The sequence below is a fragment of the Simochromis diagramma genome, unplaced genomic scaffold (genome assembly GCF_900408965.1).
Source record: "Simochromis diagramma unplaced genomic scaffold, fSimDia1.1 OVJJ01000131.1, whole genome shotgun sequence".
Taxonomy (NCBI): Eukaryota; Metazoa; Chordata; class Actinopteri; order Cichliformes; family Cichlidae; genus Simochromis; species Simochromis diagramma.
Genome location: NW_024387200.1, coordinates 5532840 through 5586811, shown reverse-complemented (window position 1 = coordinate 5586811; position 53972 = coordinate 5532840). Strand labels below are relative to the sequence as shown.

At 38.4% G+C, this 53972-nt stretch overlaps 3 protein-coding genes across 5 annotated transcripts; all 3 read right to left on the bottom strand.

Moving 5' to 3' along the window:
• Positions 1 to 10149: 10149 nt before the first annotated feature.
• On the bottom strand, positions 10150 to 36388 carry cspg4ba (chondroitin sulfate proteoglycan 4ba). Its single transcript, XM_040050733.1, has 10 exons — positions 36092 to 36388; positions 32461 to 32624; positions 25913 to 29482; positions 25162 to 25635; positions 24481 to 24657; positions 18746 to 18944; positions 17407 to 17538; positions 14761 to 14933; positions 14161 to 14344; positions 10150 to 13698 (listed from the first exon to the last, which is right to left on the bottom strand). The coding sequence occupies exons 1-10, from the start codon at positions 36180 to 36182 to the stop codon at positions 11657 to 11659; spliced, it is 7206 nt and encodes a 2401-aa protein (XP_039906667.1). The 5' UTR covers positions 36183 to 36388; the 3' UTR covers positions 10150 to 11656.
• Positions 36389 to 37581: 1193 nt separating this feature from the next.
• On the bottom strand, positions 37582 to 43439 carry LOC120745678 (probable isoprenylcysteine alpha-carbonyl methylesterase ICME). The gene is made up of 10 exons (XM_040050739.1): positions 43225 to 43439; positions 42784 to 42835; positions 40801 to 40826; positions 40563 to 40712; positions 40313 to 40433; positions 39977 to 40180; positions 39660 to 39743; positions 38856 to 38997; positions 38201 to 38363; positions 37582 to 38074 (listed from the first exon to the last, which is right to left on the bottom strand). Coding segments are annotated over exons 3-10 (1101 nt in total). The 5' UTR covers positions 40803 to 40826; positions 42784 to 42835; positions 43225 to 43439; the 3' UTR covers positions 37582 to 37839.
• Positions 43440 to 46025: 2586 nt separating this feature from the next.
• Positions 46026 to 53290, bottom strand: LOC120745677 (probable isoprenylcysteine alpha-carbonyl methylesterase ICME). 3 transcript variants are annotated; one of them, XM_040050736.1, is made up of 9 exons: positions 52752 to 53289; positions 50705 to 50734; positions 50467 to 50616; positions 50235 to 50355; positions 49934 to 50146; positions 49700 to 49783; positions 48215 to 48356; positions 47862 to 48024; positions 46026 to 47732 (listed from the first exon to the last, which is right to left on the bottom strand). In XM_040050736.1, coding segments are annotated over exons 2-9 (1149 nt in total). In that variant the 5' UTR covers positions 50707 to 50734; positions 52752 to 53289; the 3' UTR covers positions 46026 to 47458. The 3 variants fall into 3 exon arrangements, with proteins under 3 accessions (XP_039906670.1, XP_039906672.1, XP_039906669.1); XM_040050738.1 differs by having other exon boundaries at positions 52757 to 53289; XM_040050735.1 differs by lacking the exon at positions 50705 to 50734 and having other exon boundaries at positions 52752 to 53290.
• Positions 53291 to 53972: the final 682 nt, after the last annotated feature.

The following is a 53972-nucleotide window of genomic DNA, read 5'->3' as shown; positions in this document are numbered from 1 at the left end:
CACACACACACACACACACACACACACACCAGACAACACACAACATGCATTTTTGTAGTTGTGGGCCACAGTGGATTCTCCCCTCCCCCACCTCCATCAGAGAGTTTCATTTATAGCTCTAATTACAATAAACAAGCAAGAAGAACTGGGGAAGAGGCAGCTTAAACAACGATTTTCTCAGTGATAGCAGTTAATCAAATACTAGCTCACAAGTTTTAATATGCATTTTTAATATTTCTTGTCTGCTCTGAATTAGATGGGGTTTTTTCGGTTATGTTTCCTGTAGCAAACATAGGTTTTCAAGTTGCATTTGCCAGTTTTTACACAAGCTGGATTATAAAAACTAAAAACAAGTTATATTTCCCTGCATACGTTTTGATAATGTCACAGGATTCAGGGCGGGCCGTGTCTGTCTTCACTGAGTTTGCACATTTAAAAAACTTCAAATGTAACTTTGAAGTAAAAACTGGAAAATCGTAGGTTATTTTTTTCCTTTCCACCCTCTTACTCTCACACAACAACCCCATCAGCTTGACCATCTTTGTCCACTGCTACCCACAGACCTCAGTTGACAGGAAGCTGGCCTACCGAGTGACTACTGGTGGTCTGACTTAGCTTAAATTCAGCACGTACACTCCTCCCATTGTACGTGTTCACTGCTCAGAAATTAACTGATTGACAGTTGACCAAGATCAGCGCCTAAGCATACATGTTAATGGGAGGAAAAAGTGAATGTGTGTGACCAGTGAATCAGTTTCAAGATGACTACAGATTTATCACATCCTCTCCATACTGTTCAATAATGATTTAATGTCGAGAACATGCTCCTCAGGGGTATTACAGAGAGAGAGAGAGCATTTGAGGCCAAACATCTGTTGCATGACATGTGATAATATCCCACTGTGGATGAATCTACTGACAAGATTTGACAGGGAGTCGTCCTGTCAGTCGGACTCGTGGGAATTGTCCGCATGAGCGTGTGTTTGCATAGAGATACTGTTGTTGTTGTTGGAATCCCAAAAAGTTTTAAAAGCTGATGATCCAAATCAGGTCAGACTCGCAGGACCAAATCACTAAAATGTAGCCTTAAATTTGACACAGAAAAAAAATGTTATTTAGATCATATTAAAAACAAAATGTCCTGCAGCTTAATCATCAACAATTCAAGCAGCTTTTGGTTAAATCGAATAAGTTAAAATCGGTGCTGGCTTATTTGGCAAAGAATGCAGCCATTCAATGACAAGTAAAAAGGAACGAAAATACACACATGCCCCAAAGTGCTCTCATATGCTATTTATTAAGCATAAGTGTTGACAAATTTATAGAAGAGCAACGCATGTATGTCCAAGAAAAATCACTACACATGCAGAGCCATCCTTACAGACACTCAGAGAAAAAAGAACACCTCTGCAGGTGTTTGTTTATAGACAGCTCTCTGAAGTTCCTGCCACCGCATTTCAATCAGATGAGGCACTCTGACAGGGTCATTGCAACACTTTGATTCTTTCTTTTTCAGCCATTCTGTTATGTTTGCTGTTCGGCTTGCTGGTGAGCTTGTTGCATGACCCAGTTTTAGCCAGGCTTTATCTGTTGGACCGATAGCCTCACATTTGACTTCAGAATACTTTGGTATGCAGAAGAGTTCATCGATGACTCAGTGACTGCATGGTGCCCAAGTCACAGCCCAAATCATCATCCCCCCACCACCATGCTTAACGGTTGGCTTGAGGTGTTTGTGCTGATATGATGTTTGGTTTTCATGAAAGGTGGCCAAACATATCCATTTTTGTCTCATGCGTCCAAAGGCCATTGTGCTGCCATGTTCTTTTAAGAGAGAAGTGGTTTTCTCCTGGCAGCTGTTTTCTAAACTTTAAAATTTAACATGCTAACTGAGGCCTGAATATGTTGGGGCATTTACTCCTGGGAATATTGGCAAGTGTCTTGAATATTTTCCACAGTTAAAGACTTCAAATTGTTCATTTCTATGCCAGCAATACGGGTCTGCTAAGTGGTTCACACACACTTTATTTTTGACATCAATGTAAATTACACGATTACACAGTACAGTTTTCCTGGCCAGGGATTTCTTTCAAAGTGTGCATCTATTTGCTTTCAGTGCCACTTCAGATCACATCAGCCATGTGCAGAGAAGGGAGAAAAGCACCACTCAGTGCCAAAACATAGAGGGAAAAAAGCCTGTCATGTCTGTGGATCAAGCAGCTAATCTCTTCCCCAGCAGAGGAGAAATGTATAAGCGCCCAGATTAAAAAAAGGGCGCCTGATACTCATCCCACATGGGTAAAGAACTCTGGGAAGGAAAAAATTAGATCACTTGCAGCGAGGCCTTTTTGTTTTACCCCATCATTTGCACAGCAGTGCTTTCTCCTAAAAGAAAACCATCTTGGCTTTCGGCACCAGCACGATAGATTCTGAAAGCTTTTGCAGTATTTTACATGCCTTGATTAGCTTTTACGAATACACTAAATGACACTTTGTGGCTTTTTCAAGGCAGCGACATTGTTACTCTAGAGAGAATATTCAGTCTTTTTCAAAACTGCAACACAGTCTTTGTAAAATCCAACTGTAAAGGGAAGAGACTCAATTAACCATCTGGGTTTGTCTATGTGGAACCCTATTAAGCCAAACGAGCCAAGACACCATTGTCTCTCTTAGTCTTGTCTTACAGGGTGCTATTGTTCTTTAACCTTCAGCCCCATAATTTCCAACCCTTAAATTACAATGATTACTCTGAGATCTAATATCAGAGGGCAAGAACCCATCATCTCAGAGTCTCAATCGCTCCATTTAGTTGCCCATAAGTACAAAGGGACAATATGTTATCGGCATTAGCTCACTTTTACTTCCCAGAGCTGCAATTTTAGTACTGCACTGAACTGTACTGTTGCAACTTTGGCACAGTTAAGAGAGCCAATGTCATGTTTATTCGAGATGCATTTGTATATTTAATGTAAAACTCATATATGCAAACTGATATTCCACTTTTTATTTTTATTTTAATTTGCCATAAGGTTCAATAAACAAAAACTTTTTATAAAAACATCCATCCATTTTCCTCTGCCTACTTGGGACTGGGTTATGGGGGTAGCAACCTATGCAGAGAAGCTGAGACCTCCATCTCCCCAGCCAACTCCCCCAGCTTGTTCAGGAGAACACAAATGCGTTCCCAAGCCAGGAGGGAGATATAATCTCTCCGGTGTGTTTTGGGTTTGCCACGGGGCCTCCTCCTGGTGCTGGTGTGTTACGGAGGTCCTTGAAGTATTTCTTCCACCTCCCAACAATAGCCTCAGTCGAAGTCAGCAGTGCTCCACCAGCACTATACAGAGCACAGATTTCCTACCGTAACCTGTCAAACCGTTTGCCAGAATCTCTTCAAGGCAGTCTGAAACTCTTTTTCCATGGTCTCTCCAAACTCCCACACCATAATTTTTATTGCTTCAGCCGCTGCCTGAGCTGCGTGCTGCTTGGCCTGTCAGTACTTATTGGATGCGTCCAAAATTCCAGAGGCTAACCAAGCCTGATAGGACTCCTTCTTCAGCCTGATAGTTCTTTTCACCTCCGGTGTCGACCATCTGGTTTGGGGGTTACCACCATGACAAATACCAACCACCTTGTGGCCGCAGCTCAGTGCAGCAGCTTCAGCAATGGAGGTGCTGAATATGGTCCATTCGGACTGAGTGTCTCCAATCTCCCTCGGAATGCTATTGAAGCTCGAATGTCGTGATTCATGGGGGTTTATGAATTACTCTTTGTCTGGTCCCTCACCCAGGATCAATTTGGCATGAGACCCTACCAGGGGGTAAAAGCCCCCTGATAACATATCCTCTGGCATCCCTGGGACACACAAACTCCTCCACCATGATGAGGTGGCGATTCAGGGAGGACAAAACAAGCAACAATGTAATTTTTTGGCAATTATTTCATGGTTCAGGCTTTATAGGGTTAAACTAGCTCAAACTTCTAATAGGTACATCAGTGTTAAAGTTAGTCAAAGGGAGATTAGAACTGATGACATGTGCATGGCAAGCAGTCAATAGTGACGTGGCATGTCACGCTCATTCTTTTCTCAACCCCATGAGACTTGCTAGAGGCATGACTGGGATAGCGACGTTACTCCACCATTTTGTTCCCCGCTGAAACTTCTTAACAATTAAATAAACTGGGGCAGATTCTTTTTCTCCAACTCACAGTTCCTCAGATAATCCCTTGACCTGATCGATGCATGAATGCTGGAACATACTTTTGTAGACCTTTGTTCCAGGGGAATTTTAGGAACACTGAACTGTGATTTAGTGCCAGTATTAACACTATCATTCTTAACACAACGACACTAGCAGCAGGGATAAAGAAACACTAAAATACAACCGTACAGAGCCACTGGGAAACTGTAAAAGAAAGCTCCTTGTCCATTATTTTCTCTGACAGTTTACTGGATCCCATATATATGATATCCCTGAGATAAAAGTGGTAAATAGAAAAAACAAAAAACATTTACATGTTTTCATGAAAAATCCTAATTATTCTTTGAGATTATAAAGTGATACATTTGCAAAGAAAAACTAATTGTGAGTTTAAAGTCACGTGTTTTTTCTGTCATGGAACCACCTGGCTTTCATTTGCAAAACTGGATCAATCTCATCACACCACAGAATCCTCTCATAAACTGGGACACACACGTTTGAAAGGATATGCAACAGTAACTGATACACAAAAACCTTTCGCCCAATCAAAATCTGTATGTTGTTCTCTTCTGAATAGCCCCAATTTATTCTGATAACATGTCATCTAAAATATCAAATTACTCCTAATTACAAAGTATAATTTGATTGGATCATCCACTGTACACAATTCAAACAGGCAGCAACAACTCTGGGGCAATGAGGTTATATTTTAAATGATCTCGAGAACTACTGCCCTAAGAAGTGGCAGGTCTAAAAAGCAACAGATGAACAACATCTGAAAGTCATGCCCTTAAGAAATAGGAAAAATAGGAAAAAGTAAAGTAAGTAAAGAACTGACACAGGACCTAAAAGATGAAAAGGAAAGGGAAGCAGGGAGGAAAGGCTGATGCATGCCAAATTACACAACAACTGGACTGAAAATCACTGGCAACAGGTCTGATAAGAGTGATGAATCCAAATTTAAAATTCTTGGTTCAGCATGTATGGAAGACATCAAGAGAAAAGTAGAACAGTGAGTGTCTATGGCCATCTATGAAACACGGTGGAGGCTTGGTCATGGTTTGGGTCTACACTACAGTTAGGCATGTTGGGGATCTTTTCAAATTTTATGGATTTATGAATGCAGAAAAGTACGATCCGGTTTTGATTCACCACAGAGTACTATCTGGAATGTGTCTTATTGGCAATAGCTTGGGCAGCAAGAGCATACCTGGACAAAAAACAGAAAACTGAGGAGTATCAATCAAGGATTGGCCTCCCCAGAGCCTGTACCTCAACATTGCTGAAGCTGTGTGCAATCATTTTGAACAGAAAAAAAGCTGGAAAAAAAAAAAATCAAAGAAAAGCTTTTAAAGTCCTTCAAGACTTTAAAAGTTTTCCATGAAGCCCAGAGAACTACTACTTAAAGAAACTACAGGAAAGCTGCCTAAGAGAAGAATTAAGGTATTCAGATAAAATATCGACTTTTAAGCCGAGTAGCACTTTTTAACTTGCATAATAGATTTGGTTGCATTTTGGAAAGTTTTAATAAAATGCTGAAAATATTTTCCATTTTACTATGAAAATAAAAAGAAAATGAGGGCAGCTCAAGACTTTTGGACACTACTGTAATTTAATAATTTTAATATTTTTTACAAGTGAGATTAATGGTTAAACACTGACTTTATATCCAACCAACTTCACATGTGCCTCAGTATCCTCTCTTTTTTAACATCCTGCTCGGCTCTGCCAAACAAAAGATTGTAAATCATTTGTGTAAATCACAAAACAAACCATGCAAATTATTCCAGACAATATAGGCAGAGTGGTTTGTTAACAGCTACTTCAGTCCTTCCTATCGTCTGCATTCCTAAACCAAACAGGCAATCTAATCATATATAACACTTGCGGGTGGTCTCACTATGAATATGTGTGTTTATATGATTTATCTTTGGTTTTTGTGATGATGAAAGAATTCAAACAAAGTGGTTTTGGCACAAAAAATGTTGGCTTGACAGTTTGGGACTGAGGTTGGAGGTTTGGATTAAAATACGGGGAAGTACAGGAAAGGACAATGACATGCCTGTGTGTTTGTTTATGTTTGTGTGTGTGTCCGCTGTTTACCCCCGTCTCTACTGAAAAACCATTACGCTAGTATTTTTCAAACTTCCTCAACAACTCCTAGTACTGTGGTCCCAGTTTAATAAGTATCGTGAATGGTGCTTTTATTGTGAAAGCTGCACAGCTAGGGGATTATCCTAGTATCGAAATTCAGTTATATAGAAAACCTTTCACATATCAACTTGTTTTGAGCAGCCTACTCTCCCACGACATGATGTGACCTTTGGAAGTTTACCCAAAATTCAAGTTTTCTCTATTGAATTATCAAAACACAAAATAAATGAATAAATAGAAAATACAAGGTGCCTGTGCCCGTTTCTGTTACTTTATATTACAGACTATAACCCATGATACTGTTGCTCAGAGCTGGTCCTGGGAAAATGTGAGATTTGTTACATTGTGACACTTGAAACTGGTTAAGTCATTCTTATCAGTACGGTGGACCTACTAAAAAAGTACTGGGTGCTTCTGATGACTACTCCTAATTGTTGGCACAGTGTGTGGTGAGTTAATAATAATCCTTTAAACATCTTTTAAGCCATTCTGCTTTTTCAATCCAGAGCTGTCCACCCCAGACAGGTCACTCGTCCATTACAGGGTTAACACTGAGTGGCAACCTCACACTCTCTGATTATGTCAATTTAGATTCACCAATTACCCAAGAAGCTGGAGAAAATCCAAACACTCCCAGGGAGACCATGTAAACTCGACAGCGACAGGCCTCAGCTGACCGAGTGTTTGGACGGCTGCTTTAACCAACACGTCCCTCTGCAAGCAGAATCTAACCCTGCTTTACACCACGAGTGGGGGTGTTACAGTCCCAGCAGGTCCACTGTGGGTTGTTGTGCATCTCTGTGTAGTGTTGCTCTCTCACTTCCTCTTCTGGGTTAGGTACCACCACTCTTCCTGTGGAGCAATGATTTGCACACAGCTGACTCTACTTGGCAAAACATCCTAGGAGTGCAAAGTCTAGGAGTGAGAGGAAGTATCTAGTTCCCCTGTGTCATTATCCTGGCAGCGTTTGGGTAGTGTGTGCCGTTGTTTACTTCTCTGGGTAAAGTAGTGGGTTTGCTTTACCTTTTTAATTTCCACTTAAACCCTTCCTGCCTAGAACACAAGTTTTTCTGTTGTCCTAGTCATTTCTTTCAATTAATATTTGTAATATGTAATATGCAATGTTTGCTCTTTGTCTTCTTTTCCCCTGGAACACTCTTATTGTCACACCTTCTTGGAATTTCTGAAAAATGTTATAAAATATGCATGGAAACAAACGGTCCAAATGAGAGTCCAAGGCAAGGATTTCCAGCATTAATGTACCAATCTGGAGAGGAAAAGGGGATATTTTTGAGTTCTCCTACTATTGCCCCATCCAGATGTTTAATTAATTTAAATAACAAGAATGTGTTCAGGACAGGATTTCACTTGAGCTAATCTGGTAAAGCATTCCGAGAAGCTTATGTATACAGAATCCAACTCCTCAACAGGAGCGCCATCAACACGGTACAAACCATGTTTGACTCTTATTGTTCTTCACAACACGTGTTGGTGTCCTGAAAAAGTTTGGCCTTTGTGCTCCTGCGGTCTAAACTCTGCATGGACCGGATCACAACTGATATTCAAAGACCACATCTAAGGACGCAATTGTTGTCAGATCAATAAAAGAACTGGCTAAATGAAAACAGATTAGGGCTGGGCAGCAAGAAGAAAGGATAAATGTCAATGGAATAATAACACAATAAATGGTTAGTTGAAATAGAAGATTTTAAGAATGTAATAAAACTCAGGTACCTTGGATTAGTGAAATGCAAAACTATTTCACGGTTAAAGCTTACTCTATATGGAAACAAATGCTAGCCTGCAAATCATGCCAATCCTTCGCTCCGACATTATTTGACTAGGTCACGGTATGCTACGGCTCCTAGCTGAAAGCAGTAAGTGGTGAAGGCAGCATTTTTAAATAATACAAGAATACATCTTAGCCAAGAAAGACCATCTTACCTAATCCAAAGATAACATCCAAGGGAGCCAAAATTATTCCTGAAGATCTCCTGGTCAAAAGCGTGTGACACCTTGCTTGTGTCAAAAACAGAGTATAAAATATGGATTTGCCTCCCACTGATTTTGGACTTTTGGGTCACATTATTAGTTTTACAGCTGGCTTTAGCTATACTTGGTTACCAAGCTGCATGCATAAGCTATAAATGTGCAACATACAGACACAAACACTGGGTAGTTAGTGGTAACTGAAGGACTAATAAAACAGTAAAAGATCAGTCATCAAAACTGAAGCACAAACTTCTGGGATGGTCAGCAATACAAAGCAAGCCGTAATACAAGACAGATAGTACATTAAAGACAGACTGAAGAGCTCCAGTTTAATAACTAAGTGGGGCATGAGGCCTAGCAGACAGTGGCTCCAGCTGCCAGTCAGAACACCTGACAATCAAAGCTATCATACCCCCTTTAATTATCCAGGTATATGAGTTATTATTAAAATAATAATAACAATCATCATCATCAGCCCAAGGACAGTTGCTACGAGGATCTAAACATGCTTTTTAATGTTGTAAAGTTGGACATTTCAATACGAGTCTGTGGGGACTGCTTCCCTTCTGCAGTCCCGACAAACTGCACTTCTTGCAGCTTCCATCTTGTATTCATTTTGCAGTTGCAAAGGCAGCTCCTCTTTGTCGAAAAGCAGTCAAACACCAAGAAAAGATAAAGTGAATTCTTTGTTTTTACAGTGCCTTTGGTCCCGTTTTTTTCCTCCATCATGTCTAATGTTTTTCTGAATTGCAAAAGCTGTGGAATCCAAAGAATAAAAATACATTTAAAGTTTCATTTACCTTTTTTAAAGTATTCACTTTGCAGTATAGAACACCGTGCAGCTATGTATCTGTTGGTGAAACGATGCAAGACGTTTTCAATTTACAGCAGAACTTATTTATGTTTAGGCGTACATTCTGTATTTTTCTAGGACCCTACACACGGCCATGGCAACAATAAACTCAGGTCTTCCTGTGCTTTGTTGCACTTTCACTTTCTGAATGTCATTATTGTGGTTAGCAACAGTATCCCCGTGAAGGGCAGTTGACATCACTGTGTTAATTTTCCAGCTCACATGTGATGCAGCTGCTCACTGCTTTCTGTAAATGAGCTCCATTAGCTCATTTACAGTCAACAAGACACCCCCAGCTGCCCAGCACTGATTGTGTACAAGTCTTGAGCTGAATGTGTTTCTTGCATACTTCATGAACTCACTGTCATCTTTAATTAACACCTGCAACGTCCCCTGTGTTTGTGTGCTTCGGGTCAAGAAAACAAGTAATTGCTTTCTTCACATGATACCATCAGCCATGTGGACTGACTCACAGCAGGGAAGCTTCAGCTAGAAAAAAAAAAAACCCACTTGGTTTTGCAAATCACATTACATGGCAACCAGGTTTGCAGCCACTCAGATTCACTGGCATTTGCTCTGAACATATTAGGTATTTGAACAGACATTCTTATGGAGGGGACAAACACATCTTAGTGCAGATAACATCGCATGAACATTCATTAAAGTAATTGCAGGAAACTGTGAGAATTCATGATCACAACACATCTTTATCTAATGGTGTAATTCGTCTTTTTTGTAGCAAGCATAGTGCCACAAAGTGGAGGGTAACAAGCAGCAAGACAGTTTAAATTACAGTGATAGCGGAAACTGCCAAAAACCCATTTAGGAAGGAAAAAAACACAAGTGATAATTTGGTTGCTAAACATTTTTTATGAGGAGAAGTAAACTAATAATTGACCAGAAAGACTGCACACGCATATTACACTGCTACTGCAGAAACTAAAATAAAAGTAAGCTGTTTACAAACATTAGGTTTATTTAAAATATGGTATAAATAAATATGACACTTCTGTTACATGGCAAGTTACACAACTGAGTCGAGACTAGCATAAAATAAAAGGACAATTCTCTTCAGTATAAAATAATTTCATGCTAATGGTAATTTTATCTGACCGCAGTCTCATCCCCCAGAGCAGTACCATTCATTTACAGCAGTTACATTACAGTGTACAGCAGACGTATTCAATAATTTGACCACATAAGTTAGAACTGGTTTATCAGTGATAAATAATAATTATATATCGTACAAGGACTCATTTCGGTCACAGAAAATCTGCTCTTTTTCTAGGAAAGCCCTGTCAGCAGCTGTAGTACAGTGACGTTTTGTACACAAAAGTCACTCCTCAATAAAAAGCAAACATGCTACACCTCAGGTGAGTTGTAGATCAATGAGCCTATTAATAAATTATAGAATAATCCTTGTGTTTTATATTTAATAACTGAGGTAAAGATGAGAAGAGTAAGAGTAGAATTGTATAATTTAAAAGATTTCTACCTTGATTTTTTTGTATGCACTTCTTTAAATATAAAAATACTGGAAAGAGTAAAATAAAATTACATCATTTAATCAAATGTGTTATCAATGACTTGATCGGGTCTATGAAGAGAGTGGTACAAAGCCATGCTGGGAAACATTTCGGGCAGATTTTCCTTTAAGTTATGTCCCATAATTTTAAATGGACCTCAGTTATCAACAATACATGTAACCCTCAATAAAGGTGAATGACAAACTTCCTGAGTTTACAACATTTCTAAACTATAATATCTATACAAAATCTGCACAATCAGTTGAAATGCCAGTGTCAGTCTTAGTAATTCACAGTTATTAGAATCATCTTCCACTCTGCTGTTCATAACTCTTAATGGGAGAAACTGCAACATGCATGAGGACATTGTTGGTTACATATACATGAGGCACAAACATTGTTTATAATTCTCTACAATTACCACTTTGTAAATGCTCTAGTGAACAGATTCTGTCCCACCAACTGAATGTGCAGCAGTGGTTGTGGTGTTGGGCAATGAGTTAATATGAGCTGTCCTGCTTCTGATAAATATATCGCAAAGGACGTTTCACATCCAGCAGACACAGAATATTGTTATCACCTTGTTGGGACAGCGTTTAAGGGCATGTTTTAACTCTTGTTTAGCTCTTTACAAAAACTCTTGAAATTTTCCTTGCTAAATTATTCTCCTTCTGCCAACCCAAGATGGTTGCTGACTGGTCTCTAGGCCCGTGTGACTGGGACTGTAGCTATTGGATTCAAGGTAACAGCCAGCAACCATTCGACAACCAGCTAGGAAACAAATATTTTTCCTTTGCAGCCTGTGTGACTAGGGCCTTATTCATTTCATGATATTGCGTCATACATCCAAAATGGCGAACAAGTTATTGTCACACCCTCAGTGGTCATGTAACTCTAAAACCTGAATAGTGACAACTTTCTGCTATAAAAGATCATACCCAGTATTGATTCTTCTGCAAAGTGGGAGTAGCGGTTCTAATCATTTGGCATGATGTAACAGGGGAGCCATTACTCCATGAACTTACAACCATGTTTGAATCAATTGCGTTATAAGTTGTGCCCTGGTTTGGTGTCAATAACCGATCAAGCACTGGGCTGCCTGGGCAGTTATGGTTTAGAGGAGTGACAGTCACAGTGGGAACTGCTGGGCTCCTTTGGGTTTGGCCTTGGTAAGATGAACTGTTTGGAAGACCGGTGGATGTTTGCTCCTGTGCTGTAGCAGTGCTCTGCTTTCTTTGCCTGTGGTGTCGAAGAAAGACAACCAGCACCACAAAGATGATTACAAGCAGCAGCAGAGCAAGCAGTGGTAAGATAATCAGGAGTGGATTAGACGTTTTTTGAGGGTAGGACTCGACACGAACTGGTGTGTTTTTGAAGAGAAACTCCTCTGTTTGAGATGGTTTGCCCAGAGTTGTACCAAAAACGCTAGTTCTGTTGGAGTTTCCCCAGCGGTTGCGTCCTCTGAACTTTTGCTGGTTTATGCTTGGTTGTTGGGTGGAGAGGAAAACTGTAGACAGGACTGGAAAAGCAGTCTTGATTGATGCCTGAGGCACAGATGATGTAGCTGAAACAGGACTCTTTGTGGGTGGAATAAATGCTGGATCATATGGCACAACTGTAAAATGTAATTCCCCTTTAGCAGGTTGGACGCTATCAGCTTTCAGAACAAATACTACTGAATCGTTTAGCTCTTCAACTCCAGTCATGTTAGCATTCAGCTCTAAGGCTACCTTCCCCTGCATGATCTCTTGAAAGGTGAAGGACTCCACTGGGCTAGCTTTTATGGTCATTTTTAATTTTGGTCGAACCACTTTCCCATACCTAGGATGGGATAATACTTCAAAGACGGGGTCACTGTCACTTATATTAGCCAGTTCAGATGCATTGAGAAAGTTTACATTGAATTTGACCGTAATCCCATTGGGAATCCTTAAACCTTTACCAGTCTGGAGTAAAGGTTTCACAGTTATGTTAAGCACTTGGTCAGTCAGATTTGCCTCTGAAGTGAAAGCAGTGAACTCAAAGCTGTCTTCAACAGAAGAAAGGGAGATCATATGGTAGGACAACCTTCCTGTCTGGAGATCTTCCTGGTCAAACAGCGTAACCTCTCGGTTGTCTCTCAAAAGTTTGCCAAATCTCAGAGGCCTTGTAATCTGGTAGTAAACTGTGACATTTTTCCCATTGGTCTCAGCAGCAAGGTTGTCCTCGGTCAGAGATATTAAAGTCCTACCTTGCTGGAGTTCTAATCCAGTATTTTTGACAAGAGTGATGGTAATTTCTGACACTTCTAGGTTAAAGAGTTTGTATATTGGTTTATGATAACCATCTGTAACACTGAAGTAGAACGCTCCAGAGACAGAACTTCCATCATGGACGAAACAGACACTTCTGTTATTGATTTGAGCTTGGGTAAAGGCCACTATTGACTCATTCAAACTTCCTTTGAGAGCCAAGTAACCATTGCTTGGCTTGCTTATCACGGAGAACTTAATATCATCAGGAGGATTGTCCAAGTCTTCAATTTTGAGATTTTCTGGCCCAAGGGCTATTGTATCTCCTTGTACCACCTTCAGACTTGGAGCTTTGGTTTTTAGCAAAGGTGGCTGGTCATTCACAGGATTGACTGTAATATTAAAATGCTCCACAACAACATCACTGTCGTCTTCAGGGCGTTGCGCAGTTTTTCCCTTAGGATTAAGCCAAGCGCTGAATATAAAAGAATCCTGAGTTGTCTCCGAGTTGTCGTGTTTATAGGTGATACCATATTTTTTAATAATGAATTGTGAGAAATTAGGTTTCTCCTTGGTTAGGTTTCTCTCACCAACCACGATGACACCATGTTGAGGCAGAGATGTTACCTGAAACCACACCTCATAGGAGCTACGCTGAGGTGTAGGCAGCTTGGACATCAGGTTCGTGGCATCGAGCTTGGACTCGTCAATGATGACACTCTCCCCTTCTGTCACCTCAGCACCTGTCACCAAGCAAACTTCAATTAGTCAGTCCCAACAATGTGCTAATGTTAGTGCCATCATCTACAGTTTTAAGAGTTTGAGAGGTGGGCCCTAGGAGAAAGCACACCTGCCACTTGACTAATTGTTTTAAAAAAGGAGGGCTTGGTAGCTAATATTCTCTTGCTTCTCCCCAGCAGGCAAGCATGTGGCTTGTCTGGGTGTTTTTCTGGTTTCATTTTCTTTCTTTTAAACACTTAGGCACTGACTTTTTCTCCCCCCACTTTCATTTAATTAAACAAATGTTGGTTCTCTTAAACTCTGTTATCTGTGCCGTCTCCCAATTTCATCTGAATTTTACACCGGTTTAGAACACACATATTGTAAGGATGCTCACATTATGATGTTAATTTTTTTTTTTTTACCTCAAAGCAGCAGTGTGTCTGACCAGAGCTGCTAACACACCTGTAGAGTCATATTCATACCTGTGTTTGCAAGCAGGATTGTGTTGTGTTCGGGTCCAGTATTCTCATATGAGATGTCAAATCTGAAGGTCAGATTGTCCACTGAAGCAGGTGGTGATGCTACAGAGAAGGTCATCGAGTCCATGGCTTCCCAGCCAACTGACTCAACAGGAGTTTGAATGTAAAAAACCTCTTTCCTGTCCACCTGTGGTACACACACACTCCAAAGAGTCAGGCAAGCCAAGTTACAAAAGAAATGTACATCTATGAAGTTAATGAAATCAGCCATCCTCAAAATGAACATAATCAACTGTGTAATCTGTGCAGCGGCCTCATTCTTAAAGATGTTTCTGCAGTCTGCATAATATTTATTCATTACTTTAAATCTGCTCTGCTCAGCGGTAAATATAGCACAACCATCACAACTGTGTCTGTGTCACATAATAATCCACCAGTAATAATTGATTACATAAAAGCATTACATGTTTTATTCATACAGAGGAAATCTGGCAGTGTTCCACATCAGCGGAGAAAGCCTATTGTTTAGTCTTTCTCTGTTTCATATTACATAGCACATAAGGGTGATAAGTATGGGCATGACCTCTGGCTCCTCACACTTACCATATCTTGTGTGAAAGTGGAGATGTCTACTGTTGAATTATTAGGCTGCCTCATCACCAGACGCCCCAGTTTAGGATGCCGTGTCACACTGAATGTTATTACACGGTTTGAGGTGTTGCTCATGTCATTGGTCACTGCTTGTAAATACTCATTTGTGATTGGTCTCGAAGAGCCTGTACAGAGATGAGAAATTAAATAAGAATAGTAGCTTTACTGATAAAGTGGCCTGCTTCAGCATCCGTCAACAAAAAGATTGTTTTATTGAATTGAGTATCAAGTTAGCTGAAACCACGCAGTTAAAACCTTTTTTTCTACATTTTGTAAGTTTTCCCCTTTGAATGCGTTCCACATCTTTTTGACTCCAAATTATGCAAAACAAGGTCTGGAATAGACCGATGAGATTCCTTTGATGTGTCAAATTAAAGCAGCACTGCAGACATCAGAGACATTTTTACAGCACATCCAACTGCAGTGCGGGTGTTACATAAAATCCAAACAAGAATTTAAAAGTAGATCGGCTCCTTGCAGACGTAAATCTTCCACTCGGGGGAAAATGTAAAAAGAAGTGTCCACTGAGAGTAATAGGTGACTTCTAAGGAATTCTTTCTTCTTAAGATGGATTACATAGATTTCCACAGTCCTCCTGTCACTGTGAATATTGTTGGGATCCTAAAAGTCTGGTGATGAATGATGGAAATCAAAGACAGAGAGACAGAGGGGTGAAAGCACAGTGTAACCCATTCATCACTTTTTTTTAAGCAGTGCTCCCACCATCCATATCTATCATGGGAAATTTCCTGCCTGGAAGAAGAGAGAGCAACAAGTTTCTTATCTTTTAACGACAAAAAACAAGCTTCTAATAATATCCAGTATTCCCACCATTAAGTAACTATATCGGCCAATTAGATAATTAGCTTTGTGTACTAAAATAAAAGTGTAAATGTCTTTACTGGCACTACGACTATCCGTAAGAATGCTTTCAGGTAAATGTGGTTTCTAAATTCCGCATATGCAACTATTTAGCAAGAAGTGTTTGCACAGTTTCCCAGAAAGCACCAAGACATTTAAGGTGTCTGTGAGGAAAGAGGAAAAATAAATAAATCTATCTTCCCTCCACACTGTGAAAGTGTTTCATGTCACCCCTCACCCCATCAAAACCCTTCATTGTCAGTTAAAGCTCCCATCCCGCCCTTTCTGTATCTCACTCTCTCTCTCCGGCTTGCCTGGCACGAAGCACAAACAGGGCTGTCTCAGGCAGACAGTGGCACAGCTTTTCAAGTACCCACTCACCCTGTGGCTGGGAAGCTCAGCAGAGCGTGCCAGTTGGCTGTATTCTATCCTCACCATATCCGTTCCTTCTAATTCACACTGAAAATCTCCACCACTGACAGACTACTGAAAATCTCAGAAAACTAAACATGTTTGCAGACACAGTTAACACCCAGCTGGCCTATTTTTATCTCCAAAATATTAACAGTAAAAAATATCAAAACATTAGGACATGGCAAAAGCTGATTCACTGGTCTGGTATTTGGGGATAAAAGTGCTTGCTGCAGCTGTTGTAGATGTGCTGAATTATTTAACTAAAGGAATTCAGTGGTGTTTGGTAGCAGTCAGGCTGAGCATACAAGCAAATTTTGATGCAAAATACAGTTAAGGAGAGACTGATGGTGTCAGAAACAGCTAATGTTTCATAGAAAAAAATTCCCCACCCCCAAAAAATCCTAAAATAAAAAGAGGAAACCAATACTGTGCTCATGGTTCTTACTAGTACCACAGAAAACTTGTATGAGTTGATGACTGAGGCGAATAAAAATATGCCGTTTCAGTTCTTTTCAGGAAGCAGCTGTACACTTGATCATGACACAAATACTTTTAAAAAACCTCATATTATTAGAAGGGAAAATAAAACAATGGGAAGCATAGTTAGTAGTTTAGACTCAAGTCTTTTTGTTTCTTGCTGTCAACAAATCATGTGGAAAAAAAAAAAGCTATTTGTTTTTAACCACGGCCAGATGAAGCTCATTACTTCTGTCAAGGAGGTGATACAGCTGGTTTTGGTTTGTTTGTTAGGAGGATGACCCAGAAACTTATGGATGGATTTGATCTAAACCTAGATCCAGATCCAAGGATTTCTGGAAGAATTCCTTACTGATGCAAGGAGGGTAAAATTCAACATTTAGCGTAACATTTAATAGAATTGAATATTTTTGTAAAACACATCAAAGTTACATAAGACAACAGCTCAGTTCAAGAAAATATCAAAATAACCTCAATCCAGATTTGCTTCTGGATCAAGGGAGTTGCTTCGTGTAAAGAGTGAAGGGACTTTTCTTGCTTGGTGGAAGTATGCAGTCAGACCACATACTGGTTCACTGTTCCACTGAGCTCCATTATTCTCAAAAATAACACAGCACTGATGTACAAATCTGGGTCTGCTTTTCTTTTAGAATTGCACTGTTCGTAAGTTTAAGGACATCTTAAAGTCAGATGTTTCATACCCTTTGTCTGAGAGCTGAGCACCAAGGAAGAGGGAAGAGGACAAATATTAAAAAATAAACAAATAGGTTTTTTTTTAACAGTATTAAAAATATATAGCCAGTTTTAGACTTTAATAATCACAAGCTTCTCAAAGAACAGGTTTACCTGGAAAGACCTTTAGTGGTTGACTCTTCTCCAAACTGAGAGCTAGGGCTTTAGCAGTAATACTGAAGATTTGTCTGGGAGTGAAGTTCACACCATCATTGGCCTGGAAGTTGAATCCTCCTGACATAGCACCTGGAAACATCATTAAACAAAACACTAATATTAACAGATCAAAGGATAAGTGGCATTTCCTTTACTCAAGAAAAAACAGCCTGATTTAGTTTTGTATGTACAAGTTTTTACTTTATTCTTGGCACAGACATATAAAAGAGCTCAAGAAAATGTAACAATTCTGAACGTCTAAGTAACCTCTGAGTATAGAACATAAATATTATAATGTACGTGTGGGTAAACGCATGTAAAAAGAACACATTCTTTTAGTCTTGCACGCTGTTATGACAAGCTTTCATGGTGGCACAAAACAAAGAAAAAGGTAGATAAAAATCAAAGCAGTAAGCAGAACCCTGATCTGAGTCACCATTAAATGTTGACAAAAGTTATTCACTACGTCACAGCAGTTCCAGACTATCAAGTATTATCACCTCCAATCTGACTTTCAGCCCACTTGGCCGGTCTCATTTATGCAATCAAGCCAATGGATAAGAAAGAAGGTTGCACACCATTCCTACAGATTACTCTAATTCACAGAGAAACTGGAGAGAACATCAAACTATAGCAATTGCTAACAGCACCTTCTAGTGGGTACAAAAAGGAATGGCAAAAATAAAAGATTTAAAAATATTTGGAATTATTTCATTTAAACCATGCAAGAGAATGAAAAGAATGTAATATATCACAGTATATCTGCTGAATACCCTATAGCAACAGAAACTACTCCAGTGTCCATCACAGAACATTAGCTTTTGTTTGGAAATTTCCAGTTTAGAGTATCGACTCTGGGTTGAGTTACTTCTAGAACATGAAGGACCTGAAACTGTACTTGTTTTGACCTTGAGCTTGTATTGCCTATGAGCTAAATATTGTGTTCACTCATTCTTAGTGTATGACCTTTATATTTGTGTGTGAGTTTGTGTTTAAAAACACAATTTTAATACAAAATGTTCCTTTTACCTGATGAAATAGAACCTGATTAAAGACTATACAAATTAATTTGGGCAGCAGACTATAACAAATCACATACTGAATAATATTATGATGGTAATCTGGCTGAATAATTATTAATTACATTCCTGTTTGGTAGTTAGCATTTATCAAAATTATTTTAATATGAAATTGGCTGGACAAAGTTTGCTATTTCTAGTTAAATATTTAAATAATTCAAATTAAAATATTAAATTCAGTAGTCCTCTCTCTGTTATAGCATGGAAAATACATTTACCTTTGTGAACAAACACCAGCTGCCCCTGGTCTATGTGGGCCTGGGTGAAGTTGAGCACTGCCTTCATCGGGGCGCTCTTCAGGGCCAGGTGTCCATTGCTGGGTGGAGTCACCATGAAGTGGAGCTCCTCTGGTGGTGTGTCTTGGTCCTGCACACTCAGATCATCCAAAGTGATTTCTGTCACTGAGGACACCCACACCTGGACAGGGGGCAGACAAGGACAGAGCAGAGACCATCTGACCTCAAGGAATCTACAAGATTTTGTTTGACAGGGATCATAATGCAGAGGCTCACAGTGCATGACAGCTAAACCCAAGTTTGACATTTATTGTGGTATTTGGAATAAAAGGCTGCCACATCTCATCATGAAACTGGGGCACAAAACTTGCTAAAATAAAGCTTATTTTCATTTGTAAATGCCAATCTTTTCCCATTTAATCTAGGCAGTGTAGAAGAAGTATGCAGTACAAAGTCTGTAAGGTAGAGCAAAATTATGTGCCACTTTATGAATTAAAAGTATCTGCACCACAGCTAAGCTACACCTACTTTCTGCAAAAATATAATAGCATACAAATGAAATAAAAGCCAGGCACATAAAAGACCACAGAAATAGCTCATGTGTTCCTGTCGTTCATTAGCTAATGCAACTGACAAAGATGCTTTGAGTGTGAGTCCAGCTATAAGGCTATTTCATGGGCTTTCTTCTTCTTTCTTTTGTCTTGCTTCTGTGCAACATAACATCCACAGAAGGACTGCTACAAAAAATGTTCTAACTCAGGCAAATATAGGTGGTAATACAATAAAAACCTCAGGAAAACTGTCACTCAAACCAAGGACATTTCAGGACTAAATATAGCCATGTAAACTTTATACAGTTTGGTGTTCTGCAGAGTGTTGGTTTGGTACAGTGAAGTATTGCTTCCATGTAAATTCAAAAGCTCAAGGCTAACACGAAGAAACAGAGGATCTCATTCACACACAGAACACGAAACTACTGAACCGTGCAGACACTTGACAACAAAAGATGAGCTTCTACAGTCCAGTCCAGAGGAACGATTGCATAACAAGCAATTGTTGTTAGGACAGGTTGTCATTCCACAGTAATTAATGCAATGTTGTGATCAGAATGATGTGAATGTATGGCCTGTAAAATGCGATGAACTGCACAAACCTTTTCCTTGTAAGACATTTTGAGCTGTCAAAGAACACGTGTCACATATGATATTAACAACACCTCTGCTTTTATAACATGTCAGGTCACCAGCAGCAGCAATAACAGATCCCTGAAACTGAAGCAGCTCAAAGGAATACAGCCATCATTAATTCTATTAACATCTGTGCTTTTTATATTGGCACAAACCTGTCTTTTGTGATGTGAAGATCAATGCCAGCAATATTAAAGATGATAATTGTGTTGTGTGTACTTCCTAGGACAAAAATTAATTTTATTTTTATTTAGTCTTGTGTCAAATGCTACAAAAAAATCATAAAACAATGATTTTATGAAATTAAGTGTTATCTTGTTATTCCCTAAACATTCACGACTGTAAAAGTCCCTATAGGATACCTATAAGTAAAAGGTTTAAACATTCCGCTGATACAAACTAGGGTTGGGTGTTTTATTATTAGTTTCCCACTGGCCACCCTCAGTCTAATAACCAGGAGTGGCTGATACATCTGGGTAGGTGTGTTCAGGGTGCACAGCCTGTATCTTTTGGTAATGGTGGAAAAACTAGTCCCTTGTAAGTAAGCTTGCTTATCCAATGTAAGTTTCAGGATAGCTTGCAAGCTCAGAAATTTGTCAGAGGTTGGTGCTTTGTTCTATACCAGCAGTCCTCAACCCCCGGGCCACAGACCGGTACCGGGCTGCGAGAGTTGTAGTTGTGTGTCTTATTTTGAAAGAAATATTTACGTGTTACCATACCGACCAGAGAGCGTTAAGGGGTAGAGAGGAGGATGCTACTCTCAATGTTGTTGGCGCATTTCAGGAGTAAGTTACACAATTACACAATGAATTCGCATTTATTATATTTACAAAATACCACAGTTTTTGTCTCGGCTGTATCATTTTATTTTGTTGTATTTATCTGCGACGCCTTAAAGGCCGATCCGTAAAAACATTGTCTGACATTAAACTGGTCCGTGGCGCAAAAAAGGTTGGGGACTGCAGTTCTATAATATCTAGCATCAACCCTAAAATGCCAGATCTCCATAGCAGTGTTTGTGTCCAACCATCTACTTTAGCTCAACACACTGGGGTGCCATGGAGCTATTGGGCAATTGTGTTGAACTTGTTTGTTTACAGAGCTGAATCTTTAATGACAGAGCACAAAAATAGGCCAAACAAAATGTCAAAAATCATCTAATACAACAGTTTCAAAAAGAAAACAGATTATAGCTAAACTGTATATTAACAACAGAATCAGTAAACAGCAGTGCTGACAAACTCACTGCCCACTTTGTTTGGGACACCTCCTCAACTTCTCCCTAACATAAATATTTAATCAACTGATCATACGGCAACAACTCTGCATTTAGGTTTATACATGGTCAAGAAAACCTGATTTAAGCGACTCTAAATGTGTATTTCAAAAACTGTTGAACACTGGGATTTTCTCAGAGAATGGTCATCAAGAAAGAAAATATTCAGTGAGCAACAGTTCTCTGGGTGGAAAGACCATGTTGATGTCAGAAGATTGGAGTGATGAGTCTTGATTTCTGCAGCGACGTTTAGATAACAGGGCCAGAATTTGGTGTCATTAAAGAATGAATCCATTCTGACTTGTACCAACAAGTATGGTAGGTGATGATGCTGTAATGGTAATGGGGATATTTTCTTAGCACACTTTGGACTCGTTAGGTACAAATGAGCATCATTTAAACACCACATGTCCATCTCTTAATAGCTACAGTGTACCCATTTTCTCATGACTGCTTCCAGCAGGATAACGCACCATGACACAAAGCTCCTATCGCATCAAATGTGAAAATTACTACTAGTACTAGAAAACTGTCAGTGAGTATCTACATAACTCTATACAGACCAAGATTCATACTTTTAGCTTTTGGTATGAATGCTGAGAACCAAACAACCAAAGTTGAGCCAGAAAGTAAAAACATTAATTTTAGGGGCAGTGGATAGTAGTGGATTCATTATTTACCATGTAATTATTAATCAGTGAACAACTTATCGTGAAGACATCACTTCACCTTGCACTACTGTCTGTTCAGCTGAGATGCTAAAAATGCTACACGTGGTGCACACTCTTCCAAACTTGAGTTTCTATAAATTGTTTTTTTTTTCAAATCACACAAACTACATGATCACAGCATTTCTAAATGAGTTAAAAAAAAAAAAAAAAAGAAAGAAAAAAAGTTAGGTTTCTACTTAATCAACAGATATAACGTTCTAAAAAGAAAACAAGTAAACACTTCCTGTTAAAAAATATTTTTTGTATGTCTTACAGAATTAAGTTTCATCATGTGTAGCTTTTTTGTGTTGAAGGTGTGATCACTGTTGTTTTCACACACTTACCGAGCAGACTCTTGTTTATTGGCAGGTTTGTGCTTGGTGAAAGGTGGGCAAAGTGAACAATTATCACAGTTTGCAGAAGAGAGAATTTTGAACAAGAGTGAAACAAAAAAAGAAAGAAAAAGAAAAAGAAAAAAAATGCATTCCTTACTTTAAAAATATAGAACTAAATATGTCAAGTTGGATCTGAACTTAAATAAAACACTAAACACTGGTGAATGGACCTGAAAAGCTCAAATGATAATTAGCAATGAGCTGGCCTTATACTTTAAATTGTTACATTATTTAAATGGATAATAATGTATACCAATCAAATAGAAGCCTCTGAAATGGGACAACACACACTCCACATCAGCCCTGCAGCAGAACATCTTAAGTGAGTGTGCGTTCTTCTGGTGTGAAATGACTCCACCTCCAATAATCCCCTATTTAACAGGAAGTCACAGCAGGACTGATGAACAGCATGTGACTCATCATTTTTAAACACAACACACATGAGATATGATAGACCTCATGCTGCTGCTTATCAGGCTACAGGTTGAGATGACGATTAGACAAATTTATTTGAGTCATTATTACAAAACCTAAACTGCTTGATGCTTCTTTTTAACATGTTTTTAATAAGATGTCTTCTTTTATTTAATCATGTGTCTGTCTTAGCCTTTTTTCTCTTGGCATAAGTTCAAAAAGTGGAATGCTGCACTATGGGAAAGAGTCCTCACAACTCAGTGCAGCATCGCCATGAACAATACTGGTTTCAGTTACACAAGATATTTTCAAGAAACAATTGTTGGTCTTTATTTCTGTAAATAAAGAGATGAAATGTGGCAAAAGGAGTAGGGGCTATGACCTGTAGCAAACAGCCAGCAGCTAATGTCACATCGGGTACACATTCATCATGTGATATGTGCCCTAACCACTCAGCCACCATCTCTCTCTCTGGAAATCCAAGGGCAGGTAACGTGTACTGATAATTCCAGCTTGCAAAAAGAAATATAGCAAGTCTTTTTAAAAAACTGAAACAGAGAATGTAATATTTGCATAAAAAGTGATTTTTCTAAAAAAAAATTCAAATGCATATATACACATGATTGCAAGAAAAAAGTTCACTCTCTTAAAATCATGTGCAGGGCATTTTTAAGACCAATGATTAGAGGTAAGACAGGGCCACCTTGTGGCCACTGAGGAATCAGCTCCCTTGACTTAAAAGCCTTGACCTCCAACTTAACACATATTTTAAAAAAAGAAAAAAGAAAAAATGGCTCATTTGATTTAAATTTAACAGAGCACACATGCAGATCAGTTTGTCAGTCAACATCACCAAAATGTAAAACTTGCCAGCTACTCTTTAGCACAGTAAATGTTAGAAGTTGCTCCTCTCTGTGTCTGCAGGATCCCAGAGGAATTTGAGGCATTTGGGGCACAGATTACAAAGACCTATACTTCAAACTCTCCTTACAGCTGGACCTCCTCCAACTCCAGCCAGAGTTGTATTTGTATTACAGAGTAGCACAAGACAGCACTGCTCAGCAAATATACACAAAAGACAACTTGTTTAATTTATAAGTATAGATACGTATAACATATCTGAGTAGGGATTGCTTTTCACATACAGTATATTAAACATATATTAAATAACCAGAACATTTTCCTTTGGTAAGAAAAGGACAAAAATAAAGGTGAAGTAGAGCAAAAGTGGACCAAAATGAGGCAGTGTGGTCACAATGTTTACCAATTTTAAACACTCAACACTTGAATATTGTTGAACAGATTTTATTTATGGGAATTTATTTTCACCATTGGATCTGTCTCTGTAATGCTCGGAAATAATCCTTGACTTAATTAAAAGTTTTTATAATAAGCCTAAGAAATCATTTCCAGCCACTCCAGATCCCCCAAAAATAGCAGCTCATTGTTCAAGTCATTGTGATATATCTCAATACTGGTTAGAGTTGTTTGAAAATTTAACTTCTGAACATCATACCAGACTTTCCTGCAAGTTCTTTTTATGCTTGATTTAAGTTGCTATTCTATGCTGCAAACCCCTATGGACCCTCTTCCACATAGCAAACATAGTTTCCCCCATCCACCCTGCCAGCCAGCCATGGCAACTTGTAACACTGCCCACATGACAGTAAGCTCTAATGCCAGACCTCCTAGTAAAAAAAAAAGTGTCTGAAGTTTAAATATAGAGCAGACTCACCCTGAGGACCCTGTTGGTTATAATAACAGGAGGCTCGTCGTTGGCGGGTATAACCTGGATGTGCACCATCTGAGCTGCACTCTGCTTCCTCAAGCTCGTGTCATTGGCCACCAAAGTGAAATTGTCAGCTAAGGTTTCACTGCTGTCGTGGACGTAGTAAATGAACTCATGCTCCACCTGAATAATGATCACAGAAAGGATAGACTGGCATAGCAAAGGGTCTTCCAAAACACAGCAGTGCATAAAACTACCTTATGATGCTTAGGTCACAATCTCTTCTCTTGCATATAATTTCCACATGATAATAATGTGAAACCTCTTAGAAAATACTTAAGGGCATAATGACAAGATTAAAAAAAAACTAGGAAAATGATGATATTCCTATTGGGATAGGGTGAGAAAGATTTTTCTTTAAAGCATTTAATGAGAACCAAATCGAAGGTTACGAAGGTTACTTAAAATAATTAGTCCAGTCAATTAATGAGTAATTGATGGATGCATCCTCTAAATTCTAAACACTTGATGCAAACAAAAAAAACAAACAAACCAAACCAAACCAAACAAAAAAAATAAAATAAATGTCACTGCCACACTAAATCAAAGCAGTTTTATACCCACCCAACTGCCAGTCTAATGCTATTTTCTGTGGTAACTGTAAGAGAGTCTGTCAGAATATCTCACCTGCCTCCTAGTGAAAGTGGTTATGGCCACACCAGGATGTCGTGAGTGCTCGATGTGACCATGCTGCGGGGGCTGAGTCAAATTATAAAAGAAGTTGATTCCCGAAAAGTGTCGATTGGTGACTTTGAGCACATCCTGCGTCAGTGCTTTGGCCGCACCTTCGTTCAGTGTGATATTGGAGACTTGAAGTGGGATGAGCAGGGGGATGATGTCAACAAACATTTTAATGTTAGTGACATCAGTGACCCCGTTGGTGGCATCAAGGATGAAGGTGTCGTTGACTTTGTTTGGCTCCACCTGCACATACTGAATGTTCCCGCTGTTGATGTCATTTTGGGTAAATGTGTTGACAGGGGACTGTTTGGTTCCGATGTAGCGCTCTTCCGCTTCAACAAAACGCCTGAGAAAGCCATAAGATGGGGCTACCTTTACGGTGAACACAATCTCAGATGGCAGGTTGTCCTCGTGGGTGACCTGCAAGAATCAGAAAACATTTGGTCCTTAAATTTGAAATGTCTCTTGTGTCACTGAGGTTTAGTTGTCGTGTGATTCTCAACATAAACTGGCAAAATAGTAAAACATAAAAACAAAACCTGGTCAAAGATTTGTTTTAAGCCTTTCAGCAGCATACAAGCAGTTGATGTAATATTTCCTTCAATTCAGATTACTTATTTCACTTATTTATCAAAAAAAAAACAACTTTAATTGAATGCTTCAAAGAAATTAAAGTTCTTTAAATGAAAATACTCACCTCTAGTTTAGTTTCATCAATCTTTGCTGGTTTTCCCTCTTCCACCAATAAAGTATCATGATGCTGTACAATGGGAGGTCTCTGATGACTTTCCAGGTAAACCTTCACATTGACCCTGCTTGTGAGCTGAAGACTTTTAGCTTTCACCGTTATGTTGAAATAGTCTGTCAGATATTTGCTGTCATTGTGCCGATAGCGGATCAGCCCTGCTTTTAAGTCAGCTTGCGTGAATGTCACAACGGTTGTTTCATTGCGGTAAAGACTTCCATGCTTTGGACCATCGTCTAACTTGAAGATAACCTCCTTGTCATCTCGGATGTCCAGATTTGACATTACACTATAATTGCTGGTGGAAAAGACCACTGAATGACCTTTCTGGACCAGCAGGCCGGTGTTATTGTCGACTTTCAAGAAAGGGTCATGTGCACTGATGTGTAAAAGGCCTGACACAAAATGTTTTCCATCGGAGACAAAAAGTACAAATCTGCCAGAGCTCACACCTTTGTGAATGAACAGCACCCGCTTTTCTTCCAAATCCTTCTGTCGAAACTGGAACAGCCGATAAGTGGTGTCATTTACCAGCACGAGGTCTCCCATTGGGATACCACGTCGAGTGTAAACCAATTGACCGTCATCAAAGTCAGAGTCGGCATCTTGATATTGCAGATCTTCTGTAGTGAGTAACTTCTGTCCATCCCTTACTACGTGGAAAACTTTATCAATTACACGTACTGGTTTTTGGTCATTTAGCAGCTGAATGGATATGTTAAAAACACTTTCCTTGGAGCCAGGTTCATCTTCTGCAATAAAAGGTTTGAATCCTTGGGTGGTGGAGGCTATGAAAGCGAATTCATCTTGAGTCGTTTCACTGTCATCATGGACATATATTATACGTTCCTCTAAAATATCTTTATTACTAAAGGTTAAGATGTTGTCATAGCTAGCATTGGAATTTGACTGACTTATACGGACTAGCTTTCCATGTTTTGGGCTGTTTATAACTGTATAAAACATATCCTTCGTGCTCAGAGTCTCTGCAAAGAGCTCATCTTTGGTGATAAGCTTACTTTCTCCCTCCTGAAGTGAGAGTCCTGCATTTCTAATAAACACGCTGTTAACATCAGCCTTAATAGAAAACTGAAAATCATAGTTCTGTGACTGAGCATGTTTGGAAACCAGATGAAATTTGAATCTGTCAGTTGTATCTTGGTAAGGTCTGTCAACTAGCTCGTAATGCACTTTTAGATCTGTTACATCTCTTTGGCTAAAGGTGGAGTTCTTCTTTAAGACTATGGTGTTGAGAAGTAATTTCCCTTTCTTTGGTGTAGTGAGAACCCGAAAATATAGGTCATCCTCTGAGAGAGTCACACCTTCAGTTGTGGCAAAAAGACACTCTGAGTTTAGTGTCACTTTCCTCACTTTATCCAAATCTATCATAGTGTTTCTCACCAGGTGGTACTTTACCCACTTCACAGTGATTGGGAACAAGATTTCAGTGGTTTCCCTTGCAGCCACATTAACTTTACACTTGAAGTAATCAGTGGGATTAGATGTCTGGATGTCTTGGAAAGTACTAACATATCTCAAGCGCTCCTTTTCTAAAAGCCTTTGTGAAAATGAATCAGTATGCCTCCATTCACCACTTGAGTGAAGTCTCTGGAGTTCTCCATACTGAGGTGGTTCAATGACATCGTATCGAATGTCTACAACCTGGTTCACAGCATTTGTTTGCACAGCCAGCTGCTTTGAGCCAATAATAGCAGTTTCTCCTTGAATGATATCAAGGCCTGTGTTGTTAGCAATCTTATACTCGAGTCCTACAGCCATAATTCGTAAAACTACAGTGTTGCTGACCTTTTCCCCATCACTAACTCTCAGAACTATCCTTGAATTTCGAACCCCTGTGTGAACGTAGTACACCCTCAGTTCGTCTAAGTCTATATATGAAAATGAGGTCACTGCCTTGCCTGGGTTGCTTTCAACTTCCAAGTATCCTGCATCAGCATTCAAGTTCCCAAGTACAGAAAAGAAAAGGTCTGTGTAATTGCTGTCAATGTCTGTTGCCATCAAAACATCAGTGGTGAGGCGTTTCTTTGAGTTCTCCAGCAGAACAAAGAGATTTCCTTGAGGTAGACTCAACTCAGGTGCATCATTAGTGGATGTCACTGAAATATTGTAGCGGTACAGTTTGGTGCCCTTTAAATAATCAGGAACTTGCTTTCGACTACTAGAAAAAATTGAAAACATGAAGAAATCATCCGGTTCCTCTGAGCCTCCGTGGATGTACATTACTCGCTCATGCCAAAGGTCCAACATGCTGAAAGTATTCTCCTCTTGGTCCTGATCGACATCAAGCCTTATCTGACCTCGAAGTGGTTGCTCCTCTATCCGAAACATAATTTGAGACTGTCGAATGCCAAGTTTTCTAAAGTCCAAGAGAACCTTGATGTGTTTGGCTTCAAGAGATGCTCGACCACCCTCTTGGACTATAAGGTTTTTAAGCTGCACAAAATTGAAACCATACCTTCTGTCCAAGCCCCATGCAAGTGTGGACATATCAATCGATGGTGTTGGTGTTATCAAGTGAAAAAGAGATCCTGGAGTATTTGTTGGATTCAAAGCAGTTGGTGGATCTGATTCTTTCTCTGGCTCACAACCAACTGATATATCTTTGGTGACTACAGCATTAGAGAGACCCATCTTAACTCTGTTAACTGCAATGTTCTTTAGACATCCTTTGAAGGAACCTCCCCTGGCACGCTTTCCAGATACAGAGACAAGCTCCATCTTTTTGACTTCAGATCTTGTGCCATCATCGATGCCTCCAACAAAAAGATAACCTTTAAGCTGGAGCGCTTTTGGGTGAGGGATAATGCCAGATTTCACCGTCTCTCCATCAATAGTTAGTTCAAGGCTTTTGGAACTGAAATATAACTTGATGGAATGCCATTTTCTGTCATTGATGAGTGTGAGTGAACGAAGCTCAGTTTTGGTTTCACCTGTTCCAACAACAGCCACAAGCAAACCGTCCTGAATCTCCAGAGCCACAAACTTCTCCTCTCTGGCTGCATTGTACAGGATAATTCCCTCTTTAGCTGAAGTGTGCATAACACACTCAAATACAGCCTCCTGCTCAGTAATCCAGGTTGGAAGAGAAATGTAAGCCCTCGAGCTGAAGAAACTGATAGGGTCCTCTTCAGTGGCAAAGAACTGGGGACTGCAGCCTAAAGACACTTCATGAACATTCTTGTATCCGGTATATGGTCTCAGTGATGACAGCAAGTCACGTTCATTGAAAAGTACATCATCCATGCAGCCTCGGAAGCAAACTGGGTCTCTGGGCAGGTAAGGTCTATCCAAGCCCCCTGAGCCTCCAACATAGAGACCATCTGTGTTGAGACTGTAATGGGGACCTGGCACCTTTACACTGCTGTGAGAGTTTGAGTCAACAGTAAGAGTGATGTTGAGCTGCACATGATGGACTTCCACATGGTGCCAGGCCAGATCGTTGAGATGGGTTCCCCGGTCTGATTCTAACATCTGCTCCCCCGATCCAAGATCCAATTTCAGCTGGGAGAAAGAACAAAAACAACTGGATTACAAAATATGACATTTTACGAAATATTATGCAAATGCACAGAGCAACTTAAGGAGGAAATTAAGTAAATTTAGGCTTATTATTACATTACAATAAAAAAGTATTTGCTCCCTGATTTCTTTTTTAAATATTTGCTATACTTTAATGTTCCTGATCAAACAGTGTTTCCTATTAGATAAATAGAATACAGTTTTTAAATGAAAATTTTGATAATTTAAGGGGAAAAAAATATTCAAACTTACATGGGCCTATGTTAAAAAATAATTGCATAATATAGCAGGACAATGATTGGAAGCATATTACCTCAGAAATAGCTAAAGAAAACAAAACTAAATTAAAAAAACCCTCTTCAATGTGGCTGAATTAACACAATTCAGCAAAGAAGAGTGGGCAAAAATTCCCCCAGAATGATGTGACTCATTGCCAGTTACTGCAAATGCTTGATTGTAGTTTTTGCTGGCAAGGGTGGCACAACCAGTTATTAGGTTTAGGGGGCGATTACTTTATCACATATGGCTTGGATAGCTTTTTAAATAAAACCATTAATTAAAGACAGCATTATGCATTTACTCAGGCTATCTTTATCTAATATTAGATGACATCAAACATCTAAGTGTGACAAATATGCAAAAAAAAAGTTGGATGGGTATAAAATACTTTTTCTAACTTTTCACTTTTTCCAATACCCTTTAAAAAAATATATCCCACATTAAATATGACTCATTGCTAGGAATGCTAGTAGTAGTATGCAGGTCCAGCATGTGGCTCCAGACCGATTACCTCAGGAAATACTGAATGCACTGCCATGAAAATTTGGTTTATGGTCCCCGAAGGTTGACACTACGGACTTCAGCGACTGTGAAGACCTATCAACTTTTCTCTAAGGACTTTATTTTATGTTTGTTTAGTTTAACACAGTTTGACATCACTGTGACACAAACACTTACAGCATATAAAGTCTTAACTTTAATGACCCAACAACAGATATAGACATTGTTGGTTCTTAAAACAAGGATCTTGATATATTTAGTGATATCCAGAATACTTTGGTAAATTGAACACCATCAGGAGTTTAACATAAATTAAACAGACATTCATGGATGAACTTTGATAACTTTAGTGACTCCTTAATTTTTTATCCAGTAATGCAAAACCACTTTTGTGCTCAAGTACATGTTATTTGGTATGATCATACAGTCGTTATTGAAAATATAATTTTAATACAATGTAAAATTGTTTATACAGTGGTACACATGTAAAATAATAATTCTTGAAATATTTTCATTGTACAAGCAAGAGTAGAGAACCCCGAAGGAGAAGCAAGATTTAAATTGCTTATTTTCCATGATGTCACCTGTGATTATAACAGTGAGCTTTGTCTGTCGTTTAAAGCAGGAAGAGCACTATTATCTTTTTGCCTTCAGCTATGTCCTCAGAGAATCACATCACCTTCTCAAACTAATGCACCATTTAGATGATGTGCTTGTCAAGGCTTGCTGTTCAGTCGCCACTATTCATGGACTGGTTTCCGGGAAGCGACGCTCATGCCTGACTCACACGAAATGAGACCCCAAGCCAGAGGAAAACTTGTGTGACGGAAGAAATAAAACAAAACAAAACCCTAAAATGGTAACCAGTGCCAGTTTATGAACACGGAGTTCGCTCCTCGTGCTTACTAAGGTACAACTCTGCAACACAGTTGTCAGTGTGATTCATTCCCAGCAGCGAAAGTCTAACACAAATAGATGCTTAGTCACAGGGATTTCTCTAGTCTGCATAAAGCAGAAAAGCTCTAATGCATATCTGATGACTTCCTATGTTTCCTATGAATGTGTCTACTTACAAAAAAGTCTTCTGGCAGTATATCTGTGCATTCTGTATGCTGATTTAGCCTGGCAGGGCTGCTTACAAGATGCTTTAGAAGCTATCTTCAATGGACATTTTGATTTACCTCTAAATTCTCCATGCAAAGCTTCTGTTACAGGACTTTAATGCTTGTGGCACAAGCTTATCTTTAATTACTAAATTCCTGTGTAAACCTAATGTACACCTACATTTTGATAAATACAAAATAAATCTCAAAAGGTGGCAGTGAATGCTATATTTAACCACATACAGCTTCCTTTTAATATAAAACTGTTGCTGAAACATGATATTTCATTGTTTTCCACTCCATTAATTAAGGCTCATTCTAGTATGAAATTCAGAACCCAGAGAAACAGGAACCAATAAACTTTGTGAAATAATCATTATTACAATAACAGATCAGTGAAAAAAAAAATCTGTATGATACATGTTTGAATACAATTGACTTTCATTCACAGTTTACACAAATTTATTTATAAAAGCGTTTGATTTTGAACAGACTGAGCTTTGTAGGCTGAGTTTAAGAGGACAGGGTATATCATGAAGAGCTATAAGAAGAGGGAATAAAACTGTCTGAAATGGGGAATTTAAAGGAGTCTGAAGTCTGAACTTTTGGCTCACAGAGATTACTTGCACATATATTGGCCTCATTACTTTGGCCATGTTTAATATGAGCATCCACAATTGTAACAGACGTGTGTTTCACTGTCATCCAGCCTCTCAATCATGTGGTTTGAGTGACTAATCTGTCCATGATCTCAAAAATCTTTCATCATCTCGTTGTGTTCACTGTGACAAGAAGTGACTGGTATGGCATTAAGACTCAGCTCACACCACACAGGCTTGTCAGCTTGTGTCAACGCGTTCAGAGACTGACACTGTCAACAGAGACAGAGCCACAGCTAATGGTGACGAATGTTTGTTTGTCCAAAATGCACATACATGTAGTCAGACACAAAAAGTAAAAACTGGATGTTGTGCATATAGCATACTGTGTGTGTGTGTGTGTGCATGTGTGCGTGAACGTGTGAAATTATATGCCTGAACACATATGCTCATGTCCTGGAGCCATGGATGTACCCACCTGCAGGCGACCTGTGTGGAGCTCTAGTAAAAAGTAGTGGGTCTGTCCAGCGGCGAGAAACAGCAGGCCATTTGTGCTCGAGGTTCTGAAGCGAATGCGGAGCACGTTACGGTCGGACGACTGTCTCGCCTTGAGCTGTACAAAGCCGTCACCATAGAAGGAAGCTGTGAGAGGAAAAGGGATTGGAAAAAAAAACCTAGAGACTTAGAGGAAGAGTACATGTCCTCAATTTTGGTGTCTTTTTTCAGGCTAACTCACAATTATTTAAACTGAGCCGAGTACAAGAGAGAACTGGGACAGGAAGTAGAGTAGCAGTGACTACAACAAACAGAGCAAGTCAAGTCAAGCATTGCGGTCTCAATACAGTCGACATGTGACATTTAGATATAAAAGCCAGCATAATTATCATCAAAGCTGTTCTTTACAAGTGAGCAGACTGTGTATAAGTGGGAAGGGCACACACAGAGCTTTACACCACACGCTGCGCACAAATTATACCTCACCTGATTTCAAAGACTTGTCAGATTCACTGGATCTACTGAGTTTAGCCTTCGCGGTGGGCTAGTTACACTTAAAAGGCTCCATGCATTCAGTTACAACAAGAATACAATTATTGCAGCTTTAAAGCTTTACCTATAGAATAATAACCACCTTTAAGACGAAACTAAACTCAAGCCTGCAGAACTGCAGGTTTATCTCTCGTTAGTAGCTGTAGGAGAAAGTTCATGGTTTCTCTTAAATGTATAACAGTTACATATGTTGACTTTAATGCCATAACAGCAGTGTACCAACTGAGGCAGTGGATGTGGAGGAGGCTTGCGGGAAGTCCGTCATGTTCGGGCATGCCCTGCCCTGACAGGAACCTTCAACCTGAACATGAAAGGCTCTGACGTCCCCACATTGTCTGTGGCCCCATGTTCCAGAAACAGCGTGGCGGACGGACCCAGCTGTTTCTTCTACATCACCTCCCTGCCATTTCACATCACCCTGTAATCTGGGCTAACATGCTCTGAAGCGTTTTTGTCTGAGCCTCCATGCCCGGGCACCACCAGTTCAGTTTTTAATGAGCTCCAGAGTCCCCAGCATATTGAATGGTTAACAAACTGAAGAAATGTGCCCATTCTACATTTGATTCCCCCCCCCCCTGCTGCTAATGAGCTAAAGTGCTCAGTGGGGGAAGCTAGATAAAGTTAATGTGTGCTCATGGATTACTCCGCCTCCTAAAAGGGTTAATGCACTAATGTGCAGTTTGCTTAAACTGATCCACTCTGTGTGGACCGTGCAATATTTTCTTTTAAGCAATTCGATCAGTTAAGCATGTTAATAAGCCCTTGAGGCACATTAAGATACAATAATCAATGAGAATGAATTTAAAATATAAACATCCAGAGAAAGGAAAACAAAATAAAACTTAGTTTGTATAACTGAGATGGAGCTTTAACACATGTAGGCCATAGGTGCTGTTGCTTCATTTAGAAATTCTATACATAGATATATTTAAAATCATACACATTCTTATTTTGTTAACCTAAATTTATACAATTTTGGCTTGCTTCACATGTTAACAGCCAACTCTTATTTACTCCCCACAAACAAAAGTCCAGACTTTAAGTGTCAACTAATGCTATTTTGTCAACCATGAGCTAAATCATCTGGTTAATATAATGTCTAGTAATTAAAAAAACACTTTTTCGTTTAACCAACACAAACAACCACGATATACTTACTTATTATTTAATAGCTCAAAGGAAACTAAAATGATTGTCCCTATTGTGAAGCCAGAACTACGGTGGCCCCTAGAGACAAAGCACGTACAAGTTCCAAAACACTTACAAACTCCAAAACACGTACAAAACTCCAAAACACATGCAAACTCCAAAACACATACAAAATCCAAAGCACGAACAAATTCCAAAGCTGAAATGAAATTAACTGACCAGTAACCAACCTAAGTTTGAAACCCTGTTTAGATGGAACTGTTAAATGTAGCTGGAAGTAAACAAAAACTGATATCCACAAAGGCATCCAGCCTTACTTATCTCTATTTATTTGTCCCGTGCCATTCATCTTCATGGTTCTGTGTACATAACAAGGAATAAGCACTTCCCAAAACTGTTCAAGAGGAATGCACGAACATTTTTCTCTTAAATTCACAAGGATGGACATGCATGCTCAATTGTATTTTAGCGTCATCAAGATGACGTTTAAGTCATATGACTGAAAGTCGTGTTTGGTTAAAACAAAAGGGTCAGAACCTCCCCATCGCTGCATCTCCCAGTTTGCTTGTGAGGAAGTGGATTCTGGATCAGATGAAGAATGATGCCCCCCCCCCCCAAAGAAAAGTAAACAAGCATTCTGACATGACCAAAAGTTTGAATTTTTGAGGGAATGTTAATTAAAGAGCACTGCAGACTAACTAGAAAACAATTCCCATGTTTTGAATGTTGCTCTATAATCTAGATTTCAGCAGGGTTAGTTTCTGTGCATTAAGGACATTTTCTAAGAGATTTCACGAACTGCTTTTTCAACAACAAAGCCAGAGAACACCTAACAGTTAATTTTAGGGGCGACAGCAGTGCTTGTCACTGCCTGTGTGCTCAGTTTATACAACAAATCAGAAATGCAACTTGACTGAAGTGCCTGTTTGGGTTTTTTGTGGACTCTCTGTTGCCCTTGCTTGTTTCATAATGCAAAGACAGTAGAGATGAAAAAATAAAATAAAAATAGAAAACATCCGGAAATCCACTGAAGTAAGGCAAATATCTATACAGTAGTCATGTGCAAAGAAGGATATAGTAAGTGAGAGTCACTCTGAAATAATTCCTGAGGCCAAAGCCTGGATGAACTCTGAATTTAGATGACACATGTCTGGGATCAAATTATTCAAATGGGCTAAGGAATGCTCACATGAATGCAAATAATGTACAGCTAAACTGAAAATCACATCTCCCTCCCTTTAGGTCTCCTAAGGCAGCAACAACTGTCCATTTCTTTGAATTTAATTGAGTGTGCTACTGTCACAGTCTGATAGTTCTTCCACTGCAGTGGGCATCACAGTCCTATTTCTGCTGCTGTCTCTGATCATATCAGACTACTGTGGGCGTCCATACAGGCACAGATTATAAGAATGGGTGGGGGTTACTTAAATGAGAGGTATACTGATGTTTTCAGCTGAGTTAATATAAAAGTAATCACAGGGTTGTGCTGTTTAAAGACTAAACGAGCTGCTATTGTTGCTGGGAGGAATCGTGACACTGCAGCCAAAAGACCCTGCAGCCTACCCTCTATCACATCGTGTTTAATCCTGTTAAACTCAGGTCAACATTTTAGGACCTGTGATGCAGAGTAACGCAATATTATGTACCGAAATCAGTCAACAAACTACTGTTAAGTGATAATAAGCATTAGTGCTGTAGTTTATCACAGCCAACAAATATGGTGAACTGCACGCACAAGTACGAGGTATTTATAAACTGTTAATCACAGCCAGAGACTACAAACTAAAAACAGCGAAACAACTCTTCAAATTTAACACGTGAAAGATTAAAACACCCTCCCACTGAACGCATCATTAAATAAATGTATCGCTGTCGTTTTCATTTGATAAAGTCAGATAAGTTGCAGTTGTTACCTCCTGACGCCAAATGGACAAGAAGCGACCACCAAAGCAGACCACAGAGCCACAACTTCTTCTTCTGGGTGTTTTTCACAACAGAGTCCATCTTCCTCGTCTCGGTAGAAACGCTAATGTTTAGCCGGCAGTGGAGTCACATATTTACAGACTGGTTTTCACTTCTTCGCGCTTCGCTAACGCGACATAAAGCGACTAAAAGCTGGTCGTCCGACCAGTCAGAGAATGTGTGCACTGCCCGGACAGTCAGCAGGAGATCCCGAACTGAAGCTCCAACCGACCCTCGCCAAACTCCGCCTCGTGCGCGTGAGTGCACGGGGAATTTCAAAATAAAAGCCAGGAGCGAGGAAAAACGCTGCAGGGTTATTCAAGCAAACGGCGGCAAGTGGAAACAAAGATTGAAAATGTAAACAGACATTTGGTGAGCACACAGTGAAGCTGAATTAGAGTCATTCGCCGTTATTAAAATGCAATCACGTTTAACCCAATATCTGGGAATCTATTTTAACCAAAGCATAATTTAAACTAATTATTGGGAAAAATGCTGCTGATAAGAGAACTAAAGAATTAAATGACCATTGCCAAAAGGGGGAAAGCATTTGCAAAGCGCTTGGAATCAGTTTGTTTGTTTGTTTTAAACATTTGTGCCCAAGCCACCTTAAAGGGGCTAAAAGTTTCAAGGCACAACTGTTTTAATATCTAAAGAAAATTGGCTTAATATGACCAAGTGTTTTCTGTTGACAGTTTTCAGGTATTTTACTTGTGCTTGTGTGCGTGTTTACAGACAGGAGGAGGTGATCAGTTTTACCTCCTGGTTATATGTCAGGGAATCTGGTGTACTAATATAGTGTGTTTAAATGCCAGTTATTACTTTTTTCCCCATGTATAATAATATTTGGTTGACAGAAGAATCCCAGAGAACACCTGGACTTGCCTTATGGCACAGTATTTGGGAACAGCTACTCTAAATCATTTCTTTGTTTGACTAGCCCACAAGACTCAGCTTAACATAACACTAGGCAGACACACTTAAACATTATAAACTATTGAGGGAAATTATGGCTATTTGGTATTCCAAGCATGAGTCCATTCCTTCTGCAGTCCAATCATAGAAAAAAAAAAAACTTTGAATGTTGTAAAATGTGCAGTTTAGCACACATCATCTCTGTGTTTTCTTTCCTGGTTTTTACTCAGTGAAATTCAAATGTTTGTAAGGCTGTTAAGCATGAATGTAACAAGTGCTTGTTACTGTCCTTACATGTAAATACACACATAATATACATCTAGCATTCAATCTTTGTAAATAAGATTTAGAACTTTTACATTTTAAGGCAATCAAGTTTGGGTTTTTTAGTCTGCATTGAAGATCTTAAAACATTTATGATGTTTTTGGTTGCAAGTGAAGCAATAATAATAAGTAATGACATGTTAACACAAGATAACATTTGAATGTAATATTTAATTCAATAATAGGTATTTTGTAACTGGATTTTAATATTGTGTGTAGCTTCCTAATAAACCCTACCGTTCTATAATTGATTTCACTTTGTGATTACTTATTTGACAGCACTATAAAGAGCATCTCTCCAAAATAATTAAAGTACTGTTAAAAAATCATATTAGTTTTATAAAATCAGAGCTTCAGAGAATCAAGTCAAACTCATAATTAAATGGTTGATTTTAATTTACAGTACAGTACAATTCAGCACATATTGGAGCTGTGTGAATACTTTTCTAATCACGTGCAGTCAGCAGGTACCCAGAAATTTTCTAAACTCTTCTTTGATGTATCTGTAGATTGGACGGTAGAGGCGTCTGTTTGACACCATGAGATCAACAGCAGTCTCAGTGTGGGCGACTCCATGAAGCACATTCAATGACATCTTAACAGAGCGCAAAGTGAGAAGCTCAGAGAATCTTATGGTAGATTCAGCAGGAACCATAATGTCATTGGTCCCATGGAGCAAAGCGAATGGAGGCAATCTGTCAGAATAAAAAGGACTGTAGTAAATAAATGTCTGTAGTGTGTTTGTGTTTCCAATAAAGAATTGATGTATTAGATTTCAGAATTGGTGTTAAACCCATTTTTTTTTATCCTTTTCCACTCACCTGTTGACTTTGTCCTGGCTGAGCTTCTTTAGTGAGTGTGTTGGTGAGTAGTATGGAAAGTTTTTCACACCATTCATCGCTTTGTGCATGGGGGACACTCGTTCAACTCCTCGTTTCTGTTCATGCTCATAATGGTCCACGATGTTGTAGACGCCGCTCAGACCTGTCCGGTGAATATAAAACAATTAGTCTACCTTATTAAGAATAACAGGAATGAAAGAGGTCATTTTTTGATTAAGTTGTTAATTTTCATATTTTTTTAAATGTGAAAATATGAAGTACTTATAATAAAATAGTAATATGAGTAAATGTGTCTGTAGCTTAGGAGACAGAACAGGTCATCTGCTAATCAGATAGTTGGTGGTTTGATCCCTGGTTGGCTCAGTCTGCACAAATATCTCTGATGCGTTCATCACAGTGTGAATATTAGATAAAAAAGTACTTAGACATAGAAAAATAATGTTTGTGGGAGTGCTTGAATGAGGCAAGTTACACAAAGTCTTTGAGTGCTCAGGTAGAGTATAATACAATCTGGTAATATACAAAGGGTGAGACAAACATCACAATATTGAAATGTGTATATATTGAATCACTGTAGGAGAAGACCATTATGGAAAACAAATACTAATATTAAATGATGAACTTCATTTCTTACCAATAATTCCTCTTATCGAGAGCAAGACTTCCTGCTGCTTGCCTGGCTCTATGGAAAGCTCCTCTCTTTCTTCAACAAGAAACAGTGTGGTGAGTGTACACAAATGTGCACCTGCTGAATGCCCAATTAATACAATGTTGTCCTATAAAAAAAAAAATACAACACAGAACAGCATGCTGTACGTGATTATAGATTTTTACCTACTGAAGATTAAGTTAATGCACAGATACACAATGATTTTATTTTTAAAAAGGCTCTGACGAAGATAAAGTACAAGCATGATTAGTCTGTATGCAGGGGCTCAAAACTTAGCACTGCTTTAATTCTAGACCGACACAGCTGAGCAGCAGTGTTTTGGAGTTTTCCCTGGGCAGTGAGGAAGTTGGTAAATATCAGAATATCAGGAGTCCTTGCATGCCTAGCTCTGTGCCTAGCACAGAGGTAACTGGTTCATTATTAATTTTTTATAAAGAATCCTTAACCTCCTAAGACCCGAACTCTTCCACGACATGCATTTTTAATTTTTCTTTGATATTTGGGCATATTGGGGCCCAATGAATTTAAAAACAAAGAATTACCAGATTTTTTTTTTACCTTATTTTTGTTTTTAAGAAAAATAAGAGCCGCATATGAGGATATTCATTTAAAATCTTGATAGAACAGTAGCAGTATAATGTCCTCGTAAGTGGATATCAGGCGCTTGTAGAGCAAAATTAAGTATTTTGGTCTAAATAACCCAAAATGTGATGTCCACATATGTGGACGCCAGGTCCTAGGAGGTTAAATAATACTAAGCTGTCTTACTTTGTCAAAGTTGAATTTCTCTCCATTCTGGTGGGCCCAAATCAAGCAGTCAGTGATATCTTGGACCATCCCTAAAACATTCCCCTGCCAATCACAGTCAACCAAGAGTCAGTTTAGAAACAAGTTTATTATTTAAAATGAAAGTTGTTCTTTGTCCTGTAAATTTACATTTTTGGTTTACCTAATTTAAATTCAATATGTAGTTTATCAACTAACACACATATGCGATAAAATATTATCATTCATAAGTTATGATTCAAGGATGTTATGACTCATAACATCCTTGTGATTACTGTGTGTTGTTTAAAATCTCTCACCTTTGGATATGTGCAGTAATCAGGACAAATTACAGTTGCTTTCAGTTCTTCAGCCATCTGACTCCCCAGTAAACAGTAAGTGGACCTTTCTCCTGTGCCCCAGGCACCTCCGTAGACAAATACTACCGCCGGTGATGGCAGCTTCCTTACATTTGGAGGGTGGTATAAGTCCAGCTTGTTGCCTGTGCGGCCAAACGTGATGCCCTGTTAAGCGTCCACACAAACAAACTGATTATTCACACATTCTTCAGCACTGACTCAACTGATAACGTCATTGATTGTAAATAATAATCAAGAAAACAGGTAGATTTTCTCAGTGAGTTATCCTTAACCTACCTTTTCATAATACTTTAGATTCCTCTCATCGTTATACCATGACTTCAGCTGAAAGTAAACTTTCCAATACTGCAGGTATTTGAGAAGATCAAGTGTAGCGAGGGTCAGACGATATATTCGCCTGATGAAAAGGCCAAAAGCGTAAATGAAAATTACAAACATACTGCTCAATGAGTGGGCCAATAAAACAAAAACATCAAACAAAACAAAAGACAATAAAGGAACATGTGTAAATTATTTTAAAATTTACCTTGGATTAAGAGCTTCTATGTACTTCTTATACCCAGGCTTGTCAGGCCAACCATAAATCCACTGACAGGCTAAACAGATGGAGTACAGCAGGCCCACCAACATGACACCCACAGTCACAGACAGTGACATGTAATATTTTATATCAGACCTTTAAAAGCAACATATATTATGTTAAGATTCATTAAAAGTACACTTAGTTTGTGATCTTCAAGAGGATATACTTAAGAGGATCTTACATTCTTTATGGCTTTATCTTTCCTACCTGCAAACATAAAAAATATAAATTATAAGTAACAAAACATAAGTAATAGAAAACAGTATAAATTGTTTTCAGAGAAATGATGGCACAAAGTTACGATTGCAGTTTTCAGAAGTTTGTCATATTAAAGCTCATTTTGTAAAGACTTTTAGTTGTAACTACTTAATTTATAAGTTTAATAATGTTTTACTTAAGCCGTAATTATTAACAATATTAGGTCTTTTTCTGTTAACCCAGGCTTTCTGCTTTAGTCTCATTTTACATGCACATAAAAACGAGTTATTTGATGCTTCATTCACCCTCCTTCTGTGCACAAAGGATCAAACTAAGCATCAGAGGCAAAAAGGCTTGAGTGCATGATGAGTGGAGTGGACATTCAAAGAAAAATCCACATAAATGACAGGACCAAAATTTTGACACCAGAAAACTGCATTGTGACGTGATGATGATGATGATGATGATGACATTTTTCACTACATCTTTCACAGGGTTTTAATTAATGTTGTGGCTCACTTCATGAGCCACAACATTAAAACTGGGCATCAGAATGAAGAAGAAAAGTGATTTAAGTGACTTTGAATGCAGCTTGGTTATTGGTGCCAGAAGGACTGGTCTGAGAAGTTCAAAAACTCCGGGGACTCACTGGGATTTACTGGGATTTTTCCACACAACAATCTCTCGGGTTTCTCTGGAGTTTGCAGAGAATATTTTTCCATCTGTTCGTCCATCCATCCTCTTCTGCTCAGTCAGGGTCAGGTTGTGGGGACAGTAGCCTAAGCAGAGAGCACAAACTTCCCCCTCCCCAGCCACCTTCTTCAGCTGATCCGGAAAAACGCTGAGTTGTTCCCAGGCCAGCCGAGAGATGTGTCTCAACCATGTTCTGGGTATACTATACACCCTTGGATCGCTTCAAGGCAGACTGAAAGTCTTGAGTTTCTCTGGGTGAAAATGTCTACTTGATGTCAGAGGTCAAAGAAGAATGGACAGACTGCTTTGAGTTGATGGGAAGACAACAGTAATTCAAATAGCCACTCATTATAGCCAAGGTATGCAGAAGAGCACAGCAGGTTGAAACTTGAAGCAGATGAGCTACAGCAGCAGCAGACCACATAAGTTAAGAACAGGAAACTGAAGCTACATTTCACATAGGCCCACCAAAATACCCCAAAACAAAATCTGATGCTAAAAGAAGGTTTATTCAGTTACTAAATAGGTCAGTTTGTTGAGTTATGATATATTTTGAGTAGAAGTCTGTTTAGTTTACCTCTTTTATAGGCCTACATAGTTCTTAAAATAAGCTATTTTAAGAACTATTATTGTGTATTTTTGAAATAACCTCTTATCTTTTCTGGGATATAATAAAAAAAAAACATATTTTAAAGATTATATCTGTGCTTGGACGTTCTTGGCTGCTTGGTCCATTTGAAGGCAAATTTGAAGGCACTTATTAAAGTTGGCTGATGTGTGTATTTGTATTTAATGGCTTAGGACTTTCAGAACATTAGTACATGTTTTTTTTTACATAATTCACAAACACAAAACCATTTACTTATGAATAGCTTTCATAAAGAATTGGAATGGCTTAGTGATGGTTGTCCTTAAAATTGTACCACAGCACTCTCTAGTGCGGTTTTATAGGACGTACCAGCATTCAGAAAGGCGCTTTCACTCGAGAATAATTTTAAAAATCATATGAGCACTTAATAACTCTTGATAATAAACTGATAAACGCGATCTGTATATCAAATAGTTCTGGTATGAAATTTAATATAAGTTTTCTGTCACGTATTTTCGCAGTTCTCCTATCGTTGGACGTTTTGTTGCCAAAGTACGTTTGTCTTCTCTGTCACGACCTCGTTGGGCGAATGAGTAGAGGTGGAGGACAAATGCAAACAAAAACTAAATATATATATATATATATATATATATAAAAAGAAGAAGAGCAGTGAAGAGAACCCACCTGCACTTAATAATGTCACTGCGGATGACTGAAGCACACGTCAACGTTCATACTGTGTTGTTTCATGCAGGTCAAGTAAACGAGAACCACAGAAGAAAAACAAACAACTTCAATGCAAAAGTTGAAATTCCATTTCTTGTCCCAGCTTACCCGAAGTGTAAATCAATTCACGACAATTCAAAAGGCTCGCAACACGGCAACAGATTTTAGAAAGGGTAATGTAAGCGAACCTTAAACGCACTTCGACCCATTAGACCTGACATGAGCTTGATTTATGGCGCTTATCTGTGGTCTTCATGCAAGACAACTCGATAAGAAGCCAATTTTAGTACAGCACCATAATGTTCGTAGTTCCCCTGTAGGTTTAACAGCCCAATCATATCATATCAGCAGATTATGGAAATGGGAAAAGTGTTACAATTCACATTTACATTTACAGACCTGCCCCACGTTTGTGCCCCGTTTTCACGCAGGGTGTTCCACGTTAACTGGTTTTTAGGTGGTTAGATTTATTTACAGATTCCACTCTCCGTGCTCCAGATGTTGCATCCGCAGATTCGTCATTTTCACTGAGCGTTCAGCTCTGTCTGTCTGCCAGTGCGTCATTCAGTTTGACAAGATTAAAGACTTGGGCATTAAAAAAAAATAAAAAGGTCCCCATCTCCTGCCCAAATGGATCAATATTATCTTCAGACAACAATTAAATTATTTTAATATAAAAAACAAAAGGCATTATAGTTTTTGCATGTTCCTACCATTATTTTAATCTTATTTTGACTTTTTGTTTCTTTACTTAGTTTTAGTCTTTATTACTTATTATTTTATTTATAACAAATACCAGAGGCAAGATAAATGAGCATAGATATTACAGTTTAAGCAGAATTTTAGAAAGCAGTTGGCTCACAGGCGTTTAGACACCCAAAGCCTCACTTGAAATATCAATAAAACCCTAATCTTGCAGTTTGTGAAAACAAATTTTTCCAAATGAACAAATATCAAAACTGAGGATACGCCATCTTTATTTTAATTTACTTTATTTTAGTTAGTTTCTTAAGTTCTCAAAATTATTTCAGTTATATTTTTTCCGAAGGTCTATTTTTTATTTTTTACTTTAGCTCACTAAAATGTTGTTGTTTTTTCACATCACACATCATAACATTGAAATGTATTCATTTCCAGTGCTGTTTGGGGTGTGAGAACAGCCACTTTTAAATGGTTGGTTCCTCCCTAAAAGACTGTTGGAAATTCATTAAGGGTGTTTCATTTCAAATTTTAATGTATTTTCTTCCATCTGCAGCTCCAACCATTCCAAACTGCTGGAGCTGGCTTTGGTTTGGTAACGTTTGGCTAATTTCTCCAGTTTTTTATTCATTCATCAACTTTCATTCTTCATTTCTGTGTGAATCAATGCTGATTCATGTAAACGACTGGCAAATGTTTACTATGAAGAGTGTATGTATACTTTATAAATAAAATTAAATTGAAATTAAATTGAATGAACATATTTGACAATTAGAAAAAAAAATCTGTGGTCTTTCTTCAAAACTGATACAGCTTTTAATGATCCTAAATGTGTCCTTTGTTTGTTGGACAAAATACTAAATCCCAAAATAAAGTAGTGAGAGCACAAGTATAATTATCTTGCAGGTGCCACTTAATAACCATACAATAACTCATAATAAAGATTAGAGGTATTTGTGGTAACTTTCCTACATTAATCGGCCACTGTCCATAAGTAATTTATCAGTACATAAAATATGAGCACTAGCAGTGAATGGCCACTAGAGGGAGGTAGAATTATGTCACTTGCAACAAAATATTTTCAGTCAAATCTGTTCAGAGATTGAAGCTAGAAGACGATAGTGAGTTAAGATGGAAAGATAAAAGGAAGTATCATTATTAGTGGTTTAAAGCTTTAAGGACTACACAAATCAGGGATATTCTAGCCAAAGTACCGGGCAAAACACTGAACCCTGCCTTACTCTCTGATCCGTTAGAGAGGAAGTAATTAGACGTGGGGGGGAGTACTTGTATAAAAGTGCTTTGTCAGAAATGTTCGGTGCTAATGTAATATGTTTGTAGTAAATTATCCCTACAAATGCAACTAATTATTACACCTCTGTGTTGTATTAATGTCCATCTAGCATCAGAGACATTCTCTATAAATTAAGGGGTTTTGCTGGCCCTGACCATGGAAAACCTTCGCTTCAGCACTGCCAATTCAAGGAAAGCAGAGCTACTGTCCAACCTGAGGGTTATTGTTATAGTTGGCCACACAGAGCGGAGCCTCAAGCCTTGAGTTGGCGTGTGGTTCTTCCTCCGTCTGCCACAATGTGGAGAGTCCCAGGTGCTTTTTGTAAAGCTGCAGCGGAAATGAAGCCACTTAGTGAATGAGAGCCATTCAGCTGCACTGAGCGCACAGTCAGCCGATTCTGAATGCTGTGGTAACTATTCACAGCATTTGTCACTTACAGTATAACACTATAATCAATTGAATTATGTCATGTAGAGTGATATAAACATATTAACACCTGACATTCATTCCTGATTCTGTGTGGGTGTAAGCTGAATACATTAGCTTTTGTTTTGTCATTAAGTCCATTAAAATTATTGGTCTTTTATTATTAGTAGAATGACATACCAGGAAGCCAAATACAGGAACCTGGGGGGATCTATTTGAACTAAAATAGGATTTATAATTATTATTCTGGAAAATGCTCATGATAGTAGAACTATATGTAGTCCATTACCACAACTGATTTAGAATTCAGGCCCCTCTTCTATGGAACCAGCTTCCAGTTTGGGTTCAGGAGACAGACACTCTAGAGACTCTACTTTTAAGATTAGGCTTAAAACTTTCCTTTTTGCTAAAGCATATAGTTAGAGCTGGATCAGGTGACCCTGAATCCTCCCTTAGTTATGCTGCAATAGGTGTAGATTGGTGGGGGATTTCCACGCTGCATCGAGTAGTTCCTTTTCAGTCACCTTTCTCACTCAACATTAATAGACCTCTCTGCATTAAGTCACACTTGTTGTTAATTTCTGGCTCTTGTCAACAGCATGTCGCAGCAGATGGCCCCTCCTCGCTGAGCCTGGTTCTGCTGGAGGTTTCTTCCTGTTGAAAGGGAGTTTTTCCTTCCCACTGTCGCCAAAGTGCTTGCTCATAGGGGGTCATTTGATTGTTGGGTTTTTCTCTGTATCTATTATTGTAGGGTCTACCTTACAATATAAAGCACCTTGAGGCAAGAAATTTAATATGGTACAGTTTTATTCATATCTACCAGGAATATACTATGTAACCTGGAAAGTTTTTGTTTTATTCAGATTACACTTCAGATGAAGCCATCTTTGTGAGCTACGCTCTACTAGCCCAAAACTTACCTCCATTCACACAATCTGAAAACAGTCTTGCTGCCTCTGGTGGTTCAGATCCATCAATTATTATTATTATTATTATTTTGAAGAAGGCAAAGTCTTTCTCAAAAGGTGCTTTTTGTTTTTTAATTGCCCTTTCAGCTTGCTTGGCACAGTACTGGCATTACTTAACTCCCTCCAACAAGGGATTAATCAAGCCAGCTGCTGAGGTCATGTGATATTCCCAAACCAGCTGAAACTATAGGACATTGAGATTTGTCAGGAGTTTCTCACAACAGCTTTTATTTCTTTAGGGTTTTTTTGTGTAGTTTTTTTTTTTTTGCAAACACAAGAACGTGATCAGTTTATCTCGTCAAAGGCCAGACAGTGAATATGATGTGTAGAGATTTCATACCTCAGGTGAATCAAGTCCCACACCTCCACCCCCCACCCACCTGAGCTATGGTCTGATTCATGATCTGAGTGGCCTCATCCCGCAGGTCACTCACACACAGACTCCATACACCAACCAACTCCTTCCCCTTGTTTTGTATTTATTCCCCTTGTCTTACTATTTTGATTTCGTGCACAGTTGATACAGAGCAAAGTTTTATTCTATTCTACTTGCAGTACAAACATTTGACACACATTTTTTGTAAATAATGCTCAAAATTCGAACATTTTAAAGCAATTAAGTTTTACAGAACATGGTTACTATTGTTCTGCAGTGAAAATCTGATGGTATTTAAGTATTGTTTCAAAGTTATACTGGCTCAAAAATTGCTAATCATTCAAGACTTCCCAGAATATTTTGCTCTCTGTAAATACATGTATATCAAAAAGAGTGGCGGGTTAGATTTTAACACTATCACAAGATGTAACAACATTGAATTTTGGAATATTAGGCAGAATAATTTCAAGTAGGTGTAAAAATGATGACTGTACTTCATTTGTCAATAAAACTTGGGTTATTAATGTGCTGTTACAATATATTATACACGTACTTTTAGAGTATCAAATGAAACACTTGAAAATTCTAAAATTTGATAATTAAATAACAGCTACAGATTTGTTAACTGTATTCAACTTTTAATACTGTGTATCAGTGCAATTCTTAATAGTGCACATTTCTCCACAACTCATTTTACTTTGTGATTATTTATTTGAAAGCATCGTAGAGAACAAATCTCCCACACAATCACAGTATTGTTAAAATATAATGACAGTGTTATTAACTCAGAAAGTGTTAAATCAAACTCAAAGTTAAATGGTTCATTTGAGGTATAAGAACAAGTCTCTAAAACGTAAATGTATGGATCATTCAGTATGTATTACAGATTTTTGAATGTTTTTCTAATGAGGTGCAAGTACCCAGAAGTTTTCTGAACTCTTCTTTGATGTATCTGTAGATCGGATGGTAGAGGCGTCTGTTTGACACCATGAGGTCAACAGGGATATCAGTGTGGCTCGCTCTGGGAAGCAGATTCAATGACAACTTAACAGAGCGTGAAGTGAGAAGCTCAGAGAATCTCATGGTAGATTCAGCAGGAACCACAATGTCATTGGTCCCATGGAGCAAGGCGAATGGAGGCAATCTGTCAGAATAAAAAGGACTGTAGTAAATAAATGTCTGTAGTGTGTTTGCATTTCAAATAAATAACTGATGCACTAGATTTTAGAATTATAATTGGTTTTAAGCCCATTTTTTATCCCTTTCTCTTCACCTGCTGACTTTGTCCTGGCTGAGCTTCTTCAGTAAGTGTGTTGGTGAGTAGAATGGAAGGTTTTCCACACCGTTCATTGCTCTGTGCATGTCAGAGAGGTATTCGATTCCTCGTTTCTGTTCATGTTCATAATGTTCCACAGTGTTGTAGACGCCACTCAGACCTGTCCAGAATATAAAACAGTTAACCTAACTTATAAAGTATAAATAAAGGAAGAGGAACCACAGATTTGCTAAAAATGTGTTTTACAATCTCCATCAATAATTTATCTATGTATGTGGCAAATATTACATCCTGAAAGTTGAGTATAAAATTAAAAAACATTTCTTTAGATGATGAACTTCATTTCTTACCAATAATTCCTCTTATTAACAGGAAGACTTCCTGCTGCTTGTCTGGCTCTATGGAAAGCTCCTCTCTTGTATCAACAAGAAACAGTGTGGTGAGTGTACACAAATGTGCACCTGCTGAATGCCCAATTAATACAATGTTATCCTATAAAAAACAGAACAGCATGCTGTATGTGATTAGATATATGTATTTTTTAACGTTTATAACAAGCAATTTGTGAATGAGTATAAAAGTATTCATATATGCACTTAGTCCCAGGACATCCTAGGTTGCACTGCGATTTATTTTGTAATTGTATCATCAGATCTGTGGCAGCATGCCACAGCATGCCGTATAGGTGAGGAGGGAAACTGAGCTATCAGCTGACTGCTTCGGTGCTCAAAGCAGAGTTTGGGAATGAAGAGGAGGACTCAGACATTAATGAGGGCAAGGTCACTGATGTAGTTAAAAAAAAACTCCTTGGTGGTAGAGATTCACCCACGATTCCCTAAGGCTTTGCAGGTTATGCAATTGTCTTGCTGGATCACACTCATCAGGCTTCTTGGAAGGACTGTCCCAGGGTATTAGAGAGGAGAGCCAGTTCGTTAGGTGGACCTTGGTTACAGGAACAATGTGGTTTTGATCCTTATTGTTAAGACTGGAAGAGCTCTTTATTCTCTTGAGGACTGAAAGTAATGTGGGAGTTTGCCCAACTAGCCTAGAAGTGTTTTATGAACTTTGAGATTTCACCATGTTCAACCACATTCCTCATGGTGTCTTTCTTGGGTTTGTTTTGGGGGTATGGTGTATCTGGCCCAGGTTATCCAAACCCTTTACAACCATATCGAGAGTTTGGTTTGGTTTGCTGGCAATAAATCATTACCAGTAGGTATTGGACACAGCCAAGGGGTGGACGGTGTCAGATTAATTTGGTTCTGTTAACTTTATCAAGCCACAGTCTCCAGCTTGTACTGGGGCCGTTTGCATGGAGAGAAAGGTCTGAGTATCCCTCCTGAGATTTTGCTGGATCCTCCTTACACGGCTCAGTTTCAAGGGTCGGGAAATCATTCAAACTACTTCTGTATGATGATGTGGTTTTTAATCAACATGTGGAAACGACACCAAAAAGAAGATTTTTACTGCTCAGAGGGTTAAACAAGACCTAAAAATCTGTTTCCAGTTTATGTTGAATAAATAATGATAAATAAGTTACATTACTTCACTTCAACCACCAGTCACAATCCAAAACAGTGTCAAAAATTTAAAAAATAGGAAAAGACATGATGCAGAAGCTGTCAGAATTATTCTACAAAATAAATAAAACATTTACTTAATCTGTAAAAACACATGTATATGAATATGTAACATTTGTAAAAGTCAGTATTTTGGGTCATGGTAGCTATTGTTATCGATTAATTATATTTCAGGAGGTTTGTTTGATTGTACAGATATAGGCAGCTTATTATTCATGTTCCAAAGAATACTTAAAAAATACTAAGCAGTCTTACTTTGTCAAAGTTGAATTTCTCTCCATTCTCGTGGACCCAAATCAAGCAGTCAGCGATATCTTGGACCATCCCTAAAACATTCCCCTGTTGATGAGAGTCAGCCAAGAGTAGTTTAGAAGTTTAATATTTGAATACCCCCCCGCTTTCACGCTCAGTAAAATTCACTGATATATGCTAAATATGTGAGAAAAATATAAATCTTAAGATTACTGTGTGTTGTTCAGAAGCTCTCACCTTTGGATATGTGCAGTAATCAGGACAAATTACAGTTGCTTTCAGTTCTTCAGCCATCTGCCTGCTCAGTAAACAGTAAGTGGACCTTTCTCCTGAACTCCAAGCACCTCCATAGATAAATATTACAACTGGTGATGGCATATCTTCTAACTTGTCTACATTTGGACGGTGGTACAAGTCCAGCTTGTTGCCTCTGCGACCAAATGTGATGCCCTATTAAGTGTCCACACAAACAAACTGATTACTGACAAATTTTTCAACAAAACAGGTAGATTTTCTCAGCAAGTTATCCTTAAAATACCTTTTCGTAATACTTAAGGTTCCTCTCATCGTTATACCATGACTTCATTTGAAAGTAAAGTCTGGCATACCGCAGGTATTTGAGAAGATCCAGCGTAACAAAGCTGAGACGATATATTCGCCTGATTAAGAACACAAACACATAAATGAACATTAAAAACAGACTCTGCTCAATTAGTGGGACAAAAATGCCAAATAAAAACAGACCACATCTAAAGTATTTTAAAAGTTACCTAGGATTAAGAGCTTCTATGTACTTCTTATACCCAGGCTTGTCAGGCCAACCATAAATCCACTGGGAGGCTAAACAGATTGTGTACGACAGGCCCACCAACACGACACCCACAGTCACAGACAGTGACATGTAGTATTTTACATCAGACCTTCAAAATGAACATATATTAGGTTAGAATTCATTAAAAGTAATGTCAGATAGCGTTCTTCAAGAGGATATACTGGACAGACTCTTACATTCTTTTAGTCTCAGTCTGTCTGTCTTACCTGCAAGCATAGAAAGATTATAAGTAACATAATATAAGCAACAGGAAACAGCATAAATTGTTTTCAGTTACACAACAGGACAAAGATATGATTATGTCGTTTTCAGAAGCATTTCACATAAAGGCTCATTTTGTAAAGCCCTTTCAGTTGTAACCACTGGCCTAATTTAATTAATGCTTAATACTGTTTTAGAACTTGTATAAGTGAGTAATAATTGACAATGTTAAGTCGGAAGGCTGCCTTCATCCTGCTCCAGCTTTAGAGAATAAACATGGTGCAGAACATCTAGATAAAACGAGTTTCTCGCTAACATTGCACTTACACCCATCACCCACAAAATTAGTCATCTGTTCTTCATCCGTGTGGCTCAGAACAAGGTTTAAGTGAGTGATACGTCCCAAAATAACGTCCACATGAGTGCCAGGACTCATATTTTGACAGCAGAAAATCAAGTGGTAATGAGACGATTAATGTTCCTCACCTATGTAATAAACTACATTAGAATTTATAATTGCCTTATTGAAAGTCAGTTAGAAACTACGACATTTCTGGACAAGACTGGCCATTTAGAACGATAGCTTATGACTTATACATAGAACATTAGCACATGGTGGTGTAAGGTCACTAATAAATACATTAAAAAAAAATTCGACGTCATGCCAGAGTACCAAGAATTTCTACCAAAGCGCCCTCTAATGGCATGTTTATGCAATAGCGCCACCATTCAGAAAGGCTTGTTTAAAATCTTTTTTAGCCATTTAATAAGTCAGTATATCAAATATATTGAGTGTCACCCACACTGGAACATTAAAATCATATGACCATGTATAAACATTAGATCATAGGTTGAAATGCATTGAGAAATACTTCATTTATCAAATGATTTTTACATATAAACTGCTTAAAAGATTTATTAGACCACCACCCAATCCAAAATTAACAGTGTTGGTAATTACCAAAATAATTGTTTTTATGTTTCTGTAATGGTTTATCCACCAGCATGTGCAAGCTATTTAATTAAAATTATACTTTAATGTTAAAATATAATTATCAATGTTATCGATGAATTTACAAATTTGCTGTTTACTATTAAATAGTATTATTTGTTTTTATTATGATTCCAAATTATAGTTATTTACTTACATACCTGAACAGAAGATAAGTTTATTATTATTATTTTTATATAAGTAAAAATATCAGCACTTTGGTTGACCAGATCCCGCCAAACTGGTTGTTGGGCAGACATGGGGTTTGTTGTGTGGGACAAAGTGGGACATGTCGGCTTTGTAGCTTGAAATGTTCATATCTAAATTTAAAATGATAATAATAAAAAACAAACAAATGGAAAAAATCAATTTTACAACACTGGCATTTATCATGTATATGCTAAATATATTATAGTTTCAACTCTCTTGATAAAAGATGAAGATAAAAGGATGCTTAATGTCGCTCTTATGGTCTCATGTGACAGTCTATACACTTCGTATTCTTTTTAATTTCACCATCGTTGCAGCTGCTAATTGTTTTTTGCTTTTCAGTTCATATGTACTGGTGGATTGGCATACCTGTTTTCCTGATTGTCAGATACCTGTTGTATCTGACAATTTTAACATTTTTATATACCTTGTTACCACCATATTTCCCTCTCTGTGCAAAATTAAAAAATAACTAGCAAAAAAAGAGAAAATCTCTGTTTCTTAGAATATACTGTCTGCTTCAATTTCTATGTGGTTGTTTCCACTGTATTCAAGATAATGTCTTCTTGGTTCTGACTAGAATTACAATAAATACAAAAAAGCCTTTCCTTCTGAGTAAAAAATAGACTTTACAAAGTGCTTGTCCTGCAGATACAGTCAAAAATGTGTGACACTGTCTTTAGATGTGAGACGGGCAGGAGGACAAGGAATAAAAAAATGTTGTGCAGAGATCTAATCACCCTAGACAGCTAAGCAAAATTGTGCCCCCTTTTTCTTTCTTTCTTAGAGAGCTTTGACGTAAAGTTAGCAGTACCACTTACTCAACTTGAATCGTGAAGATAATGAAGACAACGGTGTGTCTGTGAAGGTTCTCAGTCATCCAGGTCATCGTAGTCAAAGGAGCTTGCAAAGAAAAGCGTCTGGACTTCTTTAAGTTGCTAGAAGACAACAGTTCTGACAACGGTTTCCTACCGTTTGACTCTTTGTAGCAATAGTATGTTGGTCGCTAATAAGCTAGCGAGCTTTAATAAGCAAGCTAGCTATCTTTATTTAAAAAAGAATAATAATAATAATAAACGACTATCAAAACAAACATACCAAATAAAAGGGTACTTTCTGTAAAAGGCCGGGCTGTATGTACATCATGTAACTGCAGTGTAGCCGCTTATGAAGCGAGCTTCAAAAGGACCGGTGTTCTGCCCTCTTGTCCTGGGGTTTGTCCTGACAACCAAACACACAAAGATAAATACGGCGAAGTGGAAATAGTCTGCTATTAACTTCCGGTTTTGCGATGATAACCAAAGAGCGTCCGTTGATGTTTGAAAGTACCATTTTATATTTAATTTGTGACATTGATAACTTTATATGTCAGCAAAATAGAGACAGCAAGTCATTTGTTACTCTAACGTTTTAATTATTTATTTATTTGCTTACACGTGAAGCTTCTTGCATGCATACATTTTTTGACGTACCGATGGCGGACATGGAGGATTTTTATCTCTTCATTGTCAACATCTCTGCAGTGATACTCCGGAAACACATGCTAAAATAGTTTGGTGATAAAATACAATACAATACAATAAAATGTATTTTCTCGAAGCTTTCAACCGTGATTCAGCGGAAGGACTTTGTTGATCTTTCATAGATTTATTTGATTTTATCTTTTCATAATCCATTTGTTGAGAAGGTCGCTGAGCTGTGATTGAGCGGTGCTACTGTGATTGATTAATGTCATACCATTACAGTATGTCAACAGTATGCTACCTAAAAGGAAAACGGCGAGGGCATTTACGCATGCGTGTGGCAGAGTAACTGGATTTTATTAGACTTATGATCTGACGGTAAATACGGATTTTATTCTACAGATGGTTCCGGTCAGCTGTTTCACCAGATTTCATGGTTATATGCTGAAATAGTTTGTATTAATGTAACTCGTGGATACCCATACTTCAACCCATAACACCACACACACTCCCCATTAAAATCTAACAGAACTAAATATATTGTTTCTTCTCTCCATTTCAGATACGGGATACGGTGAC

Bases quoted from the DNA above. Each gene is read 5' to 3' on its own strand.
- LOC120745678 (XM_040050739.1), bottom strand. The intron at 39,744-39,976 runs GTGAGAGATTTT...TGTGATTGGCAG, and splicing joins ATTACTGCACATATCCAAAG to GGGAATGTTTTAGGGATGGT. The intron at 38,998-39,659 runs GTAAGACAGCTT...TTTTTTTTATAG, and splicing joins AGAAATTCAACTTTGACAAA to GACAACATTGTATTAATTGG.
- LOC120745677 (XM_040050735.1), bottom strand. From the start codon at position 52,819: ATGACCTGGATGACTGAGAACCTTCACAGACACACCGTTGTCTTCATT. The intron at 50,147-50,234 runs GTATTTTAAGGA...GACACTTAATAG, and splicing joins ACCTTAAGTATTACGAAAAG to GGCATCACATTTGGTCGCAG. The intron at 48,025-48,214 runs GTAAGAAATGAA...TATTCTGGACAG, and splicing joins GTTAATAAGAGGAATTATTG to GTCTGAGTGGCGTCTACAAC.
- cspg4ba (XM_040050733.1), bottom strand. From the start codon at position 36,182: ATGGACTCTGTTGTGAAAAACACCCAGAAGAAGAAGTTGTGGCTCTGT. The intron at 24,658-25,161 runs GTGAGATATTCT...ATCATTATTCAG, and splicing joins CCACTTTCACTAGGAGGCAG to GTGGAGCATGAGTTCATTTA. The intron at 14,345-14,760 runs GTAAGTGTGAGG...TGTGTACCACAG, and splicing joins CCACTTTCACACAAGATATG to GTGGACAGGAAAGAGGTTTT.